The sequence below is a fragment of the Bufo bufo genome, chromosome 1 (assembly GCF_905171765.1).
Source record: "Bufo bufo chromosome 1, aBufBuf1.1, whole genome shotgun sequence".
Lineage (NCBI taxonomy): Eukaryota > Metazoa > Chordata > Amphibia > Anura > Bufonidae > Bufo > Bufo bufo.
Genome location: NC_053389.1, coordinates 175,300,920 through 175,373,008, shown reverse-complemented (window position 1 = coordinate 175,373,008; position 72,089 = coordinate 175,300,920). Strand labels below are relative to the sequence as shown.

The 72,089-nt window shown below is 45.0% G+C and overlaps 1 protein-coding gene across 2 annotated transcripts; it reads left to right on the top strand.

Moving 5' to 3' along the window:
* The first annotated feature begins 25,341 nt into the window (after positions 1-25,341).
* On the top strand, positions 25,342-62,258 carry KMT5C (lysine methyltransferase 5C). 2 transcript variants are annotated; one of them, XM_040432293.1, is made up of 10 exons: positions 25,342-25,447; positions 30,602-30,744; positions 31,760-31,919; positions 32,367-32,476; positions 40,118-40,281; positions 44,219-44,238; positions 47,835-47,971; positions 52,494-52,657; positions 59,863-61,392; positions 61,534-62,258. In XM_040432293.1, exons 2-9 carry the CDS (start codon positions 30,635-30,637, stop codon positions 61,323-61,325), a joined length of 2,328 nt encoding a protein of 775 aa, XP_040288227.1. In that variant the 5' UTR covers positions 25,342-25,447; positions 30,602-30,634; the 3' UTR covers positions 61,326-61,392; positions 61,534-62,258. The 2 variants fall into 2 exon arrangements, with proteins under 2 accessions (XP_040288227.1, XP_040288235.1); XM_040432301.1 differs by lacking the exon at positions 25,342-25,447 and adding an exon at positions 25,558-26,073.
* The last annotated feature ends 9,831 nt before the right edge of the window (positions 62,259-72,089 follow it).

Here is a 72,089-nt window from a genome sequence, read left to right as displayed (position 1 = left end):
CAAACCAAAAAACTATGGGATGTGGCTTTACAACCAACTCAACCTTTGGATGGAGAAGTAGCAATACAGATTATATAGGCCAGTGATGGCTAACCTTGCCACTCCAGCTGTGGTGAAACTACGACTCCCAGCTGCTCAATTTATTTCTACCGAGTTCTGAGAGCAGCCAAGCAAGGGGGGCATCTTGGGAGTTGTAGTTTTAACACAGCTGGAGTGCCAAGGTTAGCCATCACTGATATAGGCCTTTTGAATTGGTGTTTGTCCCAACATCTGTTTGTACGGGGAGCAATGTAAACTATTATTAGTTGAGAGTAGAAGGCACAAATGCACAAAGCCCCCTTTTTTTAAAAAAAATTTGGGGTTGAGAAATATAATATTATCCTAATGGTTGCACAGGAAACCTATTGGCTATGTGCATTTTCGCCCAACAACACTTACTGTTGAGTTTTCGGTGCCCAAAAAAGCATATCATGTTGCAGGAATACATATAGAATGTAATAGTGTTAATTGTTAAATTACAGCTTGATATGAAATACATAACATTCCAATATAATAAGACACTTAAAAAAGACACAACCAATACTTGTAGTACTAAACAAAGTTTATTTTCCATGGTGAACCCAACCTAAAAATTAGGAATTATTGAGGTACTAGAAGGTTTTTTGAAACATATAGCAAATCCAATAATGATGTTTCAATAATTTTAATCATAAACATCTTTTTTTGTCAAAAAATGAGATTGATTAACTTTTTGATCCAAAAAACCTCAGCCCGCAAGCCCACGTCAAGGGTCCTCATTGTCTTGCGAGTCCCTACACTCAACTATGTCTGAAATTACAGAAGCTATCTAGAAAACAAAAAAAAATCTAGCGAGCACAGAAGAAATCGAACACTGCCACGAATTGCGTCCCTCTGCCATGGCAAGGACCCCTCTGGGCTTAAAAAGTAGTCTGCATAAAGTTCTCGAACTGCAATGCCTGCAGTCCCAGGTCGTCTATGCAGGGTCCGATCCAAACCCAAACCTGATGACGCTGGCAAATCTGCCATGTCAACAGTAGAGGAAGCCTTGTGAATCCTGGTGAAGTTGTGTAGAACAACACAAGCTTGAATCACCAGGGTAGCATTCTCCGGATCCATCTGTATGGATGACAAAAACACCCTCCACTTGCTAGAGAGTATTCCGAAAGCGCACTCAACATACCGACGGGCACGAGTCAACCGGTAGTTGAAAATACGCCTCCTGACATCCAAACCACGCTTTGGAAAGGGCCGCATAACATGGTAAGTTAATGCAAACCCTTCATCCGCCACGATGAGAAATGGAGCTGGCAGACCAGCAGATCCGGGCAGTCTTCTGGACTCGGGCAGGGCAAGCTGGTTGGCACGAAGCCGCTCACCCATTCTAGAAGCACTAAAGATGCGAGCATCAGCAGTGCTTCCATAGGCCTCGATATCAACCATTATAAACCGGTAGTTACTGTCAGCAACAGCCATCAGCACTACCGAAAAATATTGTTTATAATTGAAGAATCTGGACCCTGAGTGAGGCGGCTTCTTCACATGGATGTGCTTGCCATCCATTGCCCCAATGCAGTTTGGAAACTGCGCAGAAATTTGGAAGCCCTCAGCGATGCGAATCCAATCGTCCGTCTTGGGCTGCGGCATCACCGTCTCTCGGAGTTGGTGCCAGATGACATGGCAAGTGTGACGTACAATCCGAGAGATCGTCGAGGTTCCTAAAAGAAACTCAAAATACAGGGATGCAAATGAGTTCCCCGTTGCAAGGAATCTGTTGAAAAATGAAAAATAAGAAAATCAGACAGCAGCAAATCAAAGGGAACATCAGATACATGAATCACGTATAATGTTGTACACAAGATATGATTTTAAACACCCTATGTCCATTGTGGACTTTTCCATAATTAAAAATTAATAATTTGTGTCTATGAGCAAAACACTAACAGCTATTGGGGTGTGGCCAGTACTACCACAACTAAGTTACAACAACTCTCTTTAGCCCCTTTGAAATGCTGAAAGTTATTGCCGACTTAAAAATGATGTGAACATTATGCATGATGAGGACGTTAGAAGAAAATCTCAGGGTTTCGGCACCACCACAATCACACAAAATAGGTTACAGACCGGTATATAGGCTTCTAGCAGGGTGGTGCACGCATCTAGGGATCCTGACTGAGGGTCCCAAGTCTGCAAGACACTCCAATAATCTGCTGCACTCGCCAATAGTTTGTGAAAAATGGTGATTTAGTCACTCACACAGCCAGGATACAGGCTGCTGTAACCTGGCTGCCTGACTGAAAAAAATCACCATATTATCACAAACTACTGGCGAGTGCTGTGGATTATTGGAGTGTCTGGAGGACGTTAGCTGAACACAAGTTGGGAACTTGCAGAAAAAAATAGACAACCTTCAATATTTGGATGTTATGTGTCAGGGATTAACGGTTATTAAAACAAAAATACAAAAAAACATGTCTAACAGCAGCCATTTTAAAACACATGTTCATCCTGACAGAAGCAGTGCACATTACTGGTGAAGCTTGAAACATTAAATATTGCTTACCTCAACGTGACGATGAGCCTTTCCTCAGGAGAAATGCTGCGCCTCATATTGGTGTCCATGAAGGTAAGGACAGTACGTAGAGACGACAGCAAGCGATCAAATGTATTGACTGACATCCTACAGAAGGAAAAAAACTTCTCTGGATGCAGCCGCAGATCTTTGTAGAGGGAATGAAAGTGTCCTTTCCGTTAACGTTGCGAAACAATCGGATGGACCCAAAATCGCCGCCTTCTACTAGGTTCCTCAGCCAACAAAGGAGTGCGCGGTCCCCATCGCTGAGAAACAAGCCAATGCAGTAAGACCTCTTCCTCAGATTCATCATCCATGGTGAACCAGCAAAGACAAGCAACCAAAAGCACCTCTGTACTCTGTGAAGACTACAGAAAATGGCCACAAAACCAAACTCATGTGAACAGCATTTATACCAGTATACTGGGTGGAGTTATTAAAATTTCATTTTTTTCACCATTCCTTGTTTAATGACAGTCCGCAAAAAAAAACGGAAACACAACGGAACAAAAAACGGACACGGATCACGGAACAACGGAACCCCATTTTGCGGACCGAGAAAAAATACGTGTGCATGAGGCCTTAGGGTCAGGAATTTGACTTGGCCTTTCCAAAACTTTAACTTTATTTCTTCTTTAACTATTCTTTGGTAGAACAACTTGTGTGCTTAGGGTTGTCTTGCTGCCTGACCCACACTCTCTTGAGTTTCAGCTCATGGACAGATGTCCTGACTTTTTTTTTACAATTTGCTGGTACAATTTAAAATTCAATGTTCCCTCAATGATGGTAAGCCATCGTGGCCTAGATGCAGCAGAACAGGCCCAATCCATGATACTACCACCACTGTGTTTCACAGATCAGATGAGGTTTTTAGGCTGGAGAGCAGTAGCTTTCTCCTTGCAATTCTGCCTTGCACACACTTGTTCAGTGTCCTCTTGATGGTAGACTCATGAACATTCGCATTAGCTAATGTGAGAAGGGCCTTTAGTTGCTTAGAGGTTACCTTTGATTCCTTTGTGACCTTGTTAACTATTATATGCTGTGCTCTTGGCCTGATCTTTATTGGTAAACCACTCCTGGGGAGGGTTATAATGGTCTTGAATTTCAAGAGTCCAAACTCTTTAGAGATGGTTTTGTAACCTTTTCAGCCTGATGAGCATCAACTACTCTTCTTTTGAGGTACTCTGAAACCTCCTTTATTCTTGCCATGATAAACTTCCACAAAAGTGTTGTAAAGATCAGGCTTTGATAGATCCCTGTTATTTAAATAAAAAAGGATTATCGCTCACATCTGATTGAAATCCCATTGATTGAAAACTCCGGACTCTAATTTTACCTTCAAATTAACTGCTAATCCTAAAAGTTAACATACTTTTCCCACTCACAGACATGTGATACTGGATAATTTTCCTCAATAAATAAATAATATAGTGTAAAGTGTAATATTTTTTTATTTGTTTGTTTAAGTTATCCTTGTCTACTTTTACGGTTCTCAAACATTAAAGCACCACTGTATCAATGATGCCACATTGCAATTTTGAAAACAAAAAAAAATTTGAGCTATTTTTGACAGCTCATAAATTCATGTAACACTATTAGGGTGCTTTAACATGTAGTTTTTAAGTGGTGTTTTTCTGCAGCTTTGCACTTTTTTGCTGCGCTTTTTGCACCTGTGTTTTATTTGCTTTACAAATACCAGCTCCAGAGAAATATGAATTGCAGGACCCACAAGCAGCTTTTTCCTCCTGGCATTTTTGTTAATTATCTGGTGTTTTTTGTCTTTCTGCTTTCGATTCAAAAACGCATCATGTTGGAGTGCTGGCCTTTTCTTCAGGTGTTTTTACATCTATTTCACGATAAGAAAAAACCCCAAAAGAAAACTGCATTCATGCAGTCATCTAGAAAAAAATGCCACTAAAAAAAGCCACAAAAACCACAAAAAAACTTGAAGATGCCCTAATGCAAGAGCATATTCTGACTTATTTTTAAGTAATAAGAAAACGACAGCATAAAATTCAGAGTAAGGTCTCTTTGTGGCTGTATTTCAGACCGCATTTGTGGATCCGCAATACACCGGCACCGTTCTGTGTGCATTCCGCATCACGGATGCGCACCCATTCACTTCAATGGGTCCGCAAATGCGGAGATGCGGAATGGTGCGGAACGGAAGCACGGAACAGAACCCAACGGAAGCACTACGGAATACTTCCGTGGGGTTTCGTACCGTACTTCCGTTCCGTAAAAAGATAGAACATGTCCTATCTTTTTGCGGAACAGCCGGATCGAAGACCCATTAAAGTGAATGGGTCCGCGATCCGCTGCACCACGGTGGGTGTTCGTGCATTGCACCCCACAATACGGCCACGAGCCTAAGGGCTCATGCCCACAGCTGTTGTACTGCCCGGGCCGTATTGCAGCCCGCATACGGCTGCAATTAAAGGGAATGGGACCGCAAATTCGGAGATGCTGTGCGGAACAGAACGGAACGGGTTCCATTCCGTGCTTCCGTTCCGCAAAAAAGTAGTGCATGCACTATTTTTTTGCGGTGTGGATCGTCGGATGTGGGTCGCGGACCCCATTCAAGTGAATGGGTCCACGATCCGCTCGCGGTTGCCACACGGTCATGCCCGTGCATTGCGGACCGCAATTTGCGGTCTGCAGCACGTGTACTAAGCGCTTACGATCGTGGGCATGAGCCCTAAGGACAGTTAACACAGCCAGTTTTCACCTTAGTGACAGAGCCTATTTTCGCAAATCAGACATTTCACTTTGGAATGCAGATGAGGTGCTGGCTTATTTAATATCCAAGTCATGTCTCAAGGCTTAGTTAAAGAGCTGAACATTGACCTATCGGATAGCTGCCTTACATCTGGTGGCATTAGAGGCAGAGCTTCTTAAGAGCTCATTTGCATCCCTTTCCTCTCAGGTATGGCCTATAAGTCTCCTCACGCTGATTAAGGCGCTCTCTCCCTAAGGAGAGATAGTACCCCCCTAACCCTGACAGGTCTCTCACCCAGTCAAGCCAGTACTCTCTGCTCTGCACTGATGAGGGGCAATCACCCCGAAACAGCTGTCTGTAGATGAGGTGCTTGCTTATTTAATATCCAAGTCATGTCTCAAGGCTTAGTTAAAGAGCTAAACATTGAATTAAGTTGGGTTCACATGGGCGTGACGGATTTGGTCAGGATGCGTCCTGGGTGTATTGCGGAAAACCCGCGCGAGTAGGTACGCAATTGCAGTCAGTTTTGACTGCAATTGCTTTCCGTTGTTCAGTTTTTATCGTGCGGGTGCAATGTGTTTTGCACGCGTGTGATAAAAAACTGAATGTGGTACCCAGACCCGAACTTCTTCACTGAAGTTCAGGTTTGGGTTAGGTGTTGTGTTGATTGTATTATTTTCCCTTATAACATGGTTAGGCCTCATGCACACGACCGTTGTGTGCACCCGTGGCCGTTGTGCCGTTTTCCGTTTTTTTTCGCGGACCCATTGACTTTCAATGGGTCCGTGGAAAAATCGGAAAATGCACCGTTTTGCAGCCGCATCCGTGATCCGTGTTTCCTGGCCGTGAAAAAAATCTGTGGCCGTAGGTTAGTTTTTATACAGACGGATCCGAAGATCCGTCTGCATAAAAGCTTTTTCAAAGCTGAGTTTTCACTTCGTGAAAACTCAGAACCGACAGTATATTCTAACACAGAAGCGTTCCCATTGTGATGGGGACGCTTCTAGTTAGAATACACTACAAACTGTGTACAAGACTGCCCCCTGCTGCCTGGCAGCACCCGATCTCTTACAGGGGGCCGTGATTAGCACAATTAACCCCTTCAGGTGCGGCACCTGAAGGGGTTAATTGTGCTGATCACGGCCCCCTGTAAGAGATCAGGGCTGCCAGGCAGCAGGGGGCAGCCCCTCCCCCCCCTCCCCAGTTTGAATATCATTGGTGGCCAGTGCGGCCCCCCCCCCCCCTCTATTGTAATAATAGGTTGGTGGCCAGTGCGGCCCCCCCCTCCCTCTATTGTAATAATTCGTTGGTGGCACAGTGTGCGCCCCCCCCCCCTCCCTCCCTCTATTGTAATAATTTGTTGGTGGCACAGTGTGCGCCCCCCATCGGCCCCCCCTCCCTCTATACCATTAACAACATTGGTGGCCAGTGTGCGGCCTCCCATCTCCCCCCCCCCCCCCATCATTGGTGGCAGCGGAGTTCCGATCGGAGTCCCAGTTTAATCGCTGGGGCTCCGATCGGCAACCATGGCAACCAGGACGCTACTACAGTCCTGGTTGCCATGGTTACTTAGCAATAGTACAATAGTAGAAGATTCATACTTACCTGCTGCTGCGATGTTCGTGTACGGCCGGGAGCTCCACCTACTGGTAAGTGACAGGTCTGTGCGGCGCATTGCTAAATGAACCGTCACTTACCAGTAGGAGGAGCTCCCGGCCGGAAACGAACATCGCAGCTCCCAGGTAAGTATGAATCTTTTACTATTGTACTATTGCTAGTAACCCGCTGCCACCAATGATCGGGGGGGGGGAGATGGGAGGCCGCACACTGGCCACCAATGTTGTTAATGCTATAGAGGGAGGGGGGGCCAATGGGGGGCGCACACTGTGCCACCAACGATTTATTACAATAGAGGGAGGAAGGGGGGGGGCGCACACTGTGCCACCAACGAATTATTACAATAGAGGGAGGAAGGGGGGGGGGGCGGGGGGGGGGCACACTGTGCCACCAACGAATTATTACAATAGAGGGAGGAAGGGGGGGGCCGCACTGGCCACCAATGATATTCAAACTGGGGAGGGGGGGTCTGCCCCCTGCTGCCTGGCAGCCCTGATCTCTTACAGGGGGATATGATAGTACAATTAACCCCTTCAGGTGCGGCACCTGAGAGGTTAATTGCGCTGATCACAGCCGCCTGTAAAAGATCGGGTGCTGCCAGGCAGCAGGGGGCAGTCATGTACACAGTTTGTAGTATATTCTAACTAGAAGCGTCCCCATCACCATGGGAACGCCTCTGTGTTAGAATATACTGTCGGAAATGAGGTTTCACGATCTAACTCATATCCGACAGTATATTCTAACATAGAGGCGTTCCCATGGTGATGGGGACGCTTCAAGTTAAAATATACCATCGGATTGGAGAAAACTCCGATCCGATGGTATAAAAGGGACTCCAGACTTTGCATTGAAAGTCAATGGGGACGGATCCGTTTGAAATGGCACCATATTGTGTCAACGTCAAACGGATCCGTCCCCATTGACTTGCATTGTAATTCAGGACGGATCCGTTTGGCTCCGCACGGCCAGGCGGACACCAAAACGACTTTTTTTTTCATGTCCGTGGATCCTCCAAAAATCAAGGAAGACCCACGGACGAAAAAACGGTCACGGATCACGGGAAAACGGAACCCCGTTTTGCGGACCGCAAAAAAATACGGTCGTGTGCATGAGGCCTTATAAGGGAAAATAATAGCATTCTGAATATAGAATGCTAAGTAAAATAGGGCTGGAGGGGTTAAAAAAAAAAATATATATATTTAACTCACCTTAATCCACTTGTTCGCACAGCCAGCATGTCTTCTGTCTTCATCTGTGAGGTAAAGGACCTGTGGTGACGTCACTGCGCTAATCACATGGACCATCTCCATGGTGATGGATCATGTGATGGACCATGTGATGAGCGCAGTTACATCATCACAGGTCCTTTACCTCGCAGATTAAGACAGAAGGGATGCCGGCTGCGCGAACAAGTGGATTAAGGTGAGTTAAATTATTTTTATTTATTTTTTAACCCCTCCAGCCCTATTTTTCTTAGCATTCTGTATTCAGAATGCTATTATTTTCCCTTATAACCATGTTATAAGGGAAAATAATAAGGATCGGGTCCCCATTGCGATCGTCTCCTAGCAACCGTGTGTGAAAATTGCAATTTTCACGCAGCCCCATTCATTTCTATGGGGCCTGCGTTGCGTGTAAAACGCACAATATAGAGCATGCTGCGATTTTCACGCAACGCACAAGTGATGTGTAAAAATCACCGCTCATGTGCACAGCCCCATAGAAATGAATGGGTCCGGATTCAGTGCGGGTGCAATGCGTTCACCTCACCCATTGCACCCGCGCGGAAATCTCGTCCGTGTGAACTCAGCCTTATAGGATAGCTGCCTTACATCTGGTGGCGTTAGAGGCAGAACTTGTTAAGAGCTCATTTGCATCACTTTGGAACGCTTTTACTTATCCAAGCGATTGTGAGATTGTTTTTTCGTGACTAGAGATGGGTGAATTTCATATTTTGAAATTCATCCACGCTTTGTTTGGTCGTAAAAACTGAATTGCGTTACAACGGACCATAACGCAATTCTATGACGGAATGCATAACGGAATGCCTTTAGAGGCATTCCGTTATTCATTCCATCATAATAGAAGTCTATGGGCTGCAAAATGAACACGTCACACCGGTGATATGTTTTAGAAGGTCTGAAAGATTATCTGCACATTAGTGATCTGACAGCCTCTTTTGGTTTTTGTTTCACTTTGTCTGTGTGTTGCTTGTATGTCCACACCTCCTGTTCAGGTGTGGATCATGTGACCTTTACCTCCCCCTATTTAGTCTGACTTTACCCATCACTCCTTGCTCTGGATAGCTTCATTTGGTTTTTGGAGGAGCTGGAGTGTGGTTCTAGTTGAAGTCCTGTTCATCCATCATCCATCAGCCTCAGAAGTTAAGTGTTCCGCTTGTTGTATTTTGTATCCCCCCCCCCACCTTTGTTGTTTGCTAGGCCTCAGCGAGACGCTGGTTCCTTCACCAAGGAAGGAGCGGGTTGTCTCTGCCCTGTCATTACCATTAGGGCATCCGAGTGCCACCAGGGTTTTCTAGGTTCCTGTGTATGGGCATCTCTACCATCGGGAGGTGCCCATACGGATAGGAGTTAGGGCCAGGAGCAGGGTTTTATAGGTGGTGACCCTTTTCCTTCCCTAGCGGTGAGGCCTAGTTTCTTTTCCGCTCCTTCTTGTTGTCTTTTGGTGTTCTCCCCTACTACATCCGTGACAATATCCAAAGCCCATACCGCCATTTTTTGTTCTGATCTGTGCAGCTATGGATGCTATGACTGCACTGGTCGAACAGCTGCAGAATCTGACTTTGGAGGTAGCAGACTTCCATGCGATGGTTTTGCAGATTCAGAGTCCACAGGCTGCTGGTTCCGGTGGTGGGTTCCAGGCCTGCCCTGAACCGAAGGTAGCTCTCCCGAAAAGGTTTTCCGGGGGTAGTGACAATTTCATCCGGTTCAGGGAGTCATGTAAATTATACTTTAGGCTGCATCTATACTCTTCTGGTGATGAGTGTCAACGTGTGGGTATGATTATTTAATTGCTTAAAGAGGAAGCCCAATCTTGGGCTTTTTCTCTGCCGACCGGATCACCGTCCCTCCGGTCGGTAGATGAATTCTTTAGAGCCTTTGGTCTTATCTTTGATGACCCGGATCGGATCTCTCAGGCCGAGACCAAGTTACGGGATTTGCGGCAGGGAGAACGTTCTGCGGAGACCTATTGCTCTGAATTTAGGAGATGGGCTACGGATACAGAGTGGAACGATTCTGTTCTCCGTAGCCAATTCTGCCAGGGTCTCTCTGAGAGACTGCAGGACGCATTGGCTTTTCATTAAAATCCTGAGTCATTGGAAGCAGCTATGTCCCTTGCTGTACGTCTTGATAGATGCCTGAGGGAGAAATCTAGGGGTCCTCACCTTCAGGACGTACTGTCCAATAAGGGTACTGCTTCCTTTGACACTTATGGTGGAGAGACACGGGTGGTTGTGCCTTATGATGAGCCTATGCAGTTAGGAGGAGCTACTCCTGGAACTACTGGCAAAAGCTTGGGTCATGTGAAAGGAGTCTGCTTTTGTTGTGGCAAGAAGGGACATTTTGTGAATATTTGTCTGTACTTGTAGCATCAAGGTGTAAACAAAAAGAAAAAAAGTTGAATCCCCAAATTACTATTGGTAGTGTGGGTGGGGAGCAAGAAAACCTACTTTTGTCTTTTACTGGTAGTACCCGTTTTCTCCTGTCTGCCGAGGTGGCGCTAGAGTCCAAAACTGGACTTATCGACAGTGGGGCAGGAGTTAACTTGATTGATGGACAGTTTGTACGCATTCACGGGTTGGCAAAGGGACATATTAGACCATCCAAGTCCCCAGTGGCTGCTGGATTTTTCTTTGTAAAGAAAAAGGATGGTACCCTGAGACCATGTCTGGACTTTCGTGAGCTCAATCGTATTACCCTCCATGATCCTTACCCCCTTCCTTTGATTCCGGATTTGTTTAGTCAGATTGTCGGTGTTCTCTAAATTGGATCTGAGGGGGGCATATAATCTGGTAAGGATCAAGGAGGGGGATGAGTGGAAGACCGCATTTAATACCCCTGAGGGTCATTTTGAAAATCTGGTCATGATAGAAGAAAAAAGGGGTGGTCCCTAAAGTGAGAAGGTGCTCAAACACCTCTCTTGGGGGTACTGCTCTGTGAAGCGAAATATGTATGAAAAAGGGGCAGTAACGTATTAAAATCTGTATTTTATTAGGACGATTAATAACTAAGAATGGTGAGCCCCTACCAGACAAACCACATAAACATAGACAAACAAATACAAGGGACCCAAGGTGTTAGGTCACTTGTAGGTCAGGTCCACTTAGGCCCAAAGGTTGGTGCAAAAGTGGAAGTGACCAAAAAACATATGCACTATGTTGAGACCCTGGCGGTATGCCCAAGGTCTATTAATATGCCAATAGGCAAAAATAACAGGGTAGGTCTTACCGGTAAAGGATGCCCGGACCGTGTAGTCCAATGTTCAAGGGAAGAGAATCTTTGAACCTGGTTGAGACCATCAATGGGTTAGGTCTTGATGGCTGAGGGCCACAGGGAAAAATCTAACCCTGTTGTTGCCCTACTTGGCCTATTATGCCCTAACCTCCTAACACGGGGTCCTGTCCCCACAAGGGGTGGCCCCGTCCGGAACCTGACCCTGAAGAATGCACCCTAGATGGCCCTGTGAAAGCAGGGGGAGAGGCCCTGTGGGGGCTATGACTATCAGGGTGTGATGTTGGTGAAAAAAAGGTGAAGAAGTCCCTAAGGACTAATATATAAGGATATATTCATAGTCCCTACGCGTTTCATTCATGAATATATATCAACCTTCAAAGAATAAAGTTCCTCTGATACTACAGGACCCCCTAACTTGTCAGGGGACAGGGGTCATGGGTAGAGGAAAAGCACCCACTCCTATGTCAGCTAGATGATGTTGGCGGACAGAGGGGAGGGGGAAGGAATAGAGATTGCACAAGCTTGAGTGGACGTGTATAGTCCAAATCAGCCCAAGTACTGTGTGTTACATGGAGCGCGTGTGGCCTTTACCATGGAGGGTGGCACGGCAGCTTGGTGTACCGCCTGTCTGCCGGCGTCTGTTAGCCATTTGAAAACCTGGTCATGCCCTTTGGGTTAACCAATGCTCCTGCGGTTTTTCAACACTTTGTCAATGACATCTTTCATCATCTGGTGGGGAGGTTTGTCGTTGTATACCTTGATGACATACAAATTTATTTGCCTAATATGGAGACTCATCAGTAGAGATGTCCCGAACTATTCGCCGGCAAACAGTTCCCGGTGAACATAGCTTGTCTGCGTTCGCCGCGGCGGGCGAACATATGCGATGTTCGGTCCGCCCCCTATACATCATCATTGAGCATGAGGCCTAATACAGGTTATATTAATCGCATTGCGAATTCAACTTAGAGCTGGGTTCCTAATGGTTGTATTGCTAGGATATAACGAAGATTGAGACTATAGTGCTATATTCATTATATTCGTCAATTCTAGCAATACAACCATTAGGAACTCAGATCTAAGTTGTAATCGCAATGCGATTAATACAGGTTATATTAATCGCATTGCGAATTCAACTTAGAGCTGGGCTCCTAATGGTTGTATTGCTAGGATATATTGAAGATTGAGACTATAGTGCTATATTCATCAATTCTAGCAATACAACCATTAGGAACTCAGATCTAAGTTGTAATCGCAATGCGATTAATGCAGGTTATATTAATCGCATTGAGAATTGAACTTGCCACACTCTGCGTCAACTACGTAATTTTCCATGGGAGTTTTGCCATGGATCCCCCTCCGGCATGCCACAGTCCAGGTGTTAGTCCCCTTGAAACAACTTTTCCATCACTATTGTGGCGAGAAAGAGTCCCTGTGGGTTTTAAAATTCGCCTGTCTATTGAAGTCTATGGCGGTTCGACCGATTTGCGAACATTTGTGGAAATCTGCGTTCGCCGTTCGCGAATGGAAAATTTTATGTTTGCGACATCTCTACTCATCAGGATCATGTGAGACAGGTGTTACAGATCCTAAGAGAGAATAAGTTGTATGCTAAGATGGAAGAGTGTGTATTTGCTGTACAGGAAGTGCAATTTCTGGGTTACCTGCTCTCATCCGCAGGTTTTCGTATGGATCCTGAGAAGGTCCGTGCCGTGTTGGACTGGGATCGACCCGAAAATCTGAAAGCGCTTATGCGGCTTTTGGGGTTTACCAACTACTACCGTAAATTTATTTTGAACTATTCATCGGTGGTTAAACCTTTAACAGACATGACTAGGAAGGGTGCTGATATTTCTATCGGGTCTGATGCGGCATTACAGGCCTTTTCTGCTGTGAAAGAATGTTTTGCTTCGGCTCCTATTCTGGTGCAACCGGACGTGTCTCAGCCATTTATTGTTGAGGTTGCCGCATCTGAGGTAGGGGTAGGAGCAATATTGTCGCAGGGTCCTTCACCCAGTAAATGGCGCCCATGTGCATTTTTCTCAAAAAAACTCTCGACTGCTGAAAAGAATTATGATGTGGAGAATAGGGGATTGCTGGCCATTAAGTTGGCGTTCGAGGAATGGCGGCATTGGTTGGAAGGAGCAATTCATCCTATTACGGTAATTACGGATCACAAGAATCTGGCCTACTTGGAGTCGGCTAAGCGACTGAACCCAAGGCAGGCCAGATGGTCATTGTTTTTCACCAGATTTAACTTCATCATCACTTACTGCCCTGGGGTTAAGAACGTCAAGGCGGATGCTTTGTCACGTAGCTTTCCTGGGGGGGGTGAGTCTAATGACCCTAGTCCCATTTTATCTGAAGGGGTGGTTATATCCGCTCTTTATCCTGATCTCGAGGCCAGGGTGTTGGAGGCACAGGAGGATGCTCCGGACTCTTGTCCTCAGGGGAAGTTGTTTGTTCCCTCCGAATTACGTCACAAGGTGTTCGAGGAACATCACTGTCGTAGATCGACTGTCGATTGCATCTCTCGCAGATTCTGGTGGCCGGGGATGCGTAAGTGTGTTGAGGACTATGTGTCACTCTGTGGTACCTGTGCACGTGCTAAGGTGACACGTACTCGGCCTTCCGGATCTCTGCTTCACACTTGTGTTGTTGTTTTACGGTATTAAGATCCTCTGCCGGATCTCAATACCGTAATTAAAAACGCAAGTGTAAAAGTAGCCTTAGTGTCATACACCTTGCTGGCACTGTGATACTTCAGTATATTTCAGTATGGAAAAACCCTGCGGACTCTGCATCGTGTGCAGGGACCCTAAATCTACAACATCTCAGTTTATACTGCGGATTTCATCCTTTCCGATGCAAAGACTTAAATGTGCATCTGATCAGCAGCATTTCAGCAACAAAAAAAGCATAATTTGGTTTGCGTTTTTTTAAAAGCAGAAACACTGCAGATTTTCTACTGCAGAAAATGTGCATCTAATTAGTCACATGTTGACAACCCCTTTAAAGCTTTGTTCACATCACCGTTCAGCCTTTCCGTTCTCCTGCTCCGTTTAGGGGCAGGAAAACGGAAAGGACGGATTCGGCACATAACTGCGCCGAACGGAGCCCACGGGCCCCTTAGACTATAATGGGGTCCGTTATGTTTCCGCCCAGAGGAAGATTTTTGAAGCGGAGACAAAAGTCCTGCATGCACAACTTTTGTCTCCCCTAAACGGAGCAGGAGAACGGAAAGGCTGAACGGTGATGTGAACATAGCCTAACTGTATATTTTTTTTTAAATGGACGTTCCTAGGCTTCTAGTCATGAAGTAGTTAAAGGGGTTCTCCGAGAATTAAGAAAATGAAAATACTTAAAAATAATTCATTATAAATATATTCCCAAATACCTTACATTAGTCATAATAGCTCGTTTTGTTTGGGGAGCAATCATTAGGAGAAACAAAATGGCCGCTGTCCTATTAGTACACACAATACCTGTCCTAATCCCACAGGAGGACAAGTTACTTCACAACACTGAGGTAAAGAGCTGCCTCATCCTCCTCTCTTAGGCTGGGTTCACACTTGAGTGTTTTACAGCGCGTTCAAACGCGCTGTAAAACGCTCAACACATGAAAACCAATGCTTCCCTATGGCCCTGGTTCTCACTTGAGCGTTTTACAGCGCGTTTGAACGCGCTGAAAAACGCCCTACGCTCAAACAAGTTCTTGAGCTTCTTTGGGGCGTTTTGACGCGCGTTTGTGGCCATAGGACACTGCAGTCAATCACACAAACGCGCGTCAAACGGGCGTTTACTATTGCAAAAAACGCGCATAAAAACGAGCGACAAAAACGCGCTGAAGTGTGAACCCAGCCTTAGGGTACTTTCACACTTGCGTTGTTTGATTCCGGCAGGCAGTTCTGTTGCCTGAACTGCCTGCCTGATCAGGCAAACTGTATGCAAACGCATGTCATTTTTTCTGACTGATCAGGCATTTTTCAGACTGATCAGGATCCTGATCAGTCTTAAAAATGGCTGATCAGTCAGAAAAATGCATTGCAATACCGGATCCGTTTTTCCGGTGTCATCAGGCAAAACTGATCCGGTATTTATTTTTTTCTCATTTTTAAAGGTCTGCGCATGCGCAGACCGGAAGGACGGATCCGGCATTCTGGTATTTTGAATCCGATGGATTCAGGCAAGTCTTCCGTTTTTTTCGCCGGAGATAAAACCGTAGCATGCTACGGTTTTCTCTTTTGCCTGATCAGTCAAAATGACTGAACTGAAGACATCCTGATGCATCCTAAACGGATTACTCTCCATTCAGAATGCATGGGGATATACCTGATCAGTTATTTTCCGGTATAGAGCCCCTAGGACGGAACTCTATGCCGGAAAATAAAAACGCTAATGTGAAAGTAGCCTTACTTGTCAGGGATTGTGATCCTGAATATAGCTGATACGAACTTTAGCTGAATCTCTGTAGGAATGGAGTTCTTGAGCAGATGTGGCACTTGTATTCAGTCTCCATTACCACAGCCCCACATTACCACAGTCTGTCCTGTCCGTCCTCTCTATACTTCATGTCTCCTCCTGAACTCCATTCCCACAGAGAATCAGCTGAAGCTCTTATTAGCTGTATTCAGGATCATAATCCCTGACAAGTAGAGAGGAGGAGGAGGGAGCTCTTTACCTCAGTGTTAGGGCTCGTGCACACGGCCATGGCCGTATTGTGGGCCGCATACAGTGGTTCCGCAATACACGGGCATCGGCCGTGTGCACCCCGCACCAGGGATCGCGGACCCATTCACTTGAATGGGTCCGCAAACCCGGAGATGCAATGCGGAAATACGGATCGGAACCCCACAGAAGCACTATGGAGTGCTTCTGTTTTGTTTCTGGCCATGACTCCGCACCGGAAAAAGGTGGTGCATGCACTACTTTTATTGCAGTGCGGACTGTTGGATGCGGATCGCGGACCCCATTGGAATGGGTCCGTGATCCGCATGCGGCTGCCCAACGGTCGGTGTCCGTGCATTGCGGACCACAATTTGTGGTTCGCAGCACGGGCTTGGGCAGCACACGACCATAGGGCTCATGCACACGACCATATGTATTTTGCGGTCTGCAAAAAGGGATCCCCAAAAAATACGGATGACGTCCATGTGCATTCCGTATTTTGCAGAACGGAACAGCTGGCCCCTAATAGAACAGTCCTATACTTGTCCGTAATGCGGACAATAATAGGACATGTTCTATTTTTTTGCGGAACGGAAATACGCATATAAGGAAAAGGAATGCACACGGAGTAACTTCCTTTTTTTTTTGAGGACCCATTGAAGTGAATGCTTCGGCATACGGTCCGCAAAAAAAAATGGAACGGACACGGAAAGAAAATAAGTTTGTGTGCACGAGCCCTTATGAAGTAACATGTCCTCCTATGTGATTAGGATAGGTTTTGTGTGCACTAATAGGACGGCGGCCATTGTTTCTCCTAATCATTTCTCCCCAGACAAAACAAGCCGTTATAACTAATGAAAGGTATTTGGGAATATATTTATAATGAAGTAATATTTTTCATTTTCTTAACCCTTTCGCTACCAGCGCCGTACATGCTCGCACGTGCAGCGGGCATCATGGCAGGCAGATCTCTGCTGTTTCATACAGCAGAGACCTGTGGCTAATTACTGTGACCGGCAATAATGCCGATCGCGGTAATTAAATGCTTTAGATGCAGTGATCAAGTGAGATCACGGCAACTAAATGCACAAAAACCCGGAAGCTCGTGCTTCCGGGCTTCCTACCTATGCCCCGTGTGTCCAATCTGGGCATAGGTAGTTGTGCTGAATACTGTAAGGCCCCTTTCACACGGGCGAGTATTCCGCGCGGATGCGATGCGTGAGTTGAATGCATTGCACCCGCACTGAATTCCGACCCATTTATTTATATGGGGCTGTTCACATGAGCGGTGATTTTCACGCATCACTTGTGCGTTGCGTGAAAATCGCAGCATGCTCTATATTCTGTGTTTTTCACGCAACGCAGGCCCCATAGAAGTGAATGGGGTTGCGTGAAAATCGCAAGCATCCGCAAGCAAGTGCGGATGCGGTGCGATTTTCACGCACGGTTGCTAGGAGACGATCGGGATGGGGACCCGATCATTATTATTTTCCCTTATAACATGGTTATAAGGGAAAATAATAGCATTCTGAATACAGAATGCATAGTAAAATAGCGCTGGAGGGGTTAAAAAATAATAAACAATAATTTAACTCTCCTTAATCCACTTGATCGCGGAGCCGGCATCTCCTTCTGTCTTCATCTTAGCTGTGTGGAGGAGCAGGACCTGTGGTGACGTCACTCCGGTCATCACATGATCCATCACCATGGTAAAAGATCATGTGATGGATCATGTGATGACCGGAGTGACGTCACCAGAGGTCCTTTTCCTCCACACAGCACAGTGTGTGTTTTTCACGTAACGCAGGCCCCATAGAAATGAATGGGGTTGCGTGAAAATCGCAAGCATCCGCAAGCAAGTGCGGATGCGGTGCGATTTTCACGCACGGTTTATTTTTTTTAACCCCCTCCAGCGCTGTTTTACTATGCATTCTGTATTCAGAATGCTATTATTTTCCCTTATAACCATGTTATAAGGGAAAATAATTCTATTTACAGAACACCGATCCAAAGCCCGAACTTCTGTGAAGAAGTTCGGGTTTGGGTACCAAACACGCGCGATTTTTCTCACGCGAGTGCAAAACGCATTACAATGTTTTGCACTCGCGCTGAAAAATCGCGGGTGTTCCCGCAACGCACCCGCACATTTTCCCGCAACGCCCGTGTGAAAGAGGCCTTAAACAACACAATGTAACTCCAAGTCAATCACACTTCTGTGAAATCAAACTGTCCACTTAGGAAGCAACACTGAGTGACAATCAATTTCACATGCTGTTGTGCAAATGGGATAGACAACAGGTGGAAATTATAGGCAATTAGCAAGACACCCCCAATAAAGGAGTGGTTCTGCAGGTGGTAACCACAGACCACTTCTCAGTTCCTATGCTTCCTGGCTGATGTTTTGGTCACTTTTGAATGCTGGCGGTGCTTTCACTCTAGTGGTAGCATGAGACGGAGTCTACAACCCACACAAGTGGCTCACGTAATGCAGCTTATCCAGGATGGCACATCAATGCGAGCTGTGGCAAGAAGGTTTGCTGTGTCTGTCAGCGTAGTGTCCAGAGCATGGAGGCGCTACCAGGAGGAAGGCCAGTACATCAGGAGACGTGGAGGAGGCCATAGGAGGGCAACAACCCAGCAGCAGGATCGCTACCTCCGCCTTTGTGCAAGGAGGAGCACTGCCAGAGCTCTGCAAAATGACCTCCAGCAGGCCACAAATGTGCATGTGTCTGCTCAAACGGTCAGAAACAGACTCCATGAGGGTGATATGAGGGCCCGACGTCCACAGGTGGGGGTTGTGCTTACAGCCCAACACCGTGCAGGACGTTTGGCATTTGCCAGAGAACACCAAGATTGGCAAATTCGCCACTGGCGCCCTGTGCTCTTCACAGATGAAAGCAGGTTCCCACTGAGCACATGTGACAGACGTGACAGAGTCTGGAGACGCCGTGGAGAACGTTCTGCTGCCTGCAATATCCTCCAGCATGACCGGTTTGGCATTGGGTCAGTAACGGTGTGGGGTGGCATTTCTTTGGAGGGCCGCACAGCCCTCCATGTGCTCGCCAGAGGTAGCCTGACTGCCATTAGGTACCGAGATGAGATCCTCAGACACCTTGTGAGACCATATGCTGGTGCAGTTGGCCCTGGGTTCCTCCTAATGCAAGACAATGCTAGACCTCATGTGGCTGGAGTGTGTCAGCAGTTCCTGCAAGACGAAGGCATTGATGCTATGGACTGGCCCGCCCGTTCCCCAGACCTGAATCCAATTGAGCACATCTGGGACATCATGTCTCGCTCTATCCACCAACGTCACGTTGCACCACAGACTGTCCAGGAGTTGGCAGATGCTTTAGTCCAGGTCTGGGAGGAGATCCCTCAGGAGACCGTCCGCCACCTCATCAGGAGCATGTACAGGCGTTGTAGGGAGGTCATACAGGCACGTGGAGGCCACACACACTACTGAGCCTCATTTTGACTTGTTTTAAGGACATTACATCAAAGTTGGATCAGCCTGTAGTGTGTTTTTCCACTTTAATTTTGAGGGTGACTCCAAATCCAGACCTCCATGGGTTGAAAAATTTGATTTCCATTTTTTTATTTTTGTGTGATTTTGTTGTCAGAACATTCAACTATGTAAAGAACAAAGTATTTCAGAAGAATATTTAATTAACTCAGATCTAGGATGTGTTATTTTTGTGTTCCCTTTATTTTTTTGAGCAGTGTATTAGTGGCAGATTCGGCATTTAAAATACCGGAATGCCGGATCCGTCCTTCCGGTCTGCGCATAAAAATGTGTAAAAAGATACAAGACGGATCCGTCTGTCCGCATGAAAAGCGGAGAGATGGATTCGTTCTTGCAATGCATTTGTGAGATGTATCCGCATCCGGATGCGTCTCACAAATGCTTTCAGTCACATCCAGATCAGCTGATCCGGCAGGCAGTTCCGACGACGTAACTGCTTGCCGGGTCACACTGCCGCAAGTGTGAAAATAGCCTTAGAAATGAGCAAAAGTAAGCAAAATAAGATAATAATAAATTCTTGATAAACCAAAATTAAAAATAAAAAAAAAAATGTAATAAGCTCATACAGGGAGTGCAGAATTATTAGGCAAGTTGTATTTTTGAGGATTAATTTTATAATGGAACAACAACCATGTTCTCAATGAACCCAAAAAACTCATTAATATCAAAGCTGAATATTTTTGGAAGTAGTTTTTAGTTTGTTTTTAGTTTTAGCTATTTTAGGGGGATATCTGTGTGTGCAGGTGACTATTACTGTGCATAAATATTAGGCAACTTAACAAAAAACAAATATATACCCATTTCAATTATTTATTTTTACCAGTGAAACCAATATAACATCTCAACATTCACAAATATACATTTCTGACATTCAAAAACAAAACAAAAACAAATCAGTGACCAATATAGCCACCTTTCTTTGCAAGGACACTCAAAAGCCTGCCATCCATGGATTCTGTCAGTGTTTTGATCTGTTCACCATCAACATTGCGTGCAGCAGCAACCACAGCCTCCCAGACACTGTTCAGAGAGGTGTACTGTTTTCCCTCCTTGTAAATCTCACATTTGATGATGGACCACAGGTTCTCAATGGGGTTCAGATCAGGTGAACAAGGAGGCCATGTCATTAGATTTTCTTCTTTTATACCCTTTCTTGCCAGCCACGCTGTGGAGTACTTGGACGCGTGTGATGGAGCATTGTCCTGCATGAAAATCATGTTTTTCTTGAAGGATGCAGACTTCTTCCTGTACCACTGCTTGAAGAAGGTGTCTTCCAGAAACTGGCAGTAGGACTGGGAGTTGAGCTTGACTCCATCCTCAACCCGAAAAGGCCCCACAAGCTCATCTTTGATGATACCAGCCCAAACCAGTACTCCACCTCCACCTTGCTGGCGTCTGAGTCGGACTGGAGCTCTCTGCCCTTTACCAATCCAGCCACGGGCCCATCCATCTGGCCCATCAAGACTCACTCTCATTTCATCAGTCCATAAAACCTTAGAAAAATCAGTCTTGAGATATTTCTTGGCCCAGTCTTGACGTTTCAGCTTGTGTGTCTTGTTCAGTGGTGGTCGTCTTTCAGCCTTTCTTACCTTGGCCATGTCTCTGAGTATTGCACACCTTGTGCTTTTGGGCACTCCAGTGATGTTGCAGCTCTGAAATATGGCCAAACTGGTGGCAAGTGGCATCTTGGCAGCTGCACGCTTGACTTTTCTCAGTTCATGGGCAGTTATTTTGCGCCTTGGTTTTTCCACACGCTTCTTGCGACCCTGTTGACTATTTTGAATGAAACGCTTGATTGTTCGATGATCACGCTTCAGAAGCTTTGCAATTTTAAGAGTGCTGCATCCCTCTGCAAGATATCTCACTATTTTTTACTTTTCTGAGCCTGTCAAGTCCTTCTTTTGACCCATTTTGCCAAAGGAAAGGAAGTTGCCTAATAATTATGCACACCTAATATAAGGTGTTGATGTCATTAGACCACACCCCTTCTCATTACAGAGATGCACATCACCTAATATGCTTAATTGGTAGTAGGCTTTCGAGCCTATACAGCTTGGAGTAAGACAACATGCATAAAGAGGATGATGTGGTCAAAATACTCATTTGCCTAATAATTCTGCACTCCCTGTATATGAGGCACATAATGATCACAAAAATTTTTAAAAAATGTTAAAAAATATATAAAAGTTTAAATCACCCCCCTTTCCGTATAATTAAAAAATAAATACCTAAATAACAAAATATATAAACATCATGGGTATCAACGCGACAGAAAATGCCCATACTATTAAAATAGAAAAAAATATTCTAATACGGCGATGGTGTAACGGAAAAAAGGGTCAAAATGGCCGATTTGCCATTTTTTCATTGCTTCTCTTACCCCAAAAATTTTTATAAAATGTGATCAAAAAGTCACGCATACTCCAAAATGGTATCAATTAAAAGTACAGATTGTTCCGCAAAAAATGAGCCCCTAAACAGCTCAGTAGACATAAGTATAAAAAAGTTATGGGGGTCAGAATATGGTGATGTAAAAAAACAATAATAATTTTCTCAAAGTTTAAATTTATTTTTACACTATTTAGACATAAAGAACCTACGATATATACAGTCAGGTCCATAAATATTGGGACATCGACACAATTGTAACATTTTTGGCTCTATACACCACCACAATGGATTTTAAATGAAACAAACAAGATGTGGTTTAACTGCTGATCGCGAGCTTTAATTTGAGGATATTTACATCCAAATCAGGTTAATGGTGTAGGAATTACTACACTTTGCATATGTGCCTCCCAATTGTTAAGGAACCAAAAGTAATGGGACAATTGGCTTCTCAGCTGTTCCATGGCCAGGTGTGTGTTATTCCCTCATTATCCCAATTACAATGAGCAGATAAAATGGCCAGAGTTCATTTCAAGTGTGCTATTTGCATTTGGAATCTGTTGCTGTCAACTCTCAAGATGAGATCCAAAGAGCTGTCACTATCAGTGAAGCAACCCATCATTAGGCTGAAAAAACAAAACAAACCCACCAGAGAGATAGCAAAAACATTAGGCGTGGCCAAAACAACTGTTTGGAACATTCTTAAAAAGAAGGAATGCACCAGTGAGCTCAGCAACACCAAAAGACCCAGAAGACCACAGAAAACAACTGTAGTGGATGACCGAAGAATTCTTTCCCTGGTGAAGAAAACACCCTTCACAACAGTTGGCCAGATGAAGAACACTCTCCAGGAGGTAGGTATATGTGTGTCAAAGTCAACAATCAAGAGAAGACTTCACCAGAGTGAATACAGAGGGTTCACCACAAGATGTAAACCATTGGTGAGCCTCAAAAACAGGAAGGCCAGATTAGAGTTTGCCAAACGACAACTAAAAAAGCCTTCACAGTTCTGGAACAACATCCTATGGACAGATGAGACCAAGATCAACTTGTACCAGAGTGATGGGAAGAAAAGAGTATGGAGAAGGAAAGGAACTTCTCAAGATCCTAAGCATACCACCTCATCAGTGAAGCATGGTGGTGGTAGTGTCATGACGTGGGCATGTATGGCTGCCAATGGAACTGCTTCTCTTGTATTTATTGATGATGTGACTGCTGACAAAAGCAGCAGGATGAATTCTGAAGTGTTTCGGGCAATATTATCTGCTCATATTCAGCTAAATGCTTCAGAACTCATTGGACGGCACTTCACAGTACAGATGGACAATGACCCAAAGCATACTGCAAAAGCATCCAAAGAGTTTTTTTATGGGAAAGAAGTGGAATGTTATGCAATGGCCAAGTCAATCACCTGACCTGAATCCGATTGAGCATGCATTTCACTTGCTGAAGACAAAACTGAAGGGAAATACCCCAAGAACAAGCAGGGACTGAAAACAGTTGCAGTAGAGGCCTGGGATGAAACCCAGCATCTGGTGATGTCTATGCGTTCCAGACTTCAGGCTGTAATTGACTGCAAAAGATTTGCAACCAAGTATTAAAAAGTGAAAGTTTGATTTATGATTATTATTCTGTCCCATTACTTTTGGTCCCTTAACAAGTGGGAGGCACATATGCAAACTGTTGTAATTCCTACACCGTTCACCTGATTTGGATGTAAATACCCTCAAATTAAAGCTGACAGTCTGCAGTTAAAGCACGTCTTGTTTGTTTCATTTCATTTCAAATCTATTGTGGTGGTGTATAGAGCCAAAAAATTAAAAATTGTGTCGATGTCCCAATATTCATGGACCTGGCTGTATATGGGGTATCGTTGTAATCGTACTGACCCAGAGAATGAAGGGCATGGGTCAGTTTTGCTGTAAACGAAACGCGGTGGGAACAAAACCCGTAAAACGGTGGAGGGATTGTTTTTTTTTCCAATTCCACCCCATTTGGAATTTTTTTAACGCTTCCTACATTTTATGCCATAATTAATAGTGGCATTAAAAAGTACAACTTGTCCCACAAAAAATAAGCCCACATACAGCTAATTGACCAAAAATATAAAAAAGTTATGGCTCACGGAAAATAGGTTAGAAAAATGAAAACGAAAAAACCTCCGGTAGCCAAAGGGTTAAAGGGGTTGTCTCATCATGGACAATGGGGGCATATCGCTAGGATATGCCCCCATTGTCTTATAGGTGCGGGTCCCACACTTGTATCGAGAACGGAGCCCCGCAAGTGAAGGGCGCACTGCGCACGCGCCCTCCATTCATTTTCTATGGGGCCAGCGAAAATAGCTGAGCGCTGGCTCGGCTATTTCCGTCGGCCCCATAGAAATGAATAGGAGCGGGGGCCGAGCATGTGCGGTACGCTCCTATTCACTTCTATGGGGAGCCGGTGTTCTGTCAGAAAACCTTAAATCATCAGATTCCCTTAACCCACGTGACTTCCGGGGGGGGTGCGCCTCTGCGCAAGCGCAGTACAAGGGTATGGGTGAGTTAAAATTACAGTGAGCGTTCACTCATGGACGCACGCACGGACACCGTGTGTGTGCGCTCTCAGGGCTAAGGAGATCTGACGGTCTTTTGTCTTGTTAAATCTCCTTGCCCTCACACTACGCACACGCAGATTGTAAAATCTCCTTACCCTCACTACACAGCGCGCTTCAGATTAATTGCTGGCTGGCTTCACTCCACGCGTGCGCAGTGTGGGGGTAAGGAGATTTAACAAGACAAAAGACCGTCAGATCTCCTTACCCCTGAGAGCGCACATGCGTTGGGCGCGTCTATGAGTCAACGCTCACTGTAATTTTACCTTACCCATGCCCTGGTACTGCGCTTGCGCGGAGGCGCCGTACCGTAGTACTGCGCTTGCGCGGAGGCGCACACCCCCTGGAAGTCACGTGGGGTAAGGGAATCTGACGGTTTTCTTACAGAACACCGGCTTGGTGGTGGCCGGACCGGAGTCCTACAGCCACCACCTTGCGGGGCTCCATTCTCTATATAGGTGCGGGTCCCAGCACCTATAAGACAATGGGGGCATATGAGAATTTATGAATGTATTATCCAGACACGTATGTGCAGGCGCAGACGGCAGGGTCAGAGAAGGTAACGGACAGTTACCCCACCACGCGCTGCACCCTCAGAACAGGTTACGCGCAAAGTGGGAGGAGCCGCTCGTCTCAACCATTAACTTGACATAAATTCTGACCAACGAAATCCTCCCGGGTGCTTGATTGACGCTTGTAACAGCCTATTAGGAAAAAGAGGTCAGACCATATAGTCCAATGAAGAGCGCGGCTTAGCTAACGTGGGCGGGACTTACTACTAAAGAAAAAAAGAAGCGGGGGGAAGCTACGGAGAAGGGCGGAAGCGTGAGAGTAAAATACGGGTGGAAGACCACAGAACGGACGCACAGGCTTGGTAAGGTTGCTTTATGGTGAGGGGGGACGAAGCGTTTGCCGTTGGAACGTAGAGCGAGCACTAGACATAGCCGGGTCAGGTCGGGATAAAAGCCCGCCTTGCAAAGCATTCTGGGAGCGGAAACATGAGCTGCCGGGCACTGCCGTGAAGGGGGTTTCCTGCTTGCGGGGCCTAGCCGCGCGCGGGAAGTGGCTGATAACGGGCCCGAGCCTGCACATGTCCAGGCGGGAGCAGGCGCACGGGGCTTGCTGGGGCTTGTAGTTCCACGCCGCGCTTGCTCCTGGTTATCTGTCGCTTGTGCTCTTTTAGGGGATTACTGGCCGGAATCCCTACCCCTTGAAGGCTCCTTCCCCACACATTTAAGGAGAACTCCTCCTCCTTAGACTGTGGGCGACGCTTGTGTAGATGAATATTTGCACCTGTTATGTACACAGTGCATCTCTTGGGGGTGTTGGGTGATGTTCACATGTTCAGGATTCTGATGCTCTATTTACATCCTGTAGATCTTTTGTCTTCAGCATGGGGAGAATGAGAAGTGCCTGTTATCCTTGTGGATTCCACTCGGAGACTGATGGATGGCACCTCCTCACCACTGACCGCCTCTGGTTTCTGTCACGGTCCCTCCGGTGAGCATGGCGTGTATCCGCGCCGGAGATAGCTGAGCTGCTCCATTCAGTCAGTGATCAGGGGCTTCAGTCAGATCCAGTATACAGCTGAGCAGAAGAGCCCCTCCAGTCACAGGGGCCTAGCAGAAGATCAGCACAGATCCCCTTTAAGTGCTGGACAGTAGAAGTGTTCAGTATTTCTCGCACTATAGGTTTAGAGGAGGGAAATAAGAAAACAAAAAATCTTCATCATATCAGACATAAAAACTTGCCCCTCCTGCTCTGGACGGCACCCCCACTTGCAGATCCAGTGCTCCCTGGTGTTCTGCCGGCGCCTCGCTGTACTGTGACCTGACGTCACACTACATCCTGCCACTGTACGTGGCTAGGAGACAGCACGGCACCCAGCAGAAGACCGGGGTGTGGTGAGTACAGCCAGCAACTGGAGGGCTATATTCGCCGCTCCTATATTGTGTTCCATAATGGATGAGCTCACGTTTATTCACTTCATATGGTGCACTGCCATTTTTTACCCCACTTTTGGGTAAAAAAAAAAGCTAGTCTTAGGTACCATTGTGACGAATATTTTTGGTCTGCATCCATTCCGCCCTTTTTTTTTCTTCTTCCCCGGATAGGATGCGGACCGATTAATTTCTACTGGTCCGCAAAAAAAATGCATACCACTCTGTGTGCTGTCCGCATCTGTATGTCCGTTCCGCAATCCAGCAAAAAAGATAAAACCTGTCCTATTCTTGTCCATTTTGTAGACAATACGGTTACAATGGATCTGCAAAAAAAAAAAACTGATGCGACATGGACTTATCCGTATTTTTTGTGGATTTGGGTTTAGCGGACAGTAAAATGCATACTGTTGTGTGAATGCACCCTTATGGTGTGGGGAAATACGGTACATATAATTTTTTAAGGGGGTTGTCCAGGATTCTAAAACCCCGGCTGCTCTATTCCAGAAGCGGCACCGCACCAGTCTACGACTTGTGTCTGAAGTTGCAGCCCAGCTCCATTCAAGGGAACAGGACATGGTTGCAATACCACACATAACCTGTGGACAGGTGTGATGCTATTCTTGGGTATATGTGGCCATGCCACAAGTTATGGAGCATGTACTACTCTTGTCCGTTTTGCAAACAATAGGCGTTTCTATAATGGAGGCTGAGAAAAGTGCAGGACAGTCGGGAACAGATACAGTTGTAGTCTTTGAAGACCTCTGACATTGAAGAGTGTCATTATTTTGGGCTGGCTCAATCGCTCCTGTTTGAGTTGGACCCCGTGAACCTTACTGTTGGCAGCTCCTCTGTGTCCGTGCCATCAGTGGGTTAGGAGCTTACAGAGGCTTGGAAGCAAATTCCCTGTGGAATCTCAGATGCTCTGGTATTACAGGGTCTCTGGTGACAGCCCCTTAATTATAGAGGCATGTACTGTGCGTTGAGTGTAGGGTGCCCTGGGTATGAAGCTGGCATCCGCCGCTCTAATCGCTGCCTACGGTGGTAATTCGATCTACTGGATACAGGGAGAATTTGGCGGGTACAAGGGGGAGATTAAAAGTCTTCTAGGGATTGCTGAATGACGGTGGGAACTGAAAGTCACACAAGTCACTAATGCCATTTTTGACCAGTTTGTGGCAAATTTATCCTTGGAGGACCTGTCACCTCTCCTGACATGTCTGTTTTAATAGCTTCATGCATTCCCCACGTACTAACAGCTCTGGAGCATCTATTCTTATGGCTTTATGTTGTACCATTTCTTTATTATTCCTACTAGAAGTTATGAATGAATTACTAGCAGGCTGCATTAAGGGTACAGAGGGGTGTTGCCAGTTGTGGGGTGTACCTGCACAGTCTGGAAATGGCAGCACTGATTGGATAGTCAGACTCTGCAGGTACACCCCCTCCCCTCTGTACCCTTACTGCAGACTGCTAGCAATTCATTCATAACTTCTAGTAGAAATAATAAAGGAATGGTACAACATAAAGCCATAAGAATAGATACTCCAGAGCTGTTAGTACGTGGGGAATGCATGAGGCAATTAAAACAGATGTCAGGAGAGGTGAAAGGTCCTCTGTAATGTTGCTTGTAACAGGTTGGCCCAATTTAACCACAGGATAGGTGATGACTCTAATTGCTGGGGGTCCGAACACTGGGACTTACACCCATCACAAGAACGGCCTCCATCAGTCCCATGGACCATGAACAGAGTATGGCTCACACATCTGCGCTGCTGCTCCATTCACACTGGGAGAATGACTGGACTGGTGGTCAGCAGTGGGTTGTGCTGCTCCATTCATTCTCTATGAAAGACCATGCTTGATCGGGGTCCAACTGCTACATAGCCCCCCTCTCCTTCTTGATTGACAGGTCTGGGCAAGATGACTATACAGGAACCTGGTCCTGTCAATGAAGGAGACAGAGGGTCTGGCAAGGAAGCAGGAGGACCAAGGGTGCACAGAGTTACTTGAGCCCGCCCTTGGTGCACTTAACTGCTAATATACATATGGATCAAGTACTTTCTCCAGAATGAAGCAATGGATCTCATTCAGCTCAGCTAGTCCTACAAGGCATTGTGCCTGGTTTATCAGTGGAGTTCCTGAGCACAGACTCCCTTTTAATAATGCCAGGGATGTTGGTGTAACATAAGGTCTCCTTCACACCTGTGTCCATGATGAAATCTGTGATGAGGTGGTCAGTGATTCATCCGTGACAATTTCTGTGAAGAATCATTTTGGTCCGTTTTTTTATTACCCACCTTCCATGGATACTGTTCGTCTGAAAATGTAATTTTGAGAGCATCTCCTCCTAATGGTCCTTTAAACACATATGACATCCATAATGGGTGTGATGGATGTGTAAATGGACAAAATGGGGCATGCTTCTGTGCTGAAATCACGGACCAGGGAAAACGGTGATATGTGGAACACACATTAAAATGAATGGGTACATGTGCTGTCTGGGAATCGCAGACGTGTGACTGGGCCTAAATCTAGTAGAAATGTGCGGTTTCACTCGGACTATATAATGAATTTCTAGGCTGAGGAAAAATGGCTGTGGGGTGTTCACACATTGCATTACTGCGAGGGTTCTGCAAAAATGCAATTTGTTGAAAGTGCAGGTCTGTTTACATGGAGGAGGGGGGGTTTGAGACTTTAAGAGTATATTTCTTATTTTTGCAGAAGACAGAAATGGATCCCAGCGGAGGGAAGAATTAAGACGTTCCTTAGAGCATTCCCTCTGCAGGGATCAATCCTGTTTTTTAGCACATACGCGCTCTGCACCTGCTCTGTCCTGCTTTACATATGCAAAATTCTGTCGCTAAACATTGGCCCAGATTTACTAATCGTAAAAATGGCGTCAGCTTAGTCGGACTGTCTGGACCTGCAGCAGATTCATCACGGGCTCAGGCTGGAGGAGAAATCTGGTGCAGGGATGGACACTTCCGATGCGCCACTTTTTAGCACAGATTTTTGACACATTAGTAAACCTGGGCTTCATTGCTGCCCACACCACAAAGTCCAGAAGTGTTGTTTTTTTGTTTTGTTTTTTACCCTGCATTTTTTGGCTGCTGCATGGTTACTGTATACATCTGTATGAGTGGATCACTTCAGGGGAAAGTGAGGATATAGTTGTCAGTGAAGTCCATATAAATTGGCTTTAAAAAAAAATTAAAAATTCCATGCACGCTGCGGCACAATGTCGTGTTTTCTTGGACATTCTGTATTTTCTTTATTCCTGTTGTGCTTAAAAGATTATTGCTCTAAAGCTGGTCTTTTGTCTGATTACAGGCATGTGCTATTCCCTGTGCACACAGTGCATGTATGTGGTATAGTGCAGTGATTCCTATAGGAATTTAACTCTGTAGCAGATGTGATTAGGTTTATTTAACCCATCACAGAGCTGTTCTAATGAGGTGCAGTGGGTGCTAGGTGTAATGAAGCCCCTGAGTCTTAAAGGACTCGACGATTAGATGTTTGAGAAGACACTGGCTCTCCTGTAAGCGCAACGGCCTTCTCTGTGCTCGCCAAGCACAGTGCCATACATAGTATAGCGGCTGTGCTTGGCATTGCCCCATTCACATCTATGGGGTTGAGCTGTTCCTAGGACACATGATCGATGAAAGTGACGTCACTGGCCTAGGCAAAGCTGCAATAAGGCGGCGGTGCTCCTGCAAGCGCCGCAGCCTTCTCAAACAGCTGATCGATGGGGGTCCCAGGTGTCAGACACCCACCGCCCAGATACCGATTACCTAGCGAGAGGATAAATCAACATTATTAAAGACCCTTTAAACCACAGCAAAATATAGTTGCAGCATCAGAAGAAAAAAGGAAAACATTGCAGCAAAAAAAGATAATGCACAAATTCCATGCAGACTCGTGCATCTGGTGGCAAGAAAAAAAGTTAGTATTTGGACGTCTCATTTTCATACAATGTTAGGAAGACGATTCACCTTTTTATCTTTTTAAATGGCATATTGAGAAGTTGTAATGTCGTATTATTGCTGCTCAGCCTGTAACCTTGTTCTCTTCTTTCTGATTACCAGATACTTACAGTATGATCCAAAGCAGATAATACTATGGGTTCTAACAGATTGACCGCAAGGGAGCTGTGTGAAAATGATGACTTGGCCACTAGTTTGGTGCTTGATCCATACCTAGGATTCAGAACACACAAAATGAACGTAAGGTGCGTCGGCTGCTCTGCAGAACTCCGTCTTGTTCTCATCATTGCTTGTTTTGGTGAAGCCTTGCTTAGGCTACTTTCACACTGCATTGGGGCAGTACGGATGCGTTCGGGGCCGCTTGTGAGCCCCTTCAAACGGAGCTCACAAGCGGAGCCCCGAACGCTAGTGTGAAAATAGCCTTAGTTATGTGGTCTGTTTAACGTTAATTTTGTGTATGGCCATCTTTAAAAGGGGCTGATTACCCCCGGTGGCTTTTCTAGCAGACCACCCAGTGTGTTTGCATCTGCGGAGGGAAATGTAATGCCTGATTCCCACCTCTGGGTTCCAGCTCCTTTGCTCCTACTCCGCATCTGCAGATCGCCATCCGTTATGATACAGGACATGTGGCTGCTGCAGCTAGTGTTGAGCGAATCGAGCTTTGGATCATAGATCCAAAGTCTATTCTCTCAAAACTTCATTTGAATGCTGTACGGAGATTCATCATTCAATTGTATGAGCTTCGGCAAGAGAAAATCTGTCACTGAAGTCTTGCGGGACTTCGTGAATAACTTCAAGACTTCAATTTTAGAACTTTAAAACCATTTCAAAACCTGGATACAAAGTTGGCTTTAGTACAGAGGTACCAGTCAGTACCGCAGCAGACTTCGGATTCCTGTTTTTAAAATGGTTTGTAAACTTTTTAAGTTTAAAAATCAAATGCTCGTGAAACTTCAGTGATGATGGATTTCACCTCGCTGTAGCCCATACATTTTAATGCTGCAAAGGATGTGTTACTTTTTTTTTTTTTCTGGCAGATGCAGTTTGTCAGCTGGTTTACGTAGGGCAATGATTGGGAATGAGTGAAGGGGGCTTTGAGGGGTTGAAACCCCTTTTTATTCTCCAGATCAGTGGGATGTTTTTACTGTTTGATAGAGATTTTTATTGGATTGGAGTGATTTTTGCAAGAGAAAATACAGGTGGAACATGAGTAAACCAGGACAGTATTTGATGGGTTTTATTTAAGTGTCTGTTTTGCAGTCCTTTGCCTTCTATAAGGAGACGGCATCACTTACGGGAGGCACTGCATACATTCCGAAAGAAGAAAGACTTGGAGGCGGCCTTCTATTCGCTCGTAACTGGGGCTAACCATTACCTCAAACACCGGACCCCGCAGCAGGAAGCCATGCTAAAGACACATGTAAGTGTTGTGTTCATAGACAAGTCACAAAAAGCTTTGGCTAACGTTTGATTTTTGAGTAGGACCGAAATCATGTTGTATTCCTATTTCTAACATTGGTGGTCTGAGGTGAATAACGGCTGTCAAAAAAAATAGGACCTCCTATTTTGTCTGTCTTCATGGGCCGTCATCCCCCATTCTGTTGAAGGCGAACATTTTTTATCAATGAATAATAAACTATTTTTAATAAAATGGCAGAATGGTCTGTTTTTAATGGCTTTTTTTTTTTTCACTGTTGTGTGAATGTAGACTAAGAAGGAATCATCTGTAATTCTAGCTTCATATTGCTTTGCTCCTTTAAATCTTTGTCATCTATGGCCTAATAAAGAATATGAAGCTTTCTGTTATCTGCACTGGATGCAAGGTAAACTGGAACTAACTGTATTTTCATTTTTGGGTTTCTTTTAGATATTCCGATATCTGCGAATGTTCCTACCAGAATGTGGCTTCATGATAAAATCTTGCAATCGGTACTCCTTGGAAAAAAATGGAGCCAAAGTTGTTGCTACAAAACCTTGGTATGTAAGTTGTGAATAAATAAGTTAAAGGGGTTGTCTCACTTCAGCAATTGGTATTTCTTGTTAATGGCATTGGGGGACACAGTACTATGGGTATACACCCAGCTACCACTAGGAGGCACTAGACATCAAAAAGGTTGGCTCTGCCCAGGTGGGCTATACACTCTCCACAGCACTAGGTTATTCAGTTTTAGTCTAGTGTCTGTAGGAGGCAGACATGACCTGCTTTTTCTGCAGGTCTTGCTGCGTGTTGAGTCTGCCGGTGAGCATCGTCCCTGTCCTGTCCCAAGGCTATGTGGTCCCCAGGTTAAGTTCCCTATGTGGCCTGGGGGTGTTTTACCGTAGCCGGGATTCTGGGTGCCCCCCCCCCCCCTGTTTCCTGGGGGGGAGACACCTCTTGCGCGATTTTCCTGTCCCTGTTTGTGAGCAGTAGTTCCCCCCCCCCCCCCCCCCAGCCCTTTCATGTTGCCCTGACTTCTGTGTCGGTCATGTCGCCCTAACCCACTTCTGTATCGGTCTCTCCTGATGGGCCTCTTCCCTGTCCATGCCATAGGGAATCCTGTCCAACTCTCCAAATCTATGGCCGAGTCGCTGCACCGATTGCCTGCCCAAACTTGCGGCCACCTCTGCCCTCCCAGGGACCCTTCCACGGATGGGGCACACTCTACTAGGTCCCGCAGACTACTTTGGGTTGTCATATCTATCCTCTGGTCCCTTCCAGGACAGGTCTGAGGCTGGTGACAAATCCTTCCCTGCCATTCCATCTGCTGCCTCGGGGGACACCTCTGCTCCGATTCTCTCTCGGTAACAGAGCATCAGGCGGTCTTCCACCATACAGATTCCCTTTGGGTGGTTAAAGACAAATGTCTGCTGAGGAACCTCTCCCCTCCAGGGTTGGTATCCCCTCTAGTGGACTTTCGGATGGCACTCCCCTGACTGCACTCTGGTAAGTCAGCACGCCAAGTGTTTAACATGCTGGTACACCTACATGGTGTCCCAGGTATGTACGCCTTCCCCTTAACGGGGGTACTTGTACCACTGCCAAATGCTGTACCCAGCACGGTCTGTACCAGGGGCTATATTCTACACACCCTCCTAGTCGGAGAGTGTTCCTGCCAGGCGCTGTAGCCATATCTGACATTCTGGTGCTAGCGTGCAACACGCAACCATATATACAGAGGGAGCCCTGGTTCACCAGAGTTGGTGCCTGGAGCCATTACAGTACAGTATGCAGCCGTATTCTCCCCCTCCAGGCGAGTATAGTGGTACTCTTCAATTGCCGTAGCTCTTGCACCTATCTGTTATAGTGTGCGCCATGCAGCCCCATTGCTCCCTTCATAGGTAGAGTATCTATACCATCTTTGGACACTGTAGTCAGTACTCCTGTCTGGTTCTCGGATGCTCCATCTCCAGAGGCAGTAACCATTATCTTCTACTGGGTAGTGTGCACCAAGCTGCCACATTGCTCCCTTTAGAGGTAGAGTTCCTGTACCATCTTCAGATTTGCTGTAGCCATTTCACCCCTCTGGTTCTATGGTGCACCTTGCAGCCCTATTTCCCCCTCACTAGGCGAGGTGTAGAGGCAATCTTCTAATGCGGTAGCCATTGCACTTCTCTGGTTCTAGTGTGCACCATGCAGGCATCGCTCCCCTCTTAAATGGAGTTACAGTACCATCTCCAGATGCTGTACCCTTTACACCTGTCTGGGTTTAAGTCTGCTCTACACAGCCGTATTCTCCCCTAATGGTAGAGTACCTGTACAGCCTCCATATACTGTAGCATTTCCAATGCTGTAGCGGTGTTCCACACATTATAATGAGCTCCATGCAGCCACATTACTCCTATTATAGCTGGAGTATTTGCAGTATCTCCAGAAGCTATGCCCTATTAGTACAATCTGCTGCCCATCGGCCCTCCCTTTCCTGGCTCTGATCTGTGATAGGCAAGCATGTGGCCCCCCATTCACGTGGAGTGATGTTTCCATCCTCCTGATGCTGTAGTTCTCTTTTCTGCTTCTAGCATACATGGCATACCTGGTATCCATATGTCTCCCCCCCCCCCCCCCCTTTCCTGGGCGGAGTAGAGTTGCTTTGTTACTTTCAGTATATTGCTGGCCTGTTCAGATCTGACACCAGGTGCAGTTCCTCCTCAACCAGGCCCTTGAAGTCTTTGCCTCTGTACTAGGAATGATTTTTCCTTATTGCCTGATGCACTATTTAACAAGACTTCCCAGTCCTGTTATGCACCAGACAACTGCTCTCCCCCCATGGGCAGGTTGTTGGCTGGCATGCTAGGATTGTTCTTTGTCAACCCTGTAAAGTACTACTGCATGCTGCACCGCTGCGTTACCCCATTTCACGATGGAGTACTTGCGTTATTTCTGCTTCTTTGTTTTCTTTTCACAGCGTTACATGGCAGTCTTGGCAGAGTACAGGGATCACCACTGGATGTTCTATCCTGCAGGAGTATGCAGTGTTGAGTACCAGCCGCTACTGCAGTTTCGGGTAATCGCTGGATGTCCTCCACCATACAGAATCTCTGCGTGGTCAAGGACAAATGCTTTCGCTGGACGTCCTCTCCGATATTACTGTGACAGGACTAGTCAGTGCCACACACCTGCCGGTGGGTGTATTTTTCCGCTGCTTGCTCTGGTATCGGACATGGTCCCTTAGTTCTCCCTTGGTCCGGGTGTTCTTGGTACTCCCTTATGTTCTCTGATTAGTTGAGCTACATGACAAAAGGGCTGTTCCCTTGGGCCTGGCCGTTGTCTGCACCTGTCAGTTCCTTCCCTGGAGGTTTCATTGTGCTCTGCTGGTAGCTGGTTTTCTACAGATCATTGTAGACTCCCCCGGCTTCCCCTGCCGACTTCTGCATCCTTTCTGACATATAGATGTCTGGTGATTTTCTTTTACCAAATCCAGGCTGCTGTACTTGCCCCTTCTGGGACAGTGTTACACAGTTTGCTAGTCACTACACTTGGAATGGTTGGTCACCCTTGGCTGGTGTTTACTTGATTTTCTGGCTATTGTGGTCCGGTTCTGTGGACCCTTCTTGGGCCCCTGACTGGGTAATCCTGCTCAGAGTCCCTGATTCCACTCATTCTAAGACCATCTAGCTGGCAGCTCCCTTCTGGGGATGCTTCCCATGACATTCTGACCGCACAGGTTCGGTTTGACAGCTGCTTCTTTGGGCCCGGTTTGGTCCTTTTTCCCTCCTGGGTCCTCATAGGCTTATTGCCTTCTTGAGACTCTAACATCTCTTTCCATTCCCAGTTGTTTAGAGCTATGGTTTGCAGTTTACATCGTATTTGTCACTTTTGGGACGGAGCCTTTCCACTTTTGGAGATCTTTCTCCTGGAGTCCTCTTCTACTCCAATATCTCTCAGCTTGTCTTTCAAAGTCCTGCGACTGGTTCCTTTTTTCCCTGGGACTTTAGGTGGCAGGGAATTTCTCTGGTCTTAAATTTCACAGCGATATTGTCTTTCAGAGGCTTGTTCCTCGCTTCCTCTATGGAAAGCAGGTCTTTACGTTCCCTTCTGACCATTACCTAGGACCCCTCTCTCCCAGGGGTTGACTGTTTTGTCTCTGGCAGGAAGAGGGGTTCCCTCCTTATCCTAGGTGTGTCTCCCCCCTTGCTCCCTTCCCTTGTGAGTCTTGTTATGATTTCTCTAGCGTTTAGCCTCCAGTGCTTCAACTTTCAGCGAAGAGCGCTAGGTCGTTACTAACAGATGTTGCTGTGCTTCTCTCCTGTTTCCTCAGGGAGAACCCTGGTTCTTCTAGATCCTTCCTCGGGCTCTCTAGTGCACTCTTGGTCAACTCCTGGTTCTCACGCAGGACATCTAGCCCTGCTCCTTATCCTCTAGCGCTTTATTTTTCCCACCTTGGGTGGTGTTGGCTAGGGTTCCCCCTGGTCCTGTTGGGTCACATGGTTCTTCTGCACTTGTGCACCCTTCTTTTTGCATGAGATTTCTATCCCACCCTCGAGGACTGCTTTGGGACGTCCCATGGTACTGTGTCCTCCAATGCCATTAATGAGAAAATTGGATTTTTTTTACTTAACGTAAAATCCATTTCTTGTTCAATGCATTGGGGACACAGATCCCACCCTCTGTTTTTACTTCTCTCCCTATCAAGCCCACCTGGGCAGAGCCAACCTTTTTGATGTCTAGTGCCTCCTAGTGTTAGCTTGGCGTATACCCATGGTACTGTCCCCCAATGCATTGAACGCGAAACGGATTTTACGGTATGTACAAAAATCCAATTTTATCATGTAGAGTTAATGCTAGGCATTTACTAATGTATTGTTATCCATATTGCCTCCTTTGTTGGCTCGGTTCGCTTTTCCATCACATTATACACTTCTTGTTTCCATACTTGCAGCCACCACTGCAGTGCAGATATAAGGTGGCTGGGACAGGAGCTGCCGCACATGCATGCCTATGCATGTTCCCACAATCTGGCACTTTTTCCTATAGTGTGGAAGTATGACCACTGCTGGATTGCAGGGTGGTCGTAACCCCTGGATATGAGCAGCGTATAATGTGATAGAAAAATGAATCAAGCCAGCAAAGGAGGCAATATGAATAATAAATTGGTAAGTGGCTTGTATTAACTTTCTCTACATGATAAATGCCACTTGCTGAAGTGACACAAACTCTTTAAAGGGAATGTGTTATTAGGAAATGGCTTACTTCAATCAAGTATGTATGCTAAACATATTAAGAATATTTGGCATTTGTTTTTAATTCTCCACATCACAATAAATATTAAACCCTATTTTCACACTGGACACTTGTCAGTTATGTTAATACCACATGCAGATTACAATGGCAAATAACATCTGTGTATAGATCAGGCTACTTTCACTCTCGTTTGGTGCAGATCCGTCATGGATCTGCAAAAACTCTTCCGTTACAATAATACAACCGCATGCATCCGTCATGAACGAATCCTTTTTTTTTATTATCTAACATAGCCAAGACAGATCCGTCATGAACTGCATAAAGTCAATGGGGGAAGGGGCTGTTTTCTATTGTCAGAGAAAACGGATCCCTCTCTATTGACTTACTTTATGTGCCAGGACGGATCCGTTTGGCTCAGTTTCGTCAAGTGGACAGCAAAATCGCTGCAGGCAGCCTCCAGAGCGAAATGGTGACTGAATGGAGGCAAACTGATGCATTCTGAACGGATCCTTTACATTCACAATTCATTAGGGCAAAACTGATCTGTTTTGTACCGCTTGTCAGAGCTCTGAACGGATCTCAAACGGAAAGCCAAAACGGCAGTGTGAAAGTAGCCTGTCAGGTAATGGTCACAGCTTATCTACTCTAGTTACCTGCATAATGACCTCTGCACAGGAGCTTGTCTAGAAAATTCTAACATGGAGGTTAATGAATAATCTCATGTCCATTGTGACTATGGTTCATGTCGCTGCTCTGCATATAATCTCTCAATGCTATTGAATGGCATTCCATGTTAGACTTGTTTTGAATACATTTTTTACATGTCCCTAATGCCCTAATAACTGTTTTTGTAATATACTTAATGTCTTTTTAAGACTTGCCCCCCCCTTTCCTTGTGCAGTTAAAATTGACTCTTCTGTACTCCTCTGATATCTCAGCGGTGTATGGAGTCTACAGTTTATGAATGGTACTCTGTACCCATGTGCTATGCCACAATTAGCTTAGTGGCTCTTGCATGTGCCTGCTTCGCTAAGCTGAGTCCTGCATGTCAGCCCTTAGCAAAGCAGGCACAGACAGGAGCCCGCTCAGCTAATCCTTGCATAGCCGAGGGTTACTGGGTACCCATGTGCCATGCCAGCATTTAGTAAACATCTGGGGGGCACAGGCAGGAGCAGCAATATGCTGTGCTCTTCAGCCCCATTCATAAACTGTAGACTCCATACACCGCTGAGAAATCAAACCTATACAGGAAAGAAAATGTTAAGCACACAGGGAAAGGTGCGCTTTGGGGGTCGATTAAAAATACAGAATACATTAATAAAGTACATTACAAAAAGTATTTATTGGAGCATTAGGGACATGTTGACAAATGTATTCAAAAGTTTAGCTACCTTTTAAAGAGATCCTTACTGGAACAGCCTGACGTCTCTGCATTCTGGCATTGCCCGAAGCAAACACATCGCCGTCTGGCTCCATTCAATATAATTGAGACCCAGCAGTGATGCGGCTGCAACCTGACATATGCTGAGAAGTGGCCAGACAAATAACGCAGCATGGAGGTTTTTGTCCAGCCACTTCTCTGCATATTTGCCCCGTTACGGCTGGATGTCCGGTAGCGTCTGGCAGTGCCAGATCCAGACATATCCGACAGGCTGCTTCCCTGCTGGAACATCCTGCCAACAATGGTAAACACAAATATGAAACAAGCCTAAAGCTGTTGACTGCAGTAGGTAGGACCTGGGAAAAGCGGGGCAAATATACCTGTTCACTGGCTAGCATTAACTAATATCACTAGGTCACTACATGAAATGGAAAGAACCACAAAAGATAACTGCCATGTTCTGGTGTGGGAGGGAAACTCCACACCGAACCTAGGAGGGAAAGGGGTGAGGGGATAAGGCCTGGAAACTAGGGAAAGGAGATGGACACTTCCTAGTTACATAGTTAATACGGTTGAAAAAAGTCCACTAGTAAAACCCTAATCAAAGTCCTGACTAACTACCAGTATGAACAGACTCCAGAGGTAGGTGAGTTCATACACAGGAATACCTAATGTCCTAATTCACCCTATAGTACCCTGGTACTAATGTCAGGACTGAGAAAACCTGTTCCACCAAAAGGCAGGATGAACAGGAGTCTCCCTCAGGCCTTATTACAAATGACCAGAAAATGCAACATGCAGAACTCAAACAGAATACAAAAAGGGAAAGGATAGACTTAACGTCAAAGGAGCAATGGAAGCACCAGGAACCACACACCAACTATCTGAAACTGGAGCTATAAACCGCACAGCATTGTGAGAGAAGCAACTATAAATAAGAGGTTAAATTGCCACATTAGCAACACCTGAGGCAAGGGGTGTGGCCATTACCAGAAACCTCATACTCCTATTGATCCACAAGGAAACCTGTCAGATCAAACCATGTGTTGCCAGTCTTGACGATCTCCTGCTACTTGTCGTGGGAACGTTTGTGACTATTACCTTGCAATACAGTGTAATTACAATTATTCTTATGACTGACGTGTTATTTCTGCTAGAAGTTTCTGAATTCATTACAATCAGTTTGCAATGAAGGTCCAGATGGGCACTAATTGCATAGTGTCACTGTGCACGTACACACCCCCTACTGGTAACACCCGTTTGGACCTTTATTGCAAACTGTTGGTAATTCATTCAATAATAAAGGTATGGTACATCGTAGAGTCGTAAGAATAGAGGCTCCAGAATTGTCATTACAAGGGGAATGCAAGGAGTTTCTAAAACGGACATGTCGGGAGAGGTGAAAGGTTTTCTTTAATGTCCAATTGACCCTATAGCTCCAGGCACTGATGTGAAAGTGTGTTTGATTTTTGAAGTGTATAGTAATGGAATTTTTAGGTAGAACTTCTGGTATTTCTTTTTTCTTAATTTTTTTTTTTTTTTTTTTTTTTTTTATTCCCCCCCCCCCCCCCCCCCCCAGGGTGAAGAATGAAAAAATAGCATTGCTTGTAGGCTGCATAGCTGAGCTGACCAAAGCTGATGAGAGTCTTCTTCGCTTTGGGGAAAACGACTTTAGTGTAATGTACTCTACTAGAAAGAGATGTGCTCAGCTTTGGCTTGGTCCTGCAGCATTCATTAATCATGGTGAGTTGTCTTAATTTACTTTGAACAGCATATAGAAATACTGTATTTTCCACCTTTTATAAAACGCACTCCCCCCCCCCCCCCCCCCCCCCCCCAAAGTATGGGGAAAATGTCCCGGTAAGAGCAGCCATCATATCAAAAGTGTATTCAGCAGTCCCTATCAGTGCTGCTTTTTGCCATGCACAGAGCTGGCAGCGCATGTTGCTCACTGTCACACTCTGGCCCCGCCCACTTCACTTTATGTGATTGCTGCTATGACTAGGGCCCAATGTTATCTGGTCAGATCCCCCTCAAAATGGTGCACCCTCCACAGATCTTTCTCCCCCCCCCCATTAGGTAAAAATATTTAATTTTCTTTCCTTCTTAAAAAAAACCTAGGTTTGTCTTATAAAGCAAAAAAATACAGTACTTGTATCGTTTATGAAATCACTATGTGCTCCCTGCCGATAGGTTTACTTTCATGCAGCTGATCACATGCCATCTACTCATGTAACAATTGCAGCCAGTCACTGGCCTTCGGAATCTCGTGCCCTACAGCCGTATGAGATGCCAGTGTTCGGCTGCAGCACATGATCAACTGCCTGGTAAATGGGTCAGGGTTTTTTATTTTTTTTAGAGAAAATATCTGTCATCCCCCATTAAAGAGTAAATCCTCCTGTCTTTCATATATCAAAAGTGCAGGTGAATATAAGAAACTTTGTAATATCTTGTTTTCTCTTGCTTCTTCCTGTTTCAGTAAGGACTTATTCACTACTGGCTTAAAAGTCTGATTTACAAGGAGTCTCAATCACTACTAATAGTTTGTGTGAGCCTCTAAACGTACGGCCATGTGTATCATAAATGCTGGGTTGTTTCCCCCCAGCATAATTGCTTGAGGACAATCTGCAGCATTTATAGTACCAGCAAAGTCTGAGACCTTTACAAATGTCATCCACATGTTGCAGAGGATGGCCTGTGCAATGTGAAAAATTGACAATTTGTAGAAAATCCTCAGCATTTCCACACTAAGGCCTCTTGCACACACAAAATACGGATGATGTCGGTGTGCATTCCATTTTCTACAGAACAGCTGGCCCCTAATAGAACAGTACTATCATTGTCCGTTATGTGGACAATAGGACATGTTCTAACTTTAAACAGAAGGCATACTTTTTTTTTTTTTTGCGGATCAATTGAAATGACTGGTTCTGTATACGGAACGTAAACGGGGGAAAAAAGTTTGTGTGCAAGAGGTCTAATTCACAGCTCTGCACAATTTGGTGCAGGTTTTGCCTCTATAGAGTCTGGTCAGTGGTTCTAGGAAGACTCTTCCAAGAGGTTGCACTGTCAAGATGGTTCCCTTTCTTGGGAGATACCGCTTTGCATATACATTTGTAGTATAAATAACAGCAGAATGGCATAATACAGATATCTTAGAAAAGATGCTCCAGATCTGTTATATTACAATGATGCATTTACTGAAACCAACATGTCTAAGAGAGCTGACAGGTTCTCTTTACAACAGGAATACCTCTAAAAATTTCTATGAAAATTACTTTTAAAGGGGTTGTCCTGTATAATTAAAACACTGGAGACGGGCAGTAGCTGTGCCGTTCAGATGGAGAGCATTTTTAAAAGAGAATTATATAATATATTCACATACACTGCTCAAAAAAATAAAGGGAACACTTAAACACATTGTAACTCCAAGTCAATCACACTTCTGTGAAATCAAACTGTCCACTTAGGAAGCAACACTGAGTGACAATCAATTTCACATGCTGTTGTGCAAATGGGATAGACAACAGGTGGAAGTTATAGGCAATTAGCAAGACACCCCCAATAAAGGAGTGGTTCTGCAGGTGGTGACCACAGACCTTCTCAGTTCCTATGCTTCCTGGCTGATGTTTTGGTCACTTTTGAATGCTGGCGGTGCTTTCACTCTAGTGGTAGCATGAGACTGAGTCTACAACCCACACAAGTGGCTCAGGTAGTGCAGCTTATCCAGGATGGCACATCAATGCGAGCTGTGGCAAGAAGGTTTGCTGTGTGTCAGCGTAGTGTCCAGAGCATGGAGGTGCTACCAGGAGACAGGTCAGTACATCAGGAGACGTGGAGGAGGCCGTAGGAGGGCAACAACCCAGCAGCAGGACCGCTACCTCTGCCTTTGTGCAAGGAGGAACAGGAGGAGCACTTCCAGAGCCCTGCAAAATGACCTCCAGCAGGCCACAAATCAGAAACAGACTCCATGAGGGTGATATGAGGGCCTGACGTCCACAGGTGGGGGTTGTGCTTACAGCCCAACACCGTGCAGGACGTTTGGCATTTGCCAGAGAACACCAAGATTGGCAAATTCGCCACTGGCGCCCTGTGCTCTTCACAGATGAAAGCAGGTTCACACTGAGCACATGTGACAGATGTGACAGAGTCTGGAGACGCCGTGGAGAACGTTCTGCTGCCTGCAACATCCTCCAGCATGACCGGTTTGGCATTGGGTCAGTAATGGCGTGGGGTGGCATTTCTTTGGAGGGCCGCACAGCCCTCCATGTGCTCGCCAGAGGTAGCCTGACTGCCATTAGGTACCGAGATGAGATCCACAGACCCCTTGTGAGACCATATGCTGGTGCGGTTGGCCCTGGGTTCCTCCTAATGCAAGACAACGCTAGACCTCATGTGGCTGGAGTGTGTCAGCAGTTCCTGCAAGACGAAGGCATTAATGCTATGGACTTGCCCGCCTGTTCCCCAGACCTGAATCCAATTGAGCACATCTGGGACATCATGTCGGTTAAGCAATACTGCTGTGAGCGTAGGGGCTGGGGTTATGGGGAGGGGGGGGAGTGGGTTCTGTGGATTGCACTGTTATGCGAAGGGGGGGGGGGGGGGGGTCTGTGCACTTATGGGAGGGGGATCTGTGGACGGCACATATAGCATAAGGTGCTATATAGTGTCATCCATAGATATTCCCCCCCCCTTTTTTTTTTTTTGTCATTTTGGTGTATTTTCCCGATTTAATCAGATAATCATTAGCTGCAGCCCTAATTTACACTGGTACACTGCCGCTGCGATGCTGCACAGCGGGGAGGGAGGAGGAGCTGGGGGCCGGCATCTGGTTTTGTAATGGCAGTGGGGCCTGGTGCAGTCAATGTATTCTATTATACCAGGCCTCGCTCACTGTAGTAATCATATCTAACCTGTAGGCAATGTTAAACTATAGAAATCAACATGTGCAATCCAGCCTGTAGTACTTACTATAATCCTCTGTGGCAGGCGGCAGCGTAACTCACTACATCACGCGCCTGCTGCTCCCACTTTATGAATTCAGGTGGCTCAGGCACGTGACTTAGTGAGTTGCGCTGCGCCAGGCCTCCTGCCTGCTACGGAAGATTATGGTAAGTACTATAGGCTGGATTGCACATGATTTCTATAGTTTAACATTGCCTACAGGTTAGATATGATTATACTACAGTGAGCAGTGCCTGGTATATAATAGTGACTGCATCGGGCACCGTTGCCATTACAAAACCAGATGCTGACCCCCACCCCCTGTATTGGGGTCATTCACTACACAGGGACACTGTTATTGTTGGGGGGGGGGGGGGGGGGAGAATCTGTGGATGACACATAGCATAAGATGCTATATATATGTTATCCAGATCCCCCCCCGAAAAATAACAGTGCGTCATCCACAGATGCCCCCATAATGTCATCCACAGACCACCATTAGTTCAAAAGCACACCTTTTGGGTCAATGATTATTTATTTATTTTTCTTGCTTATTTTCCTCCTCAAAAACCCTAGGTGTAGTAAAAATACGGTATATTCTAATTGTCATGTATAAATGTTTTGCTGATTTGGGCAATTTAGGGACTGATTTCTACAAATGTATATATGTGAACCCTTTCTTATACTATGTTTATTCCTCTTTATTTATCTTTTCCCTCTTTTACATGTGCATAAGACTGCCGACCTAACTGCAAGGTATGTTTGCTTGCTTGCTTTCCCCTCCCCTCCCCCATGGTTTTGCTGTATAGTCAAAGTTATATTTATTGAAGACCTATCCTCCAGCTGGGGTCAGACACCCCCGCCGAACAGCTGTTTGAAGAGAAGTCGCACGCCTTGCCAGCGCTTCCTCCTCCATTGTTTACCTGCTCTCCGTTGCATCTGCAGCGGTGAGCAGGTGTAATTACACCCAAGCCGTCCCATTCACTTCAATGGTACGGATCGCGCCTTTTGTTCAAACAGCTGATCGGCGGGGGTGCAGGGCGTCTGACCCCAGCCGATCTGAAATTGATGACCTATCCTGAGGAAAGGTCATCAATAAATATAACTTGTACAACCCCTTTAATCATTTTGAAATCTTATCCTTAAAGGGATTGTCTAAGATAATTCTAAATATTGGAAACATGCGCCCCCTCCCCTTCAATTTCCTGACATTAAAAAAAATTGTACTACCCCTTTGTCCATTGCCATCTGCTTCATCGCTTGTTTGGTGCTTTACGTACTGCAGCAATGGCATGTGGCACATGACTGCTGCAGCCAATTGCTGTCCTCAGTGGTAAACTGCTAAGAATTTAGCTTAAATGAGTGTTTGAATTAAGAGCCCAGATATAAAGGCTACAGAGGAAGCTGTCAGAGCAGCTCCCTGTTGAATTCAGTGTGAGGCAGAGAGCAATAGTCTGTAGATGTAGTGAAAGCCTCCTTAGTGCTCCCCTCGCAGTAGGATGGCCCTTTTAAGTGCCCCCTTACTGCAGAGTAATCCCTTGGTGCCACCACACAGTATAATGCTCCTTTAGTGCCCGCAACACAAAGGGATGTCCTCTGTGTCACCTCACACAGTATGATGTCCCCTTTAAATGTCTTTAGCCGTATTTACCCTTATGTCTTGTTTTCCCTCACTCGTAAAAAGTAACTTTTAACAATGCAGGTATGCTTCCTGAAGAGATGAGTTATCTGGTCGTCTGACGGTTTGGATATTTGGGAGAGTGTTATTCTGAGGTAGTGAGTTTGAGTATTGATGCACGAGAGAAATCTTGTAGATTGGATTCCTTTTGTCTCTTCCTCGCACAAAGGCCTCATGCACACGACCAGTATTTTTTTTTGCGGTCCGCAAAAAGCTGTTCCCTTGTTCCGTGATCAGTTTTTGTTTCCGTGTCTTCCTTGATTTTTGGAGGATCACCAGACATGAAGTGAAAAAAAAAATCTAAGTCAAGTTTGTCTTGCAAATGATAAAAAAAAAACGGATGCGCGGATGACAATCTTGTGTGCCTCCGTGTTTTTTCACGGACCCTTGACTTGAATGGGTCCGTGAACCGTTGTCCGTAAAAAAAAATAGGACAGGTCCTATTTTTTTTGATGGACTGGAAACACTGGTCACGGACGCGGATGATAAACTGTGCATTATCCGAGTTTTCAATGGGTCCGCAGAAAATCACGAAAACGGAACAACGGTCGTGTGCATGAGGCCAAAGAAGGAGGTCTTGTGAGGATCGACAATTGTGTGGAGATGTATCTGAAAGGCAGGTCAGAGATGTCAGGTTGTGGGTAGCCTTCTATGTAAATTCGCTGGACAATGGGGAGCCAGTGAAGGAATCGGGCAGGTGAGAAACGAGGGGAGAGGTGGAATAACTGGGCAGCAGAGTTGAGGATAGATTGGAGGGGTTTGACAGTTCTATATGGGAGGCTACAGAGGAGGATGTTGCAGTAAAACAGGCAGGAGAGGACAAGGGCATGCGCTAGCATTTTAGTTGACTTAGGGGTGAGAAAGGTGTAGCAGAAAAAAAATAAACTGCCAATTTGCTATTGTCACTTCAACTACCCAATAATTTTTTAAGAAAGTGATCATAAAGTTGCACACACTTAAAATTGGTATCGCTGATAAGAACAGATGGTCCTGCAAAAAAAGAGCCTTCACACAGCCCCGTACACATATCTACAAAAAATGTTATAGGTCAGAATATGGTTATGAAGTGAGATGTTTTCCTCAAAGGTTTAAAAAAAAAAAATCGTATTAAAACGCAAGAAAAATTCAACAAGTGTGGTATTGGTATTGTTAAAACCGTACTGACCTGGAGAATAAAGATAACAGGTCACTTTTACCGCATTGTGTACAGTGTAAAAAAAAAAAAAAATTTTTTATAAAAACCTTTATCAGAATTGCAATTTCTTTTTCCCCAATTCTACCCCATTTGGAATTTTATTTTATTTTTTCCCTGCTCCCTACTACAACCGTAAATTGTGCCATTAGAAAGTACAACTTGTCCCCCAGAAAATAAGCCCTCATAAGGCTACGTGAATGGAAAAAAAAGTTAGGACTATGGGAAGGTGGGGAGTGAAAAACAAATGGAAAATCCCAAGGTCCTTAAGGGTTTAAGATTGTATCCCAGATCAGCTGTCATCTGTGGGAGATATGTTGAATCGACTTCCAGTTCTGCCACAGGAGACCTTAAAGAGGACCTTTCACTAGAATACAAAATGTAAACTAAGCATACAGACATGGAGAGCAGCGCCCAGGGATCTCCCTGCACTTACTATTATCGCAGCACTCAGCTCATGGCCTGAGTTTTTTTTTTCTCTCAGGCCATGTGCAACTTAAGGCTACTTTCACACCTGCGTTTAGGTCGGATCCGTCTGGTATGTGCCCAGACGGATCCGCTCCTATAATGCAAACGCTTAGATCCGTTCAGAACGGATCCGTTTGCATTACCATGAACAAAAAAAATTAAAAATTTTTTTTTATTTTTTTTTGTTCATGATAATGCAAACGGATCCGGTTTGACTTTACATTGAAAGTCAATGGGGGACGGATCCGTTTGAAAATTGAGCCATATTGTGTCAACTTCAAACGGATCCGTCCCCATTGACTTACATTGTAAGTCTGGACGGATCCGTTTGCCTCCGCACGGCCAGGCGGACACCCAAACGCTGCAAGCAGCGTTCAGGTGTCCGCCTGCTGAGCGGAACGGAGGCCAAGCGGAGCCAGACTGATGCATTCTGAGCTGATCCGCATCCACTCAGAATGCATTAGGACTCGGATCCGTTCGGGGCCGCTTGTGAGAGCCTTCAAACGGAGCTCACAAGCGGAGCCCCGAACGCTAGTGTGAAAGTAGCCTAGGAATGTCAGGACTCCAGCGCTTGGATCTCACTGGAGTAAGCTATGGGCCCTGGATTTGAATCAGGGTATCTATGATGAAGCATAAACTAAGAGACAGATCCTCTTTAGACATGTCCAGATAAAGCTGCATCCACAAAGTTAAAGGGATTGTGTGGATTAGAAAAACATAATCGGTCTTGCAGTCTTGTTTTAGATGATACCCCTTTGCTTTAAATGCATACTATGTAACCCTTAAAGAGGACCTTTCACTAGAATAAAAAATGTAAACTAAGCATGCAGACATGGAGAGCTCATAGCTTACTCCAGTGAGATCCAAGCGCTGGAGTCCTGACATTCTTAAGTTGCACATGATTGACCCCTTTTCTTCCTGTACTGTACCTACGTTTATTTTTCTCTATGGAGAATGTAGTAGGTGAGCAGAGCTAGTAAAATGCTGAATCTGTATAATCTGTCCACTGTTTAGTTTGTTCCAGCTGATGGAAACGCGGCTTGTGTGAAAGTTCTCAGGGACATCAGACCAGAAGAAGAAATCACGTGCTTCTATGGAGACAGTTTTTTTGGAGAGAAAAATGAGATGTGTGAGTGCTGCACTTGTGAGAGGTAAGTTTTTCAACGCACCAGCCATTTGTGAACATACCCTTTTAATATGCTGTTATTACTGGTGGATGATGCTGAAATTTTGTTTTCCATTTCATCCACCATGATGGCCACAATGAGAGATGACCCTTGACCTCTGTAGGGGCAGGAACACTGTTTAAATCGACCCCCCCCACCCTTCACCCCCTCAGTGTTTTTCTGCCTCTACGGGGGTTAGCACATGGAGAGTCCTCCCTGAGGGGAGGTAAAGAATAAGAAAGTTACCGGTATCTCCCGCAGCAGGGTCTAAGGCTGGACAGCGGGAGCAACAAGGACCCTTGTCCTGGCTTAAGCTGGGGCCTGTGGTCCTTCCCATATGGCAGGCTTCTTTCCTCTGCTGGAAACAGTCAGCCGGGTGTCGGAACGCGCGTGTGATGTGCGGCATCTGACGTATTCTATGAAGCCGGCTTTGGGGGGGGGGGGGGGCGCACCTACTCCCCGACTGGAGGGCCCTGATCCCTCTGCTACTGCCAGTACCGTGAGTCCCCTATGGGGGGTGGATGTGTGTGTATTATTTTATTTATTATTTTATATTTTTTTCATCTTTTGTTGTCTTCAGGGCACAAGAGACTCTAAATCAAAAGTAAATCCTCTAAAGTGCATTGCCTGTTCAAAAAGACTACCTGAAAACTAAGAAAAAATTAAGCAGATCCTGCATGTCAGAAATTCTGAAAGAGGAACAACCAAATATAATTTCAGATTTTTTCTTTTGAGATTAAGTCTTTCATTCATGAAGAAATTAAATCTTCCTTAGCCTCTGTCTACTCCCAGCACTCATAATCATCTGGCTGAAAGGCCAAGGCTTTCTGTTCAATCCTCCTCTGACCAACAGGACATTGAGGAGGGCTCCACTTCTTCTAGACAAGTTTTGGAGGAGGATCTCCACTCCGAGGGAGAGATCAGTGAAAACAATAAAAAAAAAATATTTTCTCTTCTGAGGATATTGAAGATCTATTAAAAGCTGTAAGATCCACAATTGCTATCGAGGACACTCCTAAACCTCGCACTGTGCAGGATGAGATGTTTGGGGGTCTTCGCTCAAAAAGATCTACGGGTATTCCCTATAAATGAGAACATCAGGGAAATGATTATGGAGGAGTGGCTAGATCCAGAAAAGAGACTAGGGGTGTCTAAATAATTCTGAAAGACTGTTTTGATCAGTCAGAATGTAAGGTATTTGATATTCCTAAAGTACATATAAAAGTAGCCAAGGTTGTGAAAAGAACAGCATTACCATTTGAAGATTCCTCCCAGCTAGGGGATCCTATGGATCGCAAAGCTGATGGTTTACTAAAAAGATCTTGGGAATTCGCTATGTTTGGAGTAAAAACTAACATAGCAGTGACTTCAGTTGCTAGAGCTATGTACATCTGGTTAGCAGAACTAGAAGATCATAAGAAATAAGATGCCTAGAGAAGATATAAATTCTATGCCTTTACTCAGATCAGCAACTTCTTTTCTGGCAGATGCCTTTGCTGAATCAATAAGGTTTTCTGCTAAGGATGCAGCCCTCTCTCTAACACAGCACGCAGAGCTTTATGGATGAAGGCTTGGTCGGGAGATAAGATGTCAAAAGCGAAACTATGCTCCATCCCCCTTTTCAGGAGAATGTGTTTGGACCTACTTTAGATCAGATACTAGAGAAAGCAGCCTATAGGAAAAAGACATAAAGAAGCCCTTTCGTCAATTTCAATCTCAACTAAGGTCGTATAGGGGAAATCTGGCCTGTGGAGCTATCCCAAAGGGGCTAGAGGCAGAGAATTTATTCTTAATCCCCAAAATAGACAAGGGAACAAGCAATGACGCCAGACTAGGAGGCAGATTTTTCCTTGTTCAGTGGAGCCAGATCACATCAAACCCCTGGGCACCAGACATCATTGCTCAAGGCTACAAGATAGAATTCTCTTCAATGCCTCCAGAAAGACTTCTGATCACTACCCAAAACAGGGGAGTTATAACAAAAATCTGGCAAGGGGTTCAGGAATTACTAAGGTTAGGTGTTGTCCAGAAGGTTCCAGATGCAGAGAAGAAGAGAGGTTTTTACGCAAACCTTTTTCTAGTAAAAGCCTGACAACACCTTCCGCACAATAATAAATCTGAAACCTTTAAACAGATTACATACAGAAGATTAAAGATGGAGTCGATTTGTCTCAACAATACCGTTAATCCAAGAAGCGGCTTTTATGACGTCAATAGATTTGAAGGACACCTATTACCACGTTCCAATCCACCAGGTATCCCAGAAATTCCTAAGATTCGTGGTAAAAGATCAAAAAGGAATCCTTCATCACTTCCAGTATGTAGCCCTCCCGTTCGAAATCTCATTGGCACCAAGAATATTCACAAAGTTAGTAGTAGAGATGGTGGCATCCTTGCGCAAAGGAGGAATTATCCCCCATCTAGACAACTTCTTAATAGTTGGCAGATCAGAAGAAAGTTTTTGGACCACCCGAAAGGTTTTAGACACTTTCAGATCTAGTATAGATTGTAAATCTAAAGAAATCTACTAACTCCATCTACAATAAGATTCCTAGGCGTAGTTAGATTCCAGATCTTAGAGGACATGTCTACCCTGGGACAAAGCAGAAGCCCTCCAAGAGAAATCGCATTTTTAAAAGGCTCAGATGTCCCATCAGGGAGGCTGAGTCTGTTAGGAAATCTAACTTCCTGTTTGATCTCAGTTCCTTGGAGTCAGGCTCACACAAGAGTGACACAGACCTGGATTCTAGAAGAATGAAATGGGACACAATCAACTCTTGACAGAAAGATCCAGATACCACTAAGAGTAAAGACAGATCTCACATGGTGGAAGTTAGAGAAATCTTCAGGGTACAGACTGGCTCAGACATCCAGAGGTACAGATCCTAACCGACGCCAGTGCTGTGGGCTGGGGTGCAAAGATAGGTGGTCAGTTTCTTCAGGGAATTTGGCCCAGCAGTATAAGAAGAAAATCCTCAAACTCCAGAGAACTATATGCAGTTCTCAGGACTATCTTGCAGGGTGAGAATCTTTTTAAAAGGCTGACACCTGAAAATACTCTCTGACAACGTCATGACTGTAGCATACCTGAAACCCCAGGGAGGAACAAGATCCAACCAATTAGGGGAAGTGGCAAGAATTATATAATTTTTTTTCTCCTGGGCAGAATAAAATGCTTTCATTAACAGCAGTCCACCTAAAGGGTTCTGAGAATATATAGAGGCAGATTTTCTAAGCCGGAGAAGGAAAGATGGGGGGAGAATGGTCCCTAAATCGGGATATCTTCCAGAGGATAACATCCAGGTGGGGTCAGCCAGAAATAGATCTATTCTCATCAAGAGAAAATGCTCTATTTTGTTCACTAAATCCAAGAGACTGACCATGGGCAGTTGATGCCCTATCAATAAGTTGGGATTGGACTCTAGTCTATGCATTCCCTCTAATTCCTCGGGTCCTACAGAAGATAAAAAAGGAGGAAACTGTAATCGTAGTGACCCCACTTTGGGCAAAAAATTGGTTTTCCACTCTAAAACAATTAGCATTGCAGGAACTTTGGGAGATTCCGTTCCAGAAAGACATGCTGATTCCAGGTCCCATACAACATCCAGACCCTCAAATATTCAGACTAGCTGTTTGGATCCTGAAGGCGAGACACTCAGGAAAAGGTCTATCAGAAAAAGTAATTCTTACCCTGAAAGCTAGCAGGAAAAGAGTAACATCAGCCATATATCTCAGTCTGGAAGAGATTTTGTAGCTGGCTGGGAGAGAAAGATCCAGATACTTCCCCTCCTTCAATAAACAAGATCTTAGATTATTTACAGAGTGGATTATAGCTAGGTTTAAGGCCTAGTACACTTGGGGTACACAACAGCTTTAAGCACCTTTTACGACACTTATTTGGCAGAAAATAGGTAGATAAGGAGGTTCATAAGAGCTGCCATTAGGTTAAGACCAACGTTTAGGTCCAGAGTTCCTCAGTGGGACCTAAACATAGTTCTAGAGGGGCTAATAAAACAACCTTTTTGTTCCCTTATCCGAAACTTCCATTGAACACCTTTCTTTCAAGATGGCCTTTTTAATAGCCATCACTTGTGCAAGATGTATAGGGGAGATCCAGGCAATTTCTTGTAGAGAACCTTACCTCTTAAGACTTAGGCAAGAATCATGGATCTAATCTAAGGTAGTCTTCGACTTTCATCGTGATCAGGAGATAATCTTACCCTCTATCCCCAGTTTTCAGGAAAAGGAGATTTAGGAAGATGAGACTTGGATGTAAAATGTTCTGTCTTGCAGTACTTGCAGGCCTGCAAAGACTTTAGGAGGGACGATAACCTATTGATCCAGTTTTCAGGGAAAAATAAAGGAAAGAAAAGATTCAAACTGTGTTCCTGCCCCTTCAGAGGTCGGGTCATCTCTCATTGTGGTAGTCATGGTGGATTCAAGGAAACAATTACCGGTAAGACTAATTTCGTGTTTTTTTTTTTTTTTTTTTTTTTTTCCTTTTTAGAAAAGGAGGAGGAGCTTTCCGGTTGCAAAAAAAAGAACCTTCTGAATCTACCTCATTGGAGAAATACCAGTTCAGAGAGACAGATGGCCGTCTGCAAAGGCTGATCGTTCAAAGTGACAGACAAAGCCACAATGGAGCTTCTAGGAAGAAGAAGCGGATCTCTGGTAAAAAGGGGTTTTCTGGGCTCTTTTTACTTTCACATCATTCCATCGTTCTTAACATGAAAGTTTTGTATGGCCTGTTAAGCTGATACTTACAAATAAAAGGGTTCTCGTGGATTTGCAGATCGATGACCTTTGAGATTGACGGGGGGTTGGACTTCCGGCCCACCCTGACAATCAGCTGTTTGCGGAAGCCCTCCTTGCAGTTTATCAAGCACAGCACTGTCCATTTGATAGCAGCTGTGCTTGGTATCGCGGCTCAGCTCCATTCACTTGAAAGGGGCTTAGCTGCACCTAGGCCATGTGACCGATGAAGGTTATGTCACTTGGCCCAGGAAGAGGCCTACGTGCTCATGGAGGGCTGTGGCTTCTTCATACAGCTGACCTGGCAGGAGTCGGACCCCCACTGATCCTATATTTTACTTGTAGCGCTGACTTATTCCTCTGCACTATACAAACATTATCATTGCTTGAAGTCTCCACTAGAGCTATTTAAGTTCACTATCAGTATGTCTTTGGAGTGTAGGAGGAAACTGGAGTACCCACAAAAAACACGTGAAGAACATACAAACTCCATGCAGATGTTGTCCCTTGGTCAGATTCAAACCTAGGACTCCAGAGTGCTGGCACCGTGCTGTCGCTGATGACCTACACTGAGGATAGGCTTTCAGTATGTAAATTCTGGAAAATATTGCAGGGACAGGTCCAGCATATTGCCAAACTGGCAAAAAAATGAAAATTTTGTGCTTTTTTTTATAGATGCAGGAAAAAGACTCCATCTGTGAGTCCACTGTATTCATGAGGGGTGTGCACCCACCTCTATCACCACTAATCACTGGCTGTATCTTTTTTGTTTTAATGTCTTCCTGTGTATTTTATAACTTAACTTTGCTATGTACACCTTTTTAGTGGCAATTGTTTTGATTGCATTTTACTCATTTTTGGGCTAAGGCTACTTTCACACTGGCGTTTCTGGGTCCGCTTGTGAGATCCGTTTCAGGGCTCTCAAGCGGCCCAAAACTGATCAGCCCCAATGCATTCTGAATGCATCAGTTTGGTTCCGTTCAGCCTCCATTCCACTCTGCAGGCGGACACCAAAACGCTGCTTGCAGCGTTTTGATGTCCGCCTGACGATGCGGAGCCAAACTGATCCGTCCTGACTTAAAATAAGTCAATGGGGACAGATCAGTTTTCACTGACACAATATGGTGCAATTGAAAACTGATCCGCCTCCCATTGACTTTCAGTGTAATTCAAAACGGATCAGTTTGCATTATCATGAACAAAAGAAAAAATGTGTTTCTTTTTTTTTTTTTGTTCATGGTAATGCAAACTGATCTATTCTGAACAGATACAAGAGTTTGCATTCAGTGCGGATCCGCCTGTGCAGATATAAGACGCATCCGCACCGAACGCAGGTGTGAAAGTAGCCTAAACGATATTATTTTTTTTCAATTGGTCTTTATTAAAAAATATTGAGCCATTCTGTCACAAAGGGTTAACTGTCTAGCTGTGGGTATCCTACTGTCACTTTGTGCCAGTGATTTTCATAATGTCACTGCCTGTTTAGACGCTAAAAAGGAAAATGATGAATCTTTATTGGTAGTGTAAAGCCTCATGCAGACATCCGTGGAACAGTCAGTGAGATGCCGGACTGGCATTGCAGGAGTGCACGGTGTCATTGGTTGCTATGACGCTGTGTGCCGCAGTACAGTAATACTCGTATGATCTATACAAGTGTCACTGTACAGCGGCGGCACGTAGCGCACTGCGTCATAGCAACCAATGACTGCATGCGCACCTGCATACCAGTTCATTATCTCATGGACATCTGCATGAGGCTTAAGATAAAAATAGGGTGGCACCCAATTAGAGGCCTCAATTAACAGGAGTGCTCCATACCCAATAGCATTTGTAGAGCTATTTAGCCCCCATGGATGTCTGCAAACCGCTGAGCCGCAAAAAAACGGAAGCCGTCTGTGTGCGCCTTCCGCCCATTGTAGACATGCCTATTCATGTCCGTAAAACAGACAAGAATAGGACATGCTATAATTTTTTTTTGCTGGGCCTCCAATCGGAGCAACGGATGTGGACAGCACACAGAGTGCTGTCCGCATCTTTTGCTGCCCCATTGAATTTAATGGGTCCGCATCCGAGCCGCAGAAACTGTGGCTCGGATGCGGACCATTACTACGGTCGTGTGCATGAGGCCTTAGGCAACGCTCCAGCTCACACCAGTATTTGAGGGTCCTATCATTACTCTAAGGGAATATCAGAGAAAACTGAGGCAACGGTAACTGCATCCAAGCCCCGACTACACTCTCTGGCACACCTATAAGAGGCGTCCCTACAACCCCATTACTATACTGCTGACTAAGGCACTTGCCATCACATCATTAGAACTTGATACCATGTGCTGAATAGCGACACATACGCAGTACCTAGTGAGGGTTGCGCTATAATGGCAAACAGTGACCCAGTTATCTGAATGTAATCAGTGCCATTCACAGATGACACCAATGTGGCGTATACTGGTATAGTGTTGTAATTCCTGCACACCTATTTTAGAATCAATTCACATCTGGTGTCTGTAGAGCGCATCAGCAGTGCTGCAGCTGTTGCTGAAGATATACATATAAAGTACTCCCCAGGTGGCATACATCTGGCGCACGGTTATCACCCTAGAGGGAGATCTCTATAGAAATGAACTGCTCGACACGTTTCAACTATATCTTATCATCTGGATACGATCTAGTATTGCCGTGATCTAATAAACACCTGAGTTACTAAAAGGTCACAAAATCCTATAGCTCAATTCATATCTTACTGATAAGAAAGTGGCTTAATATGAGTGTTTAGGAGACCAGAGATGAAAAGCCATCAGCCGAGCTGCCCCCCTGAACATAGTGAAAATTTATAGCCTGCTACTAGAAAAACTCAAGGCTGCATAGAGTCAAGGGTTCAAAATTTTTATTTTTATTTCAAAGGGTTTTTATTTTTCAATATAGCAGTTACTACCACCAGTCTCTTATTAATCGAGCAAGAAAACTATTCAGGTTATATAAGTTTTGCATAACAGGACTTATTCACATTTATGTCTTTTGGTCCAAAATCTAACAGCAGAGTACTAAACCAGAACATAAAAAATAATTAAATGAGAACATGAACAAGAGGTGTCCAAGTGAGTGACAGCGATATTTCAAAGATGAAGTGTCCTAGCGGTCAAGATCTGGTGAGTGGTCGTCACCAGGGGACAACTGAAGACTATCCCCACTTATGATGGTGTAGTTAGGTCACATACCAGCGACTAGACATCCATGCCGACCATAGAGAGTGGAATTTTGACAAGGAGGTCTGCTGTGTGGCAAACACTTTCTCGTACCTACAGGTGGAATTCACTAGAGCAACCACCTCGGCTAACATGAGAATTTGAGGGCTTTTCCAATATCGGGCAATTTAGTAGCCATAAGTATGAGTGGTTGAGCTAATCTGTCTATCTATAAAGAGAAGTGCCATCTCTGGTGTTGTTTCTAGTCTGTGGGTGGTAATATCGGTCATCAGGGCTTTGATATAGTTCCACAGTGGAAATCTTAGGGCAGGACCACAGAATGTGAAGGAGAGATCCCCTCCAGCAGTCAGGAGACGAGGTCGGAAACATTATGGAGTCTGGGTGTGTAGTACCACCTTTTTGCAGATCAGTTTCCCACTTTACCAAGGGAGATGGCTTGTCCCATCCTGTTCCTTTGGAGAAGGTTATAGAATAGAGATTTTGGGACATGGATAGGGAGGGTTCTGAAGAGGTAATGGAGCTTGGGCAGAAGCGGCATTTTATAAGCTGGCAAACCACGAGATCGGACATTACTTCATATCCTTCCTCAGTCCTTCGAGTAAGGGGGGGAAAGTTAGTGTGAAACACCTGAGACGTGGGATAGGTTAGCTGCATTCCCAAGTATGATAGGCTTTCCTGTCGCCAGTCTAGGGGAAACAGGTCTTTGAGCTGTGACAGCTGATCAGCGGGAACATTTACCAGTAGACTCATCGAAGTTCAGTTTGTTGTAAGAGACTTGGCTAAAGGCGTCTAAGAGGTTAAATACTCTTTGGAGCGAGGTCCTTGGGTTGGTGCAAATGACATTCATCTGCAAAGAGCACAAGCTTGTGCTCTTTAGATCCTATTGTAATGCCCGATATGTCCAGGTCCCGGCGAATTAATTTTGCCAGGGGGTTCAATTGACAGCACGAAGAACAAGGGACAGCGGGCACCCCTGTCTAGTGCCATTAGTGAGGGGAAAGGCAGTGGATAGTGCTCCATTGGTAAATGTTAAGGGAAATATGGCTTTCAGCCAGAACCTCATCCTGATGACCACACAAATATGCCTAATAATTGGGCCCAGTGGTATTCACCCATTCAGTATGGCCAGTAGCATTGTGTCCCTTGTTAGCATATCCTAGGCAGTTGAACAACATCCTCTTGACCAAGAGATGGGGGGAGATATTTGGGTGGTCACAGGGTGGAGTCTATGGTGGGGGGCTGGGACACAGCAAGATATAGGTGAAAGTTGGGAGTGAGGCGGGGGCTTCTCTTCCTGGACACTGATGGATGCAGGAGCAAGCTAAGTTACTGTATATGTGTGTGTATGTGGGTATGTATATAAGTATAATATCCCAGTAGACTGGAGGTGAGTTGGTTAGAAGAGACTGTATATACATACACATTATTAGCCACATTTGCTTAGCATCCAGGGTGGACAGGAACTGAGGTGGCATTGTGTGGTGGTGTCCTCTATGTATTGTGTTATCTGTATCTCTATGTATAATGTCCATTGCTTTGTCATCTCCATGTTATCAGTAAACTATTTTTATATATAAGTATCTGCGAGGGTTGTGTGTTGTTCCTGAGATATATGAAGGACTGGAAGAGGTGTAATTATACACAGAATAATCGGGTTGTATGGAAAACAAAGGCAATTTGCTAGGAATAGAATAGAAGGGATGGAAAACGGAGATATACATAAATCTCAATTTTCCAAGAAGCAAAAATCCCCTCAGTAAATACTTTGGCACAAGTATTGGAATATAGTGCAGAAATGGCCAGAGAACCCGAATTTCTGTAACACACAGAAGGCATAAGGCCAGTTAATTTGGCCTTCTCTGCGTCCAGCGTCAGTAATGTAGCCAGGGTACCTGAGGTCTCTGCAATTTGCAGAAGTGATAGAAGTCTCCTGGTGTTTTCCATGCCCTGCCTTCCCGACACAAAACCAGTATAATCTATCAAGATCAATGAGGGGATGACTCAGGAGCCTGTTCGCCAGAATCTTTACATAGATCTTGACATCACAGTTCAGCAATGAGATTGTCCGGAAGCTGGTAGTCTGTAGCGGCTATTTACCTGGCTTTGGAATAGTCACTGAGTGTCACTGTTCAAGGAGAATTGTTGGGCTGAGGCCGCATCGGGGTTTAATGACTGCGGCGGGGAATCTCTGTGCACTTGGTCTGGAGCCAGCTTTTCTAACCTGCTCTCCGTAGAAAGTGCTCCAGAGGCATCAATCCTTTAGTTTTTGGTGCCTTTTTCTTCCCCGTCTTTTTCGCTGCCATATCCGAACAGATAGTTTTGCTGTGGGTCGCTTGGCTGGAGAAGGGAGCTGTATGTCCCGGAGATCACATACTAAGCGGCCCTCTTTTGTTTGTGAAACATTGCCGCATATAGTCAGTGTCAGGAAGAATTTAGCAGTGGTGGCTTGCACGTCTGCATGCCGTTTGTATGTTCTCCCTGTGTCTGCATCGGTTTCCTCAGGTTTACACACACACACACACACACACACACACACACACACACACACTAAAAGGTAATCTAGACTGTGAGCTACACACACACACACACACACCATACTAAAAGGTAATCTAGACTGTGAGCTCCACTGAGGACAGCGTGTGATGAAAATGTCTGTATAGCGCTGTAGAATATGTTGGTGCTATATAAACAAAAAATAATAAATGTATAATACTGTGCAATTTCTTGACCTGAGCATTAAAGGAGTTTTCCTATCGCTACACCTAAGGCATGTCGCTAGAATTTGCCATAAATGTCAGACACGTGTGGGTCCAACCTCTGGGACTTGCTTTTTTTTTTCCCTGGAAGGGCCCCTTAAAGCGAACCTGTTACCATGATTTTGGCATAGAGCTGGGGACATGGGCTGCTAGATGGCCACTAGCACATCTGCAGTACCCAGGTCCCACAGCTCTCTGCGCTTTTATTGTGTTAAACAGTTTTGAGTGATATGCAAATTACGTGATATGAGTCCTGTAGCTGGAGATGAGTCAAGCCGGAAAGGAGCCCAGCACCGCCCCGCGTCCTCTGATTCTCCTCCTTGCCTGCTGACGTCACAGAGCTGGAGCGCCGAAATCTCGCGATGCGCGAGCTAGCGCATGCGCAGTTCGTTCCCTGTGCTGATGCCAGCCCGGTGAATGAACATGATGCCGACACTGCGCATGTGCTAGCAGGCAAGGAGGAGAATCGGAGGACGCGGTGCAGTGCTGGGCTCCTTTCCGGCTTGACTCATCTCCGGCTACAGGACTCGTATCACGTAATTTGCATATCACTCAAAACTGTTTTTTAACACAATAAAAGCGCGGAGAGCTGTGGGACCTGGGTACTGCAGATGTGCTAGTGGCCATCTAGCAGCCCATGTCCCCAGCTCTATGCGCAAAATCATGGTGACAGGTTCGCTTTAAGTGAATGAAGAGCAAACTGCTCATATACAGCTACCTCTCCGTTCACCGCTATGGGATTTCTGAAAATAGCGAAGCCTGGTGCTTAGTTATTTCCTCTAGCCGCATAGTGATGAATGGACTGGTAGCTTTATCTCCATTCACTGCATTGGGACTTCCAAAAATAACAGAGCACGCTCACTCGACTGTTTTTTGGAAGTCCCATAGCATTGAATGGAGAGTACACACCAGGGATTGTGTTTAGGAGAAGGGAGCGAGTTCCAGAAGTAAGATCTGCACCTGTCTGCCATTTATGGCATACCCAAGCGATGTGCCATAAATGTTGAGATGGGATGGCCTCTTTGTGAGCCATACAGCAGTCCAGGCAGAGATCAATTACCAATTGTTTTTATTGTCTGTTCGGCTCATTGTATTTTTGGTCTTGTCGTCTTGCTGTTCTGTGTAGAACTGGTCATATCTAATATGTGCATTTTTCTTCAAAGCCTCCAGGTCACCCATCGGTCTCAAAAAGAGCACTTTTTCCTCAAGTCTCAGGTCATCGTCTTCATCTCCATATTTCCACACTACTTTTTATAATAAATCAAAACATCTTAAAACGATGAAGCCTACATTGCCCCAAGGGACCATTGTAAAGGATGTGCGTATTGTCCTACATGACTTCAGAAATTGTCGTCCAGGATACCCAGTTTCAGGGACACAAGGTCATAGCCAGTGTTGTAAACTTGGAAAGGAAGTAGCAGTAAGACTCAGAAGACAAAATATCAGTCCTGGCAAGATTTTATTAGCTGCAGGCTTGCGCACAGTCCACCAACCAGATAACTGTTCATCTCCGTCATCTCAGCCAGCTAGAAAAGTTGCTTTGGTTAACAATGTAAAAGATTGTTCTTTGAATCACGTGTCTTATAATGATCATTCAGAAGAGGAACTTTTAGTGGAACATTATGAGAGCACCCCAACCTGCAGTGGTCTGCAATCTAGTACACAGATAACCAATGCTCTTGCCTCCCAAGTGGTGGAGAACCTTGCATCAAGTCCCATAGAGTCTCACAACAGTCAGAGCCTTGATGTTGATCCCTCTTTGGGTCATCTGCATCCTAATGCTGTTGTGTCCCCTGTAGCTTGTAATAGCTCACATTCAGAAATGTTACACATCCAGGAGGCAGAGGACCTCTCACCAGCGGCATCTGTACCTGAAAATACAGCAAGTGTCAATAACAGTCCTGGCTCCTTCATAATTCAGTCTGATCTTTTTTCACCTCAAAAGCAAGGACTGACTCATTATATCACTGTAAATCTGAGCAAATCAAGAGTTGCATTGCCTGACAACATGAGTACGCCAAGCCCACATAAGTCCAAAAGGAAACCTAGTTCTGGAAACGCATATGAACAACTAAAAACGGAAACAACCACGTTAGTTACTACTGCACACAGTACTCCCATTGAGCAAGCCAGTACAAATGGGGCATCAAAACCCCTAACTAGGTCATATGCAAGTAAGGCATCGTCATTAGGATCCACACCAGAGGATTTCAAGGATAAGAAAAGCCTCCTCACACCACAGAAGGTACACTTTAATAGTCATTCAAGAGCAACAAATGAAGCTGCAAATGCTAGACCTCAGAAACGTCTGTCTGCTCCGCACAAGCTGTTCACTGTCGAAATGCAGTTAGATCCTAAGTTATCTTTAAAGCCATACGTAGAACTGGGTTTTAACAATAATCTCAAAAGGAGGTATTCTGTTACAGGAGCACACGAGTGCCTGACGCCAGTAAGAGAGGAGACTGTGGATACCTTGTATACCTCACAGGAATTTTTGACTAGTGAAGGCAAGAAGAAAAACGTGGCTTTCAATCCCTTTAAACCCTCCAAAAGACTCCGCCTTGTAGTCACCAATGGATCTATCAATCTGGACATTGCGTCCACGTCAAGTGATGAATCCAACTGAGTGTCCGCCCATTGTCTACATCATTCCCTTCTTGCGTTAATGATTCCAAAGCATTGCTTAGAGCAGTGTTTCCCAACCAGTGTGCCTCCAGCTGTTGCAAAACTACACCTCCCAGCATGCACGCACAGCCAAATGCAGTCCGGGCATGCTGGGAGTTGTAGTTTTGCAACAGCTGGAGGCACGCTGGTTGGGAAACACTGGTTTAGAGGGTGGAATAAAGTTTGAGGGTACCATGGGCCCCACTTCTAGATTTTATTTTTACTAGTAGCGACTTGAGCTCTCCTGAGAGTGATTTACACACCAGTTTGCCTTAGTCTCCAAAGCAGGTGGAATCTAAAGTTCCCTAAGATCCGTCTACCCCAATTCTAAAAGTGAATCCTTTTGCTGTTCATCATGAAACCTGTTTCTTTCCAGATTATTCTGATTTTAGTCAGGTATTATGCACTCCCATCAGTTTCTGTACGTTTTCTTGCGTTTAATATTTATGGTGCTATGTCATTATCTGGAAAAGTATTTTCCCTTCAGGATCTAAAAGATATTTTTTTTTATAATCATTTTGCCACTTATCGGTTTTGTATGTCATTACCTAAAACATTTCTGTATTGTATAAGGCATTGTTTGTAGTACAAAATGAGGAGAATACAAAAAACTTTGCTGCTGCTTATAGTTTGGTACATCTCATGGCCTAAACAGGAAATGTGGAAAAGGAGAGTGGGGGAAAAAGCTGTGTAACTCTTAAAGGGGTTTTCTCATGATTAATGTAAAATTTAATTATAGTAGCGATATCATAGTACATTACAATATCTTTCTAACAAAACAGCCTTGTACCTCACATGGATCCAGAGATCTCCCCATTCTTTGCTCTGCTAGATTTATTTCAAGCTGACAGCTCAGGGGGATGTGTCCTGTCTGCTGCAGCTGGTGGCAGTTGAAGGATAGAACGGAGCCTGTGCTTCCATCTCGGTGAGCAGGACAGAGAAATTAGAAAAAGAGCAAAGAGCAGGTGGTGCTATACAGATAGATTTCAGTGAATAACTCTGTAGCTATAATTTTTTTTATTGCATGCAATTACAAAAGTAGTCAGATCCAGGTGCTGGTTGAAAAATTTTAGAATATTTTTCATGGGACAACCTCTTTAAGTTGGTCATACACATTGACTTGGCTGAACTGGCAAGTGTCTTGGTACTGGGAGAAAGCAGCTGCCAGACCCACCTTTTATAGCAGCTTATCTCCAGAGAAATAAAAGGATTGGGCAGTGGAAATCAAACTTTCCAATCCTTATATTATCCAGAAACCTGCCATTTGGAGAAGAGATGGAGAAAACACCAGCTTTAAGGCCCCATACACATTATACTACTGTCGGACAAACTAGCCATTTTTTTGCTCGATCGGCCAACTGTCTAATGTGTCGGACGCAACTATGAGCCTGACAAAGGTTTTTAAGGTTCTAATACATTATACTTTTATTTTAAATAAAGTTTTCCAGATTCCTAACACAATACTAAATGTGCTTTTACTTTGAAATATGCTACTAGCTGTAATATACGCACTGGGGTCCCCTGCTGCTGCTTCATTTGAGCAAGGATATTGCGTCCAGAGCTGTGTGAAAAAATGGTAGCTGACATCGGGATGCAGTGTTGCCCTCGCTATGAACAAAACGTTACTTGTGTTTGGCAATTGGCCTTCAGCATATGATGAATTGGTGCATGAGGAGGACATAGAGCAGTTTTCTCCAGAACTGACATTTGTCATTTATCCACGTGATAGATTTCTGATTGCTTGGTGTCACACCAAATGACGATCAGGGGTCCCGTGTCCCTTTGTTTCTCCACTTTGTATGACTGCAGTGAGGAGGGATTTGGGTTGAGTACAATGCCGTGCCGCTCCATTCAAAGTCCAAAGGACAGAGAGATTGCTGACCTTGGTAGTACCATAGACTTTGAATAGAGTGGCAGCGCACATGCTCAACCACGAACTCCATTTGGACCTTCCCTGAAGTGGTGCAGTGAGGGACAATGGGGTACAGAACCCATTCTCGTGATAAGTGGTGCCCTAAACTATCAGACACTTTTCCAGGTCTCCTGTGAGGCACCAGTTTATCAGTGACAGTGGAGAAGGGGGCTGTGAAACAAAGTGGAATTGTTCAAGGAATACACCTAACATTCATCAAATGTGATGACACTCAATTTCCATCACTTCCAGGGTTTTTTAAATTTTTATTTTTTATTTTTTTTATGGTTATCGATGTCTGCTACTTTTGTTGCAAGGATGCGTGTTAGTTTCACACATTGTTAGGGTCACTTCGAATAAGATACTATCAGGGTGTACCTGCAGTCCTGTCTGCAGGCAGCACGTTATAGATCAGTTGGAACTGAGCAGATTGATTTACAGTTCTGTGCAAAAAGATTCTGTAAGATTCCAGCTCTACCTATTACGGACACTAATAGGACATGCTCTATTTTTTGAGGGTTTGTGGAACAGAACAATGGATGCGGACAGCACACGGTATGCTCTCTGCATCTTTTGCGGCCCTATTGAATGGGTCCGTACCTGTTCCACAAAATTGCAGAATGGATGCGTACTCCTTCATACGGTCGTCTGAATGAGCCCTTATGCTGTGATGCAGGTTGTACCGAATCTTTTCCCATAAATCTGTAGATCAGTCTGCTCTGGTCCTCCTATCCTATAAGGCAGGGATCACACTGTTTTCTGTCAGGGGTATATATTTGATGTAGTAATACATGAAAAGTGGTATGATGGGATTCATCTTTAATCTGCTCATCTTTGACCTGCTTGTCGTTCCTTTCAGGTTTTTATGGCAGTCAAAATAGTCTACCACTGCCTACCAAAAAAAGACAAAGGCTAAAGGAAAGCAGGTCAAGTGGCGTCCAAAGATATTGTTGAAACTGGCTGACCTGTTACATGTGCACTTGGCAGCTGAAGGCATCTGTGTTGGTCCCATGTTCATATGTGTCCGCATTACTGCGAAAAATGTTATAATATGTAAAGGAGTCTCTAGCAGCAATGGGGCGTTACCATTACAGAGAGCAAAGCCCATGTTCATTTGAATACATTAAAGCATCATTTTTCTCAGCAATGCGGACACATATGAACATGGGACGAACACAGGTGTCTTCAGCTGCTAAGTGCACATGTAACGGGTCAGCCAGTGTCATAGGTACAAATCTGCTGACAGATGCCCTTTAAATCCTTGATGTAAATAGATTAGTTGCAGTGTAATTTTGGATACCATATTCAATGCATACAAACAAAGGTTAGGGGAAGGCTATGAACACAGCTTCACTGACAAATTGAACACCAAGGGTGAAATCTATCATATGGGTAGTATTTAAGTTCCCTTTTGCTCAAGTCTGCCTTGGCACACTGTTGGGGTCCATTCACACGTCCGTTTTTTCTTTCCTGATCTGTTCCGTTTTTTGCGGAACAGATCAGGACCAGTTCTGGACCCATTCATTTTCAATGGGTCCTGGAAAAAATCGGACAACACAATGTGTGCTGTCCGTTTCCGTTGTTCCGTTCCACATGTCCGATTTAAATATAAAACTTGTCCTATTCTTTTCTGCAAAAATCGGATCCTGGTACAATACAAAGTCAATGGATCCGCAAAAAACGGAAGACATTCGGATGTCATTACGTATGTCATCCGTTTTTATGCAGATTCCGTTCCTGGAAATTACATTTTAATTTAAATTTTTTTAATTTTTTTTTCAAAGAAATCCAAACAACTTTATTTGCTTTTTTAAATTTATACATGTTTCCATTTTTTGCGGATCCGCAAAAAACGGATGACATACGGAAACATTTTCAGGAACAACGGATCCGCAAAAAACGGACCGAAAATCGGGATATAGAAAAATACTGACGTGTGAATGTAGCCTTAAGCTTGGTGCATCTTTGAACCTAACCCTTTTATCTACAAATGTTGCTCTACTTTTGTTTTTATGCCACCCCCATCCTGGATGTGAGATTGCTTTTGCAACTTTAAAAAAACAAACAAAAAAAAAACACATTGGTAAATGAGTGACACTAACTTAAAGGTATTCAGCTCTGAACCCAGACATATCCACTTTTTCACCCAGAAAAGCCCCTCTGAGATCGGAGCATTCCACTTTGTGTATATTTCAAATCGGCAGCATGTCTGTTTATGTAGTGGGTTTCCTGATATTTATTTTTTTTTATTTTTATTTTTCCAATGCGTAGGGTGAAACTGACTAAAAAACCCACATTTTTTATGCTTATTCTTTTGCGGATTTTGGCACAGACATGTGCCTCTGAATGTTTTTGTCATTTTCGTTTCGCAAGATAACGTGAATAGTAGCTGTTTACCAAAAAAAAATCACAGCTAAAATTGGCATAAACTGATGGTTTTTATGCATTTGTTTTTACCCTTTTATTACCAGGCTATTTTTAATACTCCCAGCCTTCCCAAAGCCATAACTTTTATTTTTTATTTTTCCGTTCACATAACCAGAAGAGGGCATGTTTTTTTTGTCTAAAGGCACCATTTACTATTGCATACAATTTAGTGGGAAGCAGGAAAAAAATTCCAAATTGGGTGGAATTATAAAAATATAAAAAATTCTGCAGTTTTATGGGTTTCATTTTTAGTGTTTCTATGAGGTGAAACTGACCTATTACTTTCCCTCTCCTGGTAAGTACAATTAAAACAATACTACATATGTATAGTTTTTCTTGCAGTTTAGCATATCCTGCCCTCATAACTTAATTTTTTATAGTCTAGAGAGCTGTGATGGGGCTCACTTTTTTTTTTATGGGGTGATCGGTACGTTTCATTGATACCATGTGTGACTTTTTTTGATCACTTTTTATTAGATGTTTTTGTGGGAGTGAAGCGACCAAAAACAGTGAGTCAGCTTTTCTTTTTTTGTTTGCTTTATGGGATAAATGTTTTTAGATTTTAATAGTATTCCCATGATGTGTGTGTGTGTGTGTGTGTGTGTGTGTATATGTGTAAAAAATATATTTCATATAACAAAAAAATAGGGTAGGAAATATGTGCTGTCATGGAGACTTCCAGGAAAGCGGAAGTGTAATACTCATTTCCCCAGTCGTCTCCATGACAGCATATCATGAGAACTAACAAAGTAAAAAGAAATTGGGGAGGGACCACAGCACCAAGGACCTCGCATCCATAAGCCGTGTCCTCATTAGCAAACACATCAAGTCTATAATGTTTAGTGACTGTATGAGCTCTTCCAGGTGGCAACCCTGCAGATTTGTTCTAAAGAAGACTTTTCAGCCCAGGAGGCTGAGACAGCTGTAACAGAATGGGCTTTGAGAGAAGGGGCTTCTTTGCCTGTTGCTTTTGTAGGCTTCAGCAATAGCATTCCTTATCCAGTGAGGTGTAGAACTTTTCTACCCTTATTGGGACCGCAAAACTGTACGAATAAGTTTTTTTCCCTAACGCCTCCACAACGGCACTTATTGGAGGAGTGTCCCCGCCTCGGACAGGAAACGACGTAGAAGCAGAAGATTTAAGAACCTCCTCCCCTTTACCTAGTCAGTCGTTTCCTGTCCGACGGAAGACGTAGAAGCCGCTCCTGTAGCAGGAGTAACTTTTCTTCCGCCCAGCCTCACCTCAATCCTGGGGTTCTCCCCACTTCATGTGGGAGGGCTGGAGCAGGAAACGGGGACGCATTGCCTCCCTTCCTGTTCCTTGGAGTAAGTCCTGGTTGCAGGCGTCCCCGGGCGCATGTGCGGTAGTAGCCAGAGACTATCGCGGGATCCGGCGTGTGACGTCAGCGGGTGAGATTCTCCTTGGGCAAGAGAATCTCGCGAGAAGGCGGAGCTCCAGCAGCGCGGATTTTAAAGAGTTCCTCAAACACAGCGTCCTCGTGCTACAAGGACGATGCAAAGCCCTGGAGATATGGACACCGCCAGAAAACCCGTGGATCCTTCAGCCTCTGCCCTCAGCCCGGTAAGCCTCCTCCCAGAGGAGAGATATGCTTAATAGCGTGTGTTTCTGTTCTTACCTAGAGAGTATGTACACACTTGGTGCTTGCTGCTTCCACCACCGGTGAAGGGTCTGGCCTCTTAAATAATTTCTAAAGCCACTGGTCTCTAAGTATGCCCCATTCTTTTGTGTAATTGATCTTAGGCCAGAGAGACCGCGACCCTGAAGCCGCCTGGTGGAGATTTGGCACGGAAAAAATGTGGCATTTGTCGCAAAGCACTCTCCTCCAAGTCAAAAAAACCTCTGTGCCCCAAGTGCACAGAAAAAATTGTCTCAGAGGAATCCCCTTCCCCGCTCGAGTCCATGAGGTCAATAATTAAGGAAGAAGTGAATGCGGCAGTAGACCTAAGAATGCCGTCATCCCCAAGACCATCCACCTCAAAGATCCCTAGCCTCTGACGCCGGGTTTGAATGGGATGAAGGGGAAATCTTTTCTGAGGTAGTCTCCTCTGAAGACGACTCGGGTAAACCCCTCTTTCTGCCGGAAGAGACAGATGGATTCTTAAAAATCATCCGAGCAACTATGAACATCGAGGAGGTGAAGGAGGCTCACTCTGTACAAGACCGGATGTACCAGGGGTTAGGGGAAAGGAAGAAGAGAACCTTCCCCATTCACAATAATGTCAAGTCCCTCATTGCTAGGGAATGGAAAGATCCAGAAAAAAGGGTGGCTATATCGGGTGCCTTTAAACGCAAATACCCCTATAGATGCACCAGTAGCCTGGATCTCTAAAAGAACCTCGCTACCCTTTGAGGATACTGGCCTCCTCAGAGACCCCATGGACAAAAAGTGTTAGAGCCTCCTAAAGAAATCATGGGAGACTAACACAGCTATGCTGCGACCAAGTATAGCTTCCACCTGTACTGCAAGAACACTCTCAGTATGGCTGAACCAGCTAGAGGATCATCTGGCGGCGGGTACCCCGCGGGAAGAAATCCTAGCTTCCCTACCAGCCCTAAAGAAGGCGTCTAATTTTCTTGCCGATGCATCTGCAGACTTAGTAAAGTTTTCTGCCTGGTCAGCGGCCTTATCGAATGCCACAAGAAGAGCTGTCTGGCTCCGCACCTGGTCAGGGGACGCGAGCTCAAAGAATCGCCTATGCTCCATCCCGTGTGAAGACGATAGACTATTTGGGTCCACCTTGGATGATATTCTGGATCAGGCGGCGGACAGGAAGAAGGGCTTCCCTATAGAGAACCGCTATTTCCATCAGAGGCGTTCCTTTCGGAATCAAAGAAAGCCCAAAGGAGATCCTAAGAAAAAAGTGTTCAAAGAGGTGGCAGCCCTCCAGAGGTAGGGGTAGAGGGTTTCTCTTTAACCCCGAGAATGCTTCATCCTCAAAACAATGAAGCTAGACATCAAGTGGGGGCAGACTAATCTACTTTGCTGCCGTCTGGGAAAATATAGGAGCATCTCCCTGGGTAGTGGACACCCTAAGTCATGGCCTAAAGTTAGAGTTTCTGTCAATACCCACAGATCATTTCATGATCAACAAAATCCTACCTCATCAAGAAAAACAATCCTGCCTAGAGTCAGAAATTACATCACTCATTCAGAAAGGAGTAATCTGTCAGGTTCCTGCGGAAGAACAGGGAAAAGGGTTTTACTCCCCTGTCTTCTTAATCCAAAAACCCAACAAGACCTATCGACTAATAATTAACTTAAAAGGTTTAAACAAGTTTATCATTTACAAACGCTTCAAGATGGAGTCAGTGAGATCCACCATAAATGTCCTGCCCCAAGACTGCTTCATGGCGACCATGGACCTTCAGGACGCCTATTACCACGTCCTGATTGCTGTGGCCCATCAAAAGTATTTGAGAATCGCTATCTATATAAATAACCAGCTCTGTCCTTTTCAGTTCATAGCCCTTCCCTTTGGGCTTTCCTCAGCCCCAAGGGTGTTTTCAAAAGTTTCAAAGCCCTTCACCTAAGAGGCATCCAAATTATACCGTACCTGGATGACTTTCTGGTAGTTGCTCCCTGTGAAGAGACCCTTCTGTCGCACCTAGCAGATGTTCAGAAATTTTTTACCACCCTAGGGTGGATAATAAATTTCAAAAAGTCAGACTTAAATCCAGCACAAAGCAAAACCTTTTTAGGGGTAACATTAGATTCCCATCGATTAATGTCTTTTCTTCCACAGATCAAACAGATCGAGCTCCAGGAAAAAGTCTCGCTTTTCTGCAGCCAAAAATCCACAACGATAAGGAACCTCATGACCATTCTAGGTATCCTTACGTCCACGATCCAGTCAGTAAGGTGGGCCCAACACCACACAAGACCACTTCAGGCGTTCCTCCTATCTTCCTGGGATGGCACCTCCTCGGCCCTAGAAAAGAGAGTATTGATTCCGAAATCGGTAAAAACATCTCTTCTGTGGTGGAGAATCAGAAAGCACCTTCAGACGGGTGTTTCCTGGAGACAAGGAGATCAAATGATCATAACCACAGACGCCAGCAGCATCGGCTGGGGGGGTCACTCAGGCGGGAAAGTGGTCCAAGGCCCTTGGGGAGCGGATCTACTACAAGCCTCCTCCAACTTAAAAGAACTCTCAGCGGTATACAGTCATGGTTGCTCTCTTTACGCCTACATCACCAAAAAGTATAAAAGTCTTCTCAGACAATACTACCGCGGTCGCCTATTTAAACAAACAGGGAGGAACCAGGAGTCGCTCCCTAGCAGCCGTAAGCGAAAAAATCTTCTCCTGGGCAGAGAGCAACCTGATTTCCCTTACAGCCTTGCATGTCAGAGGAGAAGAAAATACTTTAGCCGACTTCCTCAGCCGTCAAACTCTGAAAGAGGGAGAGTGGTCCCTAAATCCACAAATATTTCACCAATTGTGTCTCAAGTGGGGGACTCCAGAAATAGATCTGTTTGCGACAAAGTCCAACAAACAGACCAAACAGTTCTGTTCCCTCTCCCAAAAGGACCAGCCATTATGGATAGATGCCCTATCCCGACCATGGCCAAACTGCCTTCTCTATGCCTTTCCTCCCTTCAGCCTAATACCGAAGTCTCTGATAAAGGTACAGGAAGAGAAGGCCAAGGTAATCTTTATAGCCCCTCACTGGCCGAGAAGATCCTGGTTCCCCTTGCTACTTCACCTTTCAGCAGGGGAATCCTGGGTCCTCCCATCCATTCCGGATCTCCTTCATCAAGGCCCAGTAGATCACCCAAGCGTCAAAAACTTGAACCTGAGGGCCTGGAGACTGAATGCAACACTTTAAGAAAAAAGGGACTCTCGGATTCAGTTATTTCTACTCTTATGCTCAGCCGGAAACCCATAACATCCAGAATTTATATACGGACCTGGAAAGCCTTTCAGAAATTTGCGGGTGACGCGAGTTTGCCCAACATTCCTCAAATTCTGCAGTTCCTTCAAGCCGGACTTGACAAAGGCCTCAGGCCAGCAACCCTTAGAGTGCAGGTATCAGCCCTTAGTGTGTTTTTTGGACGTCAAGTTGTCAGAATCCTCTTTAATAAAGCGTTTTCTCAAGGGCGCAACGAGAGACTCCTGTAGCCCGTCCTACCATTGCTCCCTGGAATCTTAATTTAGTACTGTCTGTACTAATGTCTCCCTCATTTGAACCTATAGAAGATATATCCCTGAGACTTCTGACGTTGAAGACAGTATTCCTTACGGCCATTACAACAGCTAGAAGAGTCGGGGAGATCCAAGCCTTTTCATATAAACCTCCTTATCTGACAATCTTCGATGATCGCATAATTCTGAAACATTGCCCAGCCTTCCTACCTAAGGTAGTGTCTAGATTTCACTGCGAACAAGAAATATCACTGCCCTCGTTCTGTCCTTCACCAACCTTGGAAAAGGAGAAGAATTACCACAACTTGGATGTAAGAAGGGTGGTAATCTGCTACCTCAACAGAACTTCATCGTTCAGGCACTCAGACCAACTGTTCTTACAGTACCAAGGGCCCAACAAAGGTCACGGTGCAAGCAAACCTACGATATCCAGATGGATAAAAAATATGATCCAGTTAGCTTACCTGCAGAAAGACCTCCAACCCCCGGTTGGAATAAGGGCTCACTCCACCAGAGCGGTATCATCCTCATGGGCGGAGGCAGCATCTGTATCATTAGAACAGATATGTAGAGCCGCAACCTGGGCCAATCCTATGACTTTTTTCAATCACTATAGGCTGGATATCCTTAAGAACCAGGACTTATCATTTGGGCGCAGGGTACTTTCTGCTGCTGTCCCTCCCTAGATCCTATTACTCTGTTAATCCTCCAATAAGTGCCGTTGTGGAGGCGTTAGGGAAAATAAATAATTACTCTTACCGGTAATTGGTTTTTCCAATAGCCTCCACAACGGCACTGGGATTCCCTCCCTAAAATATTATTACATGGGTCTAAGTTTGTAAAGACTTATTGTTTTCCTTCTAATGATGTAATTGTCCTTGGTTATTAATACATGATTTATCTTGGCATCACTTCCGTGTCCTCTCTTATTGACTGACTAGGTAAAGGGGAGGAGGTTCCTAAATCTTCTGCTTCTACGTTGTTGTTTCCTGTCCGAGGCGGGGACACTCCTCCAATAAGTGCCGTTGTGGAGGCTATTGGAAAAACCAATTACCGGTAAGAGTAATTATTTATTTCTATTCTCTAGTGGTTACCTCCTAAATACTGGGGGACTGCATGTGTCACATCGAAATTGCTTCTTGCTCGTTCCTGGGGTTAGCACAGAAGGAGGGTATTACGATATCTTGGTATCTGTGGAAGGAGGTTAGAACATTTGGATCT

Bases quoted from the DNA above. Each gene is read 5' to 3' on its own strand.
- KMT5C (XM_040432293.1), top strand. From the start codon at position 30,635: ATGGGTTCTAACAGATTGACCGCAAGGGAGCTGTGTGAAAATGATGAC. The intron at 47,972-52,493 runs GTAAGTTTTTCA...TTTCCTTTTTAG, and splicing joins GAGTGCTGCACTTGTGAGAG to AAAAGGAGGAGGAGCTTTCC. The intron at 52,658-59,862 runs GTAAAAAGGGGT...TTTTCTTCAAAG, and splicing joins GAAGAAGAAGCGGATCTCTG to CCTCCAGGTCACCCATCGGT.